Here is a 72089-nt window from a genome sequence, read left to right on the forward strand (position 1 = left end):
CGCCGGCTAGTGCTGAGACGGCGCGGGGTGCCGATCTCTCCAAAAGAGCGGGTTGGCACCACTGCGGGGCGTCGAGGCGCGGCATTGGCGCAAGTGGCGACGAATGACAGCGGTCGCGGCGGAGAGAGCGCGCTGGCGGAAGAGAGGAGAATCGGACGAGCGGCGAGTGGCACACCTGGGACGTCATAACTCGTATCAAGGGCTGGAAAGGTACGGTACAGTGGTCGATCGAGAGGCGGTTACACAGCGAGCAAAGATAGAGAATGCGAAGGAGGAAAGAATTGGAGGGGTATCCAGAGGAACGTAAGTGGCAAAAAGTCAGAAATGTACGACAGAGAGATGCAGAGGCAGGCACATGAGCGGTTAGGTTAGGTGTGGTGAAGAGAGGAGAGGAGGAGGTGAATTACAGCGCAATAACATAAGGCTTTATCTAATGTAGCGAACAACAAGGAGAGGATCCCGAGAGCAGAGCAGAGGATGGAGGAGAACGAGTGGGTGAAGGAACTAGTGAAGGAACTGAGAGAGATGGGATTAGGAATTATGGAGGAAATAAGACGTAAAGGAAAGGAAATAAGGAGGGGATTGAAGGAGCTGAGAACACAGGTGGAAAGGATGGAAAGGAGGCAGACGGAATCGATACAGATTAAAGAGAATGAAGGACGAGGAGAGGGGAGGAGAAGGGAAGTGGACGAGAGCGAAGGACAGGGACGGAAGGAGAAGGAGAAAGGGAAGATAGAGAAGTACGGAAGAGATATGACGAAGAAGGAGAGATTGGAGGAGGAGGGAGAAGAGAGCAGCAACGGAGGATGGAGAGAAAAAGGATGGGGAAGAGATTGGTGGGAGGAAGTGGCAAGTATGGAAGAAGGGAGAAGTAAAGAGAGAAGGAGCTCTTACGAGGAGGAGATCCGGACGGAAGTCAGAAAGGGAGAGGAAGGAATGAGGAAAAGGAAGGGATGGCCTGAGAAGGAGTCGGAGAGAAGAGCGACGAGCGCGGAGGAAGTTAGAGGCATCGGAAGAAAAAACGAGGCTAGGGAAGACAAAAGAAGGACACAAGATGGAGATAAGGAGAAGGAACTCGCAGCAGAGAAGAATAGGTTGTGGCGAATGGCGGAGGAGAGAGAGGAGGAAGTAAGTAGAAGAAGAGAAAGGAAAGAAAGAGAAGAAGAGCGAAAAGACAAAAGGGAGAAAAGGGAGAAAGCGGAAAAAGAGGAAAAGGAGTCTCATATGGAGGAGGGTGACGGGAAAAGGACCAAAGGAAAGAAGGGAACTAGTGGAAACAATAATGGAAAGGGCGATGGGGAGGATAGTACCGATAAGGAGGGTTTTGGAGATGACGGGGACGGATAAGAAGGAGGTGATGTTTGTGGAACTAGAAGAAGAGGAAGACAAAGAGGACGTAATGGGAAGGAGCAAGGAGATATGGAGAAGATGAGAAGTAGGGGTCGATGAGGAACTGACGATGGAGGAGAGAACGTACAGACACAGACTGGTGGAAAAAGCGAGGGAAGAAAGGATGAAAGGAAGATCAGTAATCGTAACAAATAGGAGGCTATGGATAGACGGGAGGGAGGTGAGATGGGAGGAGGAGGGAGGCAGATGGAGGAGGATTTAAAAGACCGAGAGAGAGACAGGTGCAGAGGAGAGGAGGAAGAAGCAGGGTGTCGTATAACCTGGATTTCATGATTTTAGACAGATAGAGGAAAATTTGAAGATTAGGAGAGAGGCGGGTACGAAGAAGAGGAGGAAGGAACGGCTGGACGGAAATCGGAAGGAAGGATGGCTAGGAGAAGGAAAACAAGAAAGATATGAGTGAGATGAGAAAGGAAAGAAAGGAGCCAGAAGGAACAGAGGGAAGGAAGTCGAGGAGAGTCGAGCATAAAGTCGCCAGAAGAAAGGGAGAAAAGAAAAGGGAGTAGGGGAAGGAAAGGATGCAGCGACGGAAAGGAAAAGGACGATGAACGAGAAGGGGAGGGAGGGAGTGAGAATGTATAAGGCCAAGGGCCAGGACGGGATAGGAAGAGCGAATTGTACAGGGTTGGATACGTCCCTTCAAAACGCCAATGTATGTATGTTGAAAAGATGTTGGAAAAGATGTAGTGAAGCTGTACAGGGTTGGGTACGTCCCTACAAAACGCCCTTTTAGACCCCTTGTGGGTAATAAAGTATCTATTATCTATCTATCTATCTAGTGATAGAATGTCACACTTATATTCGTATTTGTATCTATCTTGCACTTACTTTAATTCCTTGAATTATATATTTTCTGCTTATTGTCGATACAATTTTATTACAATATATAAAAGCAAAAAAACATTTAAGACATTTTATAAGACGTCTTATGTTCCGATTTATGATGTCTTTAAGACATTGTTTTAAAACATCTTTGAGACATCTTATTTGAGATTACTTTTACAAATATTGTAAAATAAAAATTAATAATACGGAAACACGTTAACAAAATAAAAAATACGTTAACAAAATGAAAAAAGTAGTATTATGGCTTAATAAATCGGTTTATAGTAGGAATAGAATGAGGATTCTAACTAGAGAGCTCCGAGGGGGGAGAGGGGCAGAGGGGTCCGCGGCGCGGGGTACTCAATGCCCGATGGGCGCGGAGTCCGCGGGGCAAGAGAGGGGGAGCGTGCAACTATGGCGAGGGGTCCGCGGGGAGGGGGGGTACGATCCGCATAGAGGTGTCCGCAAGGAGAAGAGGGATCCGCGCAAGGGGTGTGCGGGGAGAGGGGGAACCGCGTTGACGGTCCGCGTTTTCAGGCGCCGCGGGAAGGGGGTCCGCGTGCAACGGCCGCGTCGGTCCGTGGTGAAGGGGGGTCCGCGTGACGTGACACGGTGCGCTCGCGATCTCTCTCTCGCTCCCGTTCCCCGTTCGCGTTATTTCTCCCTCGCGCGCGCCTTCTCGTTCGCGTTCTCTCCCCCTCGCGGATGTTCTCTCTCCCTCACTCGCGTTCTCTCTCCCACCCGCATCTTCTCTCTCCCTCCCACTCGTACGTTTTCGTTCTCTCTCGCTCGCAGTTGCATTCATACCAGATCTTCGCATTATTTTTCTCCCTCTCCCTCTCTCTTGGATCACGTAAGTACAGATAGACGTGCCATATATCGCTCCGTATTTAGCGAATATTTTCTGCCGCCCACTGCCCTCCGGGGCCTTCCTTTTCTAGTGCATGGATACAGAGCTATCTTGGCTTGTATTATTCGTTTCCGCTTATGCTGGATCCGTTCCTGTGGCGACTACTGCCTGCATCTATTTCCTCTTTTCCTGGAATTTAGCATCTTCACGTTTCGGTATCTGCGGAGCGCGCATGCGCTGGATTCCCTGGTTGACTGGGGGCGTGCGAGGAGTTCGGGAGCGATGCCGGAAAGGGAAACAACTTCGCCCTCCGCGGCGGGCTCGGAGCATGACGGTCGTGGCGAAAACAAAAACAAGCCTGTTAGGAGGGCTTCCTCTTCTATTTCAAATCGATCTGCTTCGTTTGACAAAGCGCATGAATTTGTTATGAATGTGTCAAGGTAAATGCATTAAAACAATCGATTAAAGTGCATAGCGATGAGGTAATTTCATCTCTCTTGTCGAGTAGGGAGTCTAAAGACAGGAAGACTCAGATTGAGGCTACTCTTCGCGTTTGCAGAGAGGCATTTGTAGAACTTTCGGCCGCCTATATAAATCTTTTAGAGCGTCAGACGCATGCGCCTTCCCCCGAAATGATCGGGGACATTGTTAGGGATGTTCTGGCTAAGGCTCGCGACTGCCCCCGGGCGTGTGAGTCCAGCGGGTGTTCTGCGTTGTGCGAACCGGTGGGCGCTGCTTCCGTGCGCTCATACGCATGCGTTGCTGACTCCGAGCGGGCTGAGACTAGCGTTGCGGGTGGCCCTCCGCTGAGAGCTCCAAAGACGAACCTGATTGTGGTCCCGAGGGATGACTCCTCAACCAAGTACGTCACGTCAAGGGACACGAGGGAGGCTTTGCAGAAAGCTGTGAGGCCATCGGACTTTAACTTGAAAGTTAAAAGTATATCATTGACCAAGAATAACAGGTGTTCCGCATTGAGGCTCTCTCCGTGGACTTGACTAAGATTAAGGAATCGATCGAACTCGATAATGCTGGTCTCAAACTGGAAGAAGAAAGAAAGGCTAATCCTAGGCTGCTTATTATAGGAATACCTAGCAATCTGTCACGCGATGAAATAAGATGTGAATTAATTGCATTAAATCTGAAAACTTTTGATGCCTCAGAGGTAAAAATAATATATATTTTTCCCGCGAAGAATAATCGCAGGGACCACGAGCTGTGTAATCGAGGTGACACCGGGCATACGCTCGTATCTGCTAGAGAACGGACTTGCTTTTATTAATTACTCCGCCTGCAGAGTGTCGGATTATATCAGAGTGCTGCAGTGCTACAAGTGCCTAGCTTTTGGTCACTTCGCTGAGAAATGCAGGTTCTCCCCACTTTGCGGTCACTGCGCTGGCGATCACGAGACCAAAGCATGTTCCAATAGAGATGCGACTCCCGTCTGCGGAAACTGCAAAAGATGGACCTCGCAGGAGGCACAACACCATTCGGCTTTGGACAGTAAACGATGTCCCATTCTGAGACGAAGAATAGCGGAAAGAACAAAATCGATCAACTATGGTTAACGAACTTCCAGAATTTCTACGTATATGTCATGTTAACTGTCAATCGTTAATGGCTCACCTTGACGAGTTCCAAGCCTATTTTGGTCCTTCTGGATATCATATAATTAATATGCCTATCCGAGACCTGGTTGAAGCCTGCTGTTTCGGATGGTCTTATCTCACTGCATGGGATACCAAATTTTCAGATGCGACAGGCAGGGTAGGAATGGCGGTGGAGTTGCTTTTTACATCTCTAACTCCCTTCAGGCCAGGATCCTGCTGCATTCGGAAAGGTGTATGTGACGGAAGACCTGAATTTCTGGTGGCTGAAATCTCTGTAAATAGTAGCTCTAAGATACTCATGGCGGTGGTTTATCGGCCGCCTCACTGTGGATACTTACGAGAATTTTTGGATGCATTCGCGGATCTTTCTGCCGGCTACAAGCACTTGATAATCTTTGGTCGACTTCAATGCTGATCTGTGCTCTACCACCTTTGACTCGACTCAAATCTTGACTTTCATTGAGGCCATGAACCTCTACTTGGTCCCTTATGCCCCAACTCATCACACTCGTTCGTCTTCCACACTTCTTGACTTATGTATCGTCGATGATGCCGATAAATTGATGTCCTACGGGCAATGTGACGCATGTTTCTTGTCTGCCCACGATCTCATAAGCATCAAATACAGGGTCAAAATTGAGCGTCACCACAAACGCGAGATCGTGGTGCGTGATTTCCGTTCTTTTGACATTGATGACTTCTTAAATGATCTGAGAGGATATGACTGGAATGTACTTTATCAGGCTGACAACATCGATAGCAAGGTTTCGTTTCTAAATGATGCTCTTACTGACAAGTGCTACGACAGGCATGCGCCTCTACGAAACATCCAGCCCAAGCATTTTCCTGCTCCCTGGCTTACGCCGGACATTAAATCTGTGATGAAGGCTACAGACAGAGCGAGAAGAGTCTGGAAGAGAAGTAAGACCAATGCGAACTACACCAGATATAAGATTCTAAGAAATCAGGCTCAGGCCTTAATACGTTCCGCCAAGGAAAAATATTATCTGAACGCCTTTCAAGACGGTAGCGAACCGACTGCTATATGGAAGAATCTTAGGCACCTTGGTTTCTTAAAATCCAAAAATGTCGATAAGAAACTCATCTTCTCTACGGACGAACTCAATGAGTTCTTCGCAAGTGTTGCGGAAGGCTCTGACGGACAGCAGACTCACCACCCCGTCTATCTCGGCGAGGAAACTTACGAAACTCAAAATTTTACTGGAGTAACATTGAAGAAAGAGCCTGTGACAAAAGCTCTGCTACGAATCAAATCTGACGCGGTTGGAGTCGACGGACTGTCTTGCAAACTCTTTATTCGGGCTCTAGCTTGTGTCCTCCCGGTTTTAACGCATATTTTTAACTTCAGCCTGACATACGGTGTCTATCCTCGAACTTGGAAGACTGCTATCATCTGCCCGATTCCGAAGGTTAAATGTCCGTCGGAAATGCGTGATTATAGGCCTATCTCGATTCTTTGCGCGGTTTCAAAGGCATTAGAGCGCATCGCGACTGAGCAGATCTCGCGCTATATGGAAGACACAGGCGCCTTGGATCCATTTCAATCTGCGTACAGGAAAGGACTTTCTACACAGTCTGCGTTAATTCGCGTTCCTGATGATGTGAGACAGGCTGCCGATAGTAGGATGGTGACAGTTGCGGTCTTTTTTGATTTCACTAAAGCATTCGATTATGTCAATCATTATATTTTAATTGATAAATTAAGAGACCTTGGCCTATCCACTTCAGCCTTAAGATGGTTATGCTCCTATCTCGATGACAGAAAACAAGCTGTGCGTGATCCTGAAACGAGGACGACGTCGTCAGAGCGTCCAGTGTTCACCGGTGTGCCTCAGGGCTCAGTATTGGGACCTCTCTTATTTGTCCTCTACTTAATTGGTTTCAGCAGAGTCCTTAAACACTGTAAATACCACTTTTATGCTGATGATCTGGCGATTTATCTGCACACTGAGCTCAAAAATCTAACTGAGGCTATTCTTAGAATAAATGAGGACATTACTAGCATCACGCACTGGGCCACAGCTAATAAGCTATCTCTTAATCCCAGCAAGACCAAGGCCATGGGCACCCCTAGATTCATCAGCGGATTGAACTTGGATGTATTACCTAGAATCTACATTAACGATGCAGCTATTCTTTATTGCGATACAGTGCTTTATCTGGGTGTCCATATTGCGAGCACACTTTCTTGGGAGAAACATATAACAAAAACATCACAGCCAAAGCCAATGCAACTCTCCATCAGCTAAAGCTCTGCAAACACCTACTACCGCCTCATCTCAGATCACGGCTTATAACTACCCTGATTCTGCCACTGTTTGATTATTGTTGCGCCGCACTCACTGACATCACTACCGAGCACAACCTTCGTCTACAAAGGTCTTTGAATACTTGTGTTCGGTTCATCTTCCAGGTAAAACGGGATGAGCACATAACTCCTTTCTATGAGAAACTACAATGGCTCAAGATTTAATCTAGGCGTAACTACTTTGTCGGCTGTCTGACCTTCAAACTATTGAATCTTGAAACCTCTGACGCTATTTCTTGTAGATTTGAACGTAGATGCGATGTGGTCTCCCGCGGTACCAGGGCATCGGCTGATGCTCTCATCCTGCCGCAATGTCGCACAGAATTTTATAGACGCTCTTTCATCTGCCCAGCCGTTGAATTTTGGAACAGTATCCCAGCCGGCATATGTCATGCAACTACCCTTGACGCATTCAAACTAAAATAGCGACTATCTGCTTAGTAATAACGTTTGACGTCTTCAGAACTTATATATATACATACATCTCTTAATTATTTTCCTATTTTATACAATATTTGTTATATTTTTGTATATGATGGCAATTTATTTTTTGTATAAGTTTTTACGCTTGAGGGGACATTGTCCCAGAGCGTGTAATAAATAGCGATTTCTCTCTCTCTCTCCCTCCCTCCCTCCCTCCCTCCCTTTCTCCCTCCCTTTCTCCCTCCCTCCCTTTCTCCCTCCCTCCCTTTCTCCCTCTCCCTCTCCCTCTCTCTCTAAAATGCTATAAATTGAAAAATATTACTTTCTTATTTACTGAAGTTCAATTGAGTCGTATACAATTCTTTGAGATTCACTCAATTATTTCCTAAAAAATTGGAAAAATTTCGTAACCGATTTCCAAAAAGATACCGGTTCCCAAAAAGATCGGTAACGAAAAACTATACAGTTTATAGCACTCCCCGGGAAATTCTACCCCTGTTTTATATACAATTCTTTAAAATTCGATCAATTATTTCCCGAAAATTCGTCAAACTTCTGATACCGGTTTTCAAAAAGACCGGTAACGAAAAATTATATACTTTATAGCACTTCCCGGCAAAATTCAACCCCTACTTTATGTACAATTCTTTGAGATTCGGTCATTCGGAACCGGTTTCCAAAAAGATCGGTAACAAAAAATAGTACACTTTATAGCATTTCCCGGAAAATTCTACCCCTACTTCATATATAATTCTTTGAGATTCAATCAATTATTTCCCGAAAAATTGGAAAAATTAAAAAAACCGGTTTCCAGAAAATTAGTAACAAAAAACTGTACACATTATGGCGCTCCCCGGAAAATTCTACCCCTACTTCATATACAATTCTTTAGGATTCGGTCAATTAATTCCCAAAAAATTGAAAAAATTTCGGTACCGGTTTCCAAAAAGATCAGTAACGAAAAATTATACACTTTATTGCACTCCCCGGAAAATTCTACTCCTGTTTGATCTATAATTCTTTGAAATTCGGTCAATTATTTCCCGAAAAATTAGAGAAATTAGGAAAACCGGTTTCCAGAAAATCGGTAACAAAAAACTATACACATAGTGGCACTCCCCGGAAAATTCTACTCCTATTTCATATACTTTTGGTAAAAATTCGATTCAGGGGTTTGGGCTGGGCGTTGATGAGTGAGTGAGTGAGTCAGTCAGTCAGTCAGTCAGTCAGGACATCTTCCTTTATATATATAGATATGTGTATACATATAATATTCAGTATATCATGACATCCTGAAAGAGAGATACATGTATTGCCAATACATACATACAAACCTGTAATGGTTTCGACACGCCAAGAAATGACTATTGAATGTATATATTGCATACATGTATTTTCAACATGTCATGTCCTAACACAGTGCTCGGATTTGGGCTAGTATTACATTTGTCATATGATTAATTTTTCAAGCGTATTGATTTGCTCCAGAATAGAAAATTTCTATAGACATTCGAGAACTTCTCTATCCTGTAATCAATCAACACGCTTGAAAAATCTGTTGTACGACAAATGTCATTTTACCCTTACTTGTCCTTTTCAGGCCGGTTTCAAAGGCGACGTCTCCGATGCCCTTACTACCGCTCGCGGTTCGGCGATCGAACCGCCCATCGCGCGCGTGACACAATAGTTACGTTCGGAAATATCGCTGGGAACAGGTGGGATATACTTTCCTCTTTTTCTATCTCATTGATAAGAGATATCTTAATGAGACAGAAAAAGAGAAAAGTATATCACAGCTGATCCCAGCGATATTTCCCTTATGAAAAAGTACACTCAACTTTGATGGTTAACACCCAAATTTGAGTGTTAACACTAAACTTACGCCCAAATTTGAGTGTTAACACTTAAATTTAGGTGTAGATTGAGTGTTGACCATTAACGTTTAGGTAAATTGTGGGTTTAATCCTCAATGATGAGTGTATATTGGGAGTTTATTCTCAATGATAAGTGTAGGTTGGGGATTAAGCCTCATCGTTGGATGTTGGTTTGGTGTTAACAGAGTGTTAAACTTTAATGTTCTATATTGATTCAATCAGTGTCGCCATGATCCCTTTATCGTTGGGTGTCGTTTAAATGTTATTGTGTTAATTTTCGTTAAGTGTCAATTGACGGCTTGGTTTATTGGAAAAGTGTTTCAGATAAAAGTTGAAAAGTTTGAAGGGGGCCAATAGACAATCTTATTGGATTTTGGATCCAGGGCCTGTATTGAGCCCAATAGGGCCTAAATCAAATTTTTTAAATAAAAACCCTTATTTTTTATTGTACCATTTTTCTATATAATACTTTTATATAATATATAATACTTTTTGAGATATTCAAGGAAAACTTGGTAACTTTTTCAATATATATTTAGCTTGTCATATCTTGATGATTGTTTGCCAGAAAAAAGTGGTACAGAGGACTTTTTAACTTAATTTTATTTCAAAAATGTGCTGTTGCAATAGTATACTCCAATTTTTTTTTAATATTTGTGTATGCATCTTCTTGGAGTGTTTACAAATATTTAAAAAAATTGGAGTGCTATTGCAACAGCATATTCTTAAGACAAAATCAAGTCAAAAAGTCCTCTATACCACTTTTTCCTCTGGCAAACAATTATTAAGATATTATAAGCTAAATATTGAAAAAGTTACCAAGTCTTCCTTGAATATCTCAAAAAATATTACACGGAGAAAATTGCTACGGTTGTTACAACAACATTCTCTATGATTGAAAAAGAAATGTATGTGAATTCAAGTTAAATTGATATTACATTGAATGTAGCTGTTAAGATATGCTCATTTATACAGTTTTCATAACCGTAGTTCTTACGATACGTGACATTCGGTTACAATACCCTCGTATATGGTTGCCTCAACCAAAGAATTATTGCTATCTCTCTTATGTGGTCTGCAGCACAAATATTATGGTTGAGAGATCCATAAGATATAGCTGCACGGTACAGCACTGAATCACTGCATGATTGAGAGGTTAGTTCCATTGCGCGCGCAAAAGAATTTCTGCATAGAATAAAGTGGATTTGATAAGGATGTTTTAACTTTATAAATATACTTTTTTCATAAATATATTTACGAACACAAAATTTCGTAATGAGCCGACACTGGTTTCTGACATTCACCCGACATTAAGAAATATTATATTATATATCCAATTCAAAATTTTATTACTCTTTTTAAACTGAATTTGTTTCTTAAGATGATTTTTGAAAAATTATATATTTGCGCTGGTTATGCCATATGTAGACTATATATAACACTTACATTAAATTAAGAAGTAGTCTACCACGTAAGGCAGTTGGCTCACGATCCAGAGGTCCCGAGTTCGAATCCACCAAGGTAAGTGTATTTTTTCAAATACGAGAAAATATTTATAATCATAGACTGCATCTTAAGAAACAAATTTAGTTAAAAAATAGTAATAAAATTTCGAAATAAATAATTTTTTTTGTCGGGTGAATATTTGTTCATTATGGTTGTAACATCCATATATTATGGTTGCAACATCCATATAGTAGCTACCCTCACTAAGGTTAGGGCAACCATATAGGTCACTTCCAGAGTACTATGGTTTCCATAACCCTTTTGTATGGATGGGCGAAAATTAACATTATTATTCTGTTGTAGCAACCGTAACTTTTTCTCCGTGTAGGAAAATAAAAAAATTTTTCAAACAAAAGTTGTTCAAATTAATTAATAGAGAAAAATGGTACAATAAAAAATAGGGGTTTTTATTTAAAAAATTTGACTTAGGCCCTACCCAGCGAGAAATGACCCATCGAATCGACGTCTAATTGACGTCGAAATCATTGATATTACATTATATCGAAATAATGCTCGAAATTTGAAGCTTATTTCGATGTTTGTGCTATATGACATTTTTTAAAAGAAGAGATTATTTGTGACATACATTTATCGCGCCATACTGTAAACAGGCAAATTATGTATTTTCTGTTAAGACATCGATATTTCATCATTTCGATATCGATTCGAAGCTATTTTGATTTGCCTGTCAAATATATAATAACATGAATAAAAAAGTATATTGTATTGGCAGACATATGGATAATGTAAATATTTTATGATTTGAGCATTATAATAATTGCGTTACAATATTAATTTTTTTAGGCTTCCATTTCCATTAAATAGTTACTTTATAACTGTAAAAGTTACAACAAAATTCCTGTTTGTAATTTGACAATTTTGAAAATTAAAATATTATATAATAGGTACATTTTCAGTACTACATCCGCTCATTTATTAAACAAGAAGTTAAATTAAGCAACTAATTAAATTATTAATCAATAATGTATAATGTTCGCTTGGAATATAATAACAAGACAAAAGGGCTTGCGAACTAGCAGGTTGTTAATGCTGACATGTATTTAAAATCATAACAATGACTTGACAATAACAAACGTTTCGGCCATAACTGTGGCCTTCTTCAGTGTAGTCGTTAATTTAAAATAATATACCCCCTTATACAATAAAGAATCATTCGCTTATAAATTAGATCGCCTGCTACATTACAACGATTAAAACGCATTCGCTTACATACGCTCACATCCGTTTGTTATTGTCAAGTCATTGTTATGATTTTAAATACATGTCAGCATTAACAACCTGCTAGTTCGCAAGCCCTTTTGTCTTGTTATTAAATTATTAATATTAAATATTATTACAATAGATATTTGTATTTACATTTATCAAAATAAAAAATAAGTTTAAATATGAAAATAAATATTAATAATTGGACTTATTAAAAATTAAATAATTTGTTCAGATATTGCGCTCGAATTCTTTTCGCGTTTTACAACGCCCGATCGTTTCACATTAGATGGCGCGACGCGCGAGTCGCCACTCTCAAAGAGCCCCCGCCTCCTTTATCACTCGTTAGGTGTCATGGCCGCACTTGCTTGCGTTTCTTCGAACGTGTCGAGTCCGTTACCTCTATCTTGACGGATTGATCGTTGCGGCGCGTGTTCTGGAGACCAACCGAGCGAGAGTCGGATCACCAGGGAGAGCTCACCGCCAAGAAAGGGAGAGCTGCGGCAGCTAGCATCCGAGAGGGAGGATCGAGGCGAGGAGTCCGGTTCAGCGAGCGGAGCCATTAAGAGATTCTCATTGAAACGCCATATTTGTTACTTTCATTTGAAGGTTCATATTTTTAGGGTTTATACCGTCATTTTTAAGGATTAACCATTCATTGAAGGTTAACTATCACTTAAAGGTTAACCATCATCCAAAAAAAACCCTTAAAGTTGTGTGTGATTGTTGGGTGTGATTTCGGACCGCCAATTGAAGATTAACCTTCAAATGATGGTTAACCTTCAATTGGCGGTCCGAAATCACATCCAACTTTAAGGGTTTTTTTATGGTGTTTTTTTAACGGTTAACACCAAAAGTTGAGTGTATTTTTCCATAAGAGTTCCCAACGCAGCCTATGTGTCAGGAGCGTTTTCATATAATACAAGGAAAGACTACGAGAAATAGTACTACCTTACATCTCAAAAATAATAAATTTATTTTTGTATATTTATAAAAATGTAATAAGATAATAATCTTTGTAACTCAAGGTACTATTTCTCGTACTCTCTTTTTATATTATATGACGACGCCCCTGACACACAGCGTCACGCGCTTGATCGGTTATATTAATTTTCAAATTGTTATTAGTATTGTACATTTCAAGGAGTTTTTTTAAAAAATCAAACTTCACAGTTTTGTTGGAAATTTATTGTTACGTATCATCCGAGAAGTCGTGCACGACATGCGCATAAACATAAAAAATTATGCACACATACATGTGCCGCACTAAAGAGACGGACCCCTCGGACACACAACCGTATACACGCGCACACGTACACACACATGCGACAGATAGGTAAATATCTGCGAATCTAACAACGATCGTCGCCACTCTTTCCGTCTAGCGACGCTAGTCAAAGGGAACCGCGGCGCCGATAATCACAGGACACCGCCGCCACCGTGATCGCCTCATCGGTGTCTCGCCAATCGAAGGGACCAATGAGGAATCGTTTCGACGGAACCGGGATAAGGGGGGAGATCGCGATGGAAAAATCAGGCATTCTGCCCGTAGCCACAGTCGAGTGTACACGCGGTAATCGAGTTCGAGCAAATCGTGTGTCCGAGAAAACGCGACCAAGAGCGAGAGTTCATTAAGACGTTGTCGTGTGTCCGTCAGGCGACTCAGGGCAACCGCCTCCAGGCGTTGTCGCCGGACCGGGATCCAGGACAACAGTTCTGAGGCGTTATCCCGGTCTTACGCGTAGAACGTAAATAAAGCGAGTACTTGCTTCGGCAGTACATATTATAGATTGATTCGCGAACTACCGTGACGTTTAAGTTGAATTTGTATCGAAGTGCATAATCAATAAACTTTACATTCGAAAAGACAGAGTACTTGTGAACAACATCTACCCTGATATAAGACATTTATTAACAATTAATTTAAAAAAAAATTGGTCTCGATCGGTTAAGAATTACGGTCTGTAGCGATTTTTGAACAGTACATTTCTATTTGTCCCCACTGTGCGTCGCACCTCCAGGCCTGGGGGGTGAGGGTGGAACCGATGCCTTTGCAGGCACCGGCCCCGCAACAGCCATTGACGATGTCTAGCCCCATCGAGACAGAGCCAGTGGAGGAGACGCTAACAATGGCAATATCGCCGGATATATCGTTGGATGATGAGACGCCAATGATGGTGAGCAGCCAGGAGGCTGACAACAACAACAACAACAACAATAACAACAACAAGGAGAGCAAGACCGACAGCCAGGAGATGACCGAGCTACCGGATCAAAATGAAGAGGAAGCAACGATTCCCGAAGTCGGAGGCGGCTTCCCGGATGTGGAGCTGGATGAGCTGTTGGGAGCGGAGGTCACCACAGCATCGGTTAGTCTTGTGTAGCATAAGTGGCAAAACCGTCGTGAGACAGGTTAGTTTTACCCTACTGATGACCAGTCATTGCGATAGTAATCCTGCTCAGTACGAGAGGAACCGCAGGTTCGGACATTTGGTTCACGCACTCGGTCGAGCGGCCGGTGGTGCGAAGCTACCATCCGTGGGATTATGCCTGAACGCCTCTAAGGCCGTATCCTCTCTAGTCAAAGGTGGCAATGATATCTCTAGGAGTCTCGTGAGTCGAAAGGCTCAAAACAATGTGACACACTACTAGGCGGCACAGACAGCACATTTGAACAGGGCCTCGCATGTACGGGCCTGGTGGTCTACTTCGCCGCTCCGGTAGCAGCTACCGGTGCGGTCGACCTCATTGCTACAGGTCGCCCTGGCGTGACCCATTTTTAGGCACCTGTAGCATTGTAATGAGCGTTTGTCCAAAAGCTCTATTTTGGCATTCGTCCAGCCCATCGCAATGCGGCTCTCCCTCGTGAGCACATTGGCTGCTACCAGCAGACACTTTACGAAGACGGTACATAGACCGTTCCCCCTCGTGGTGGAATTACCCCCTCGTGGTGGATCGTCTTGACGCGGCGAGGGGGCTCCCCGTACGGATCCCCGCTCTCGCCGGTCCCCGGGGAGTAGGGACCCATAGTTGGGGTCGGGTGGGAGCCCCCCTGGATGCAATAATAATCAGTTCCCGGGGGGGTTCCGCGAGACGCCCAAGGTAGGCCACACGTAGGGTTTTTAGCCGGTAAGAGTCCGGCATAACCGTCCGCCCTTCCGCGTGGGCGGCGGTACTCATGAGAGTTTTCCCTACGTAAAAAAAAAAGTTGAGCGGCCGGTAGTGTGGCAGCTACCATCCGTGAGATTATGCCTGAACGCCTCTAAGGCCCAGTTTCACAAGTGTCGGTTAACTTTTAACCTTAGATTAACTTACTCTTCGTTTTCTTTTAACGTCCCCCTTAGAAAGAGACAAAGAGTGAGTTAATCTAAAGTTAAAAGTTAACCGACACTTGTGAAACTGGGCCTAAGGCCGTATCCTGTCTAGTCGAAGGTGGCAATAATATCTCTAGGAGTCTCGTGAGTCGAAAGGCTCAAAACAATATGACATTACTATGCGGCCGGTTCACGGACCGGTCGTCGCACGAGCCCGGTTTGCCGTACGGCGCCTTTGCCCATCGTCGGGATCTCACCGCTACGACGGCACGGCGTCTAACGTCGAACATGAGTTTTGCGAGTTCGATGTCGAGACTCGGAATCGTCTGTAGACGACTTATAGTAGATGCCTGACGGGGTGTTGTACTCGGTAGAGCAGTTACCACGCTGCGATCTGTTGAACCAGAGGTTTCGTGGACTGGTTAGTTTTAAAAAAATACCAGAGGCGTTAATCGTGGACTGGTTAGTCTTGAGTAAATACCAGAGGTGCGTGTGTGGGCTAGCTTGCTATAACAAAAATGCCACAGGCGTTTATCACCGTGGCTGGTCGAGTTCTCTGGTTACTCGAGTTGGCTAGTTTGAATTAATTGTCTAAAGCATTTATTCAGAAGAAAATGCTTTTTTTATAAATAATACAAAATGCTACAAGCGTAGTACCATTTAGAATTGTTAAGAATGATGTAGTACATTTGTATAATAAATATATAATAAGCAAAGGACTGCTCAAACTCTTAAGATTTTTATAAATATATTTAGAGATTACTATTATTTGTATGATAAATATGATATCCATGTGCGAATTTCATAAAGGCTCGGTGCTGGGTTGGTACTGGTGCCAGAGTTACCAGTACTGGCTGACGATTCTGGGCCAGTACAAGCTAAGATCGGGGTCATTACTGGGGCAATGTCGGAATAATAACACGGGTCCCAGTCTTGGCGCCAACTTTGGCCCGACACAGAGTACTAGTACGGGGACAACACTGATTGCCAGTATTGGGCCAACTCTTGGCGCCAACTTTGGCCCGACACAGAGTACTAGTACGGGGATAACACTGATTGCCATATCATACTCGCGGCGTGTTGCTTTCGTGCCGCGGTCGTTACTTCCGGCGCCGCTCGAGCAAAAAGCTTTCTAAATCCTCTCGCGGCGTGTTGCTTTCGCGCGGTTGTTACCTCCGGCGCCGCTTGAGCGAAAATTTTTCCAAGTCCAATTCGGTCTTTCGATACTTGTGGCAATGCTGTGTTCGTATAAGTTACACGACGGTGGCGATCGACTACGAGCGCGAGCGAACGGGAAACGATGCTCCCCGCATCGACTTCGTCGTACGTGTACGTATTCCACAAACGTTTTACACATTTGTACGGACCAAGCGAAACGCGTTTGCACGTCCGTACTAGAGTTCTAAAGGACAGTAATTTTACCGGGTAATTTTGGTAATTTATCGTAATTTACTGTAAATTACCCAATAAAATTACCGTAATTTACCGAAAAGTTGAAAACACATGATCAATGATTACAATTATAATTTATAATAAATATTGCCTGTTTTATTCGATTTGAATAGCGTTTATTTTTATTTTAAAAAAGTACAGGAACATTTCAAGGGAACATCGCAAATAGAGCTTATACTTATCTTATACTTATTTTTATTTGGTATTGCTTTTGTACTTAAAGCTTAGTTATAAAAAAAATTATTGCACTTTGCAAAACCTACAAAACAAATAATTGCCGTACCTTAACGTCCTTAACATTAAAAAATAAAATAGTTTCAGTTAGAAGTTAAAACAAACAAATCATACTTTATAGTCAAAACAAAACCAAACCAGACTTCAGTCTTTTCGTTGAGCATTTGGTAACTCTCGTCACATTAATATAAATATAAATTAAGATGACAATGATCAGATCATGATCTTACTCATCATTTTCTAGATCGCTATCGCTTTCAGTTTTAACGTCACTCTCATTTTCGTTAGAATTAGAAGACAAAGGTGAATCACGAACTACAAAAAGATCGCGAGATTTTTTTTCCAAATTAATGTTTGACGCTATAAAAAGCATTAATTGCAACCAACATTTCAACTATATTTGGTAGGAGCTTATTTCTAGATCGGGTATGAATTCTACCAAATGTGCTCCAATTTCTCTCGCATCCGGCCGACGTCGGTGGAAGATTGAGAAGCTGAACAGCAATGGGGCACAATGGCTGTTTAGTACATAATCCTTGCCACCAAGTAATTGGGTCAATATTTTGTGCAGAGTAACACAGTTGTGGCCTAGACCACAACCCTGACTTAGTTCTGTATTCTGCCAGATTTGACAAAACAAGGCTGGTATCCAATTTCAGGTGCTCAGCCAACTGAATGATAATATCAATAGCCTCAGTAGCAGCGGCATCCGTTATTACCTGACCACAGTACCGTGGATCTAGTATATTTACAGCTTTGTGTACAGGTTTGCAGCAAAACTCTTCACGGCGTGTCACAAACATTCTAACTTGCTCTTGTTCATTTTCAGTCAGTGGAGCAGATGAGAGAGAGTTGTCCATCACCTTATTTATTTCAGAAAATATTTGGGGCACATCTGACAAATATGCACTGTCTGATTCAATATATGTAATAGCCTCAGCAATAGGGATTAAAATTACCAAAGCAGATCTAGCCTTAGCCCAAAAAGTTTCATCGAGTACAGTTTGGCGCACAAACCCATCAATGGTATTGTTATTAGCCTAAAGAGCATATTAACTAATGAAGCTGCTTTGCAAGCCACAGTCATTGACAAAGATCTCCAAATTGATCGGTTTGTGCGCCAAACTGTACTCGATGAAACTTTTTGGGCTAAGGCTAGATCTGCTTTGGCAATTTTAATCCCTATTGCTGAGGCTATTACATATATTGAATCAGACAGTGCATATTTGTCAGATGTGCCCCAAATATTTTCTGAAATAAATAAGGTGAAGAACAACTCTCTCTCATCTGCTCCACTGACTGAAAATGAACAAAAGCAAGTTAGAATGTTTGTGGCACGCCGTGAAGAGTTTTGCTGCAAACCTGTACACAAAGCTGTAAATATACTAGATCCACGGTACTGTGGTCAGGTAATAACAAATGCCGCTGCTACTGAGGCTATTGATATTATCATTCAGTTTGCTGAGCACCTGAAATTGGATACCAGCCTTGTTTTGTCAAATCTGGCAGAATACAGAACTAAGTCAGGGTTGTGGTCTAGGCCACAACTGTGTTACTCTGCACAAAATATTAACCCAATTACTTGGTAGCAAGGATTATGTACCAAACAGCCATTGTGCCCCATTGCTGTTCAGACTTCAGCTTCTCAATCTTCCACCGACGTCGGCCGGATGCGAGAGAAATTGGAGCACATTTGGTAGAATTCATACCCGATCTAGAAATAAGTTCCTACCAAATAAAGTTGAAATGTTGGTTGCAATTAATGCTTTTTATAGCGTCAAACATTAATTTGGAAAAAAATCTCGCGATCCTTTTGTAGTTCGTGATTTACCTTTGTCTTCTAATTCTAACAAAAATGAGAGTGACGTTGAAACTGAAAGCGATAGCGATCTAGAAAATGATGAGTAAGATCATGATCTGATCATTGTCAACAATGTCAACTTAATTTATATTTATATTAATGTGATGAGAGTTACCACATGCTCAACGAAAAGACTGAAGTCTGGTTTGGTTTTGTTTTGACTATAAAGTATGATTTGTTTGTTTTAACTTCTAACTGAAACTATTTTATTTTTTAATGTTAAGGACGTTAAGGTACGGCTAATTATTTGTTTTGCAGGTTTTGTGTAAAGTGCAATAATTTTTTTATAACTAAGCTTTAAGTACAAAAGCAATACCAAATAAAAATAAGTATAAGTATAAGCTCTATTTGCGATGTTCCCTTGAAACGTTCCTGTACTTTTTTAAAATAAAAATAAACGCTATTCAAATCGAATAAAACAGGCAATATTTATTATAAATTATAATTGTAATAACGAGACGGATATTTGTTGTTTGAGCAGTTTGAGTCAATGTAAGCAATGTATTATTACGTAATTTTCGCTCAAGTTCACAAATATTGTGTAAAATAATGTTCAATTGTTCAATAAGTCATCATAATCGACAAACCTAAAAATATAAATTAATTACCAAAATTACCGAAAATTACGGTAAATTACCGTAATTTTCCGTAAAATTACGCTCGATTTTAAATTACCGGTAATTTTAGAACTCTAGTCCGTACGTATCGCTTGTGTCGCTCGGCTCGCCGAGCGCACCGCACCTCTTATAGTACCCAACCGGCCGGCCGAGCGATCGGCGACGCACGGTCTTACGCACGGTCGCTTATGGGCGCTGGAGGCGAAATATCGAGACCATCGGGACTTGACCGCTGAGAGCGACGACGACGGCATGAACGCGGTCGTTACCTCCGGCGTGGGCTCTAGCGAAAAGTCCCCTCGCGGCGTGTTGCTTTCGCGCGGTTGTTACCTCCGGCGCCGCCCGAGCGAAAATTTTCTAAGTCGACCCAATACATGCCCAGTACTGAGCCGACTCTCGGCCGTAGATCAATATCATTTCTGGCCTTATACACGGTCAGTACTGAGACGAGACTCGGCTCAGAACAGAATATGGTTGCATGGGGGTACTGGCACAATACTGATCTAGCGGTTTATCCGTACTGGTGCAGCACCACCCATCAAGTCTTGGCAGCCAATATTGTGCCACTTCTGGGCCATGCGGAAAACTCTGGCAGAAGTCCGACATTCGCACATGGGGTATTTTATATACATTTGCAAAACTATTTTGTAACATAACATTTTATTAATCTTAATTTTTTGCAGGAGGCAGATATTGAAGGAATTGGCTGGTGAAGAAATCACAAAGATATCGAATGATACGAGCGACAAATCTATCAATTGTCAGGACTTAGTAAAATTACTGCCCGACTTAATAGATTCGAAGATCAGTACTGAAGATGTACAGTGCTTGAAGCCAATACCAATAAGTGAAGGTGAGTACAAAAATGTACAAAAATGTGAAGATGACAATATTATTGTCATCGACAATACAGGCTTTGTAGATACTGATTGTATCCAACAGCATGAGCCTGAAGGTAATCGCATTATAAATATTTCTTTTTTCCATGAAGAACTGCATCGAACATTTGATAATCATGCGCGAGGAATTGAGTGCCAGTTTAAAAACTGAAAACTCGTAAATACTCGTCTTCAATACAGTTCTTTGCAACCCGATTTCCCTCGGTCTCGCCGGCCGAAGGGGCGCGGCTGCAAATTAACCGTCTAATGACCAGACGATAGCTCGAGGAGGACAACAGTGTCAAATCTCTTACCGTAACTTCCGTATCCGGGATCTTTATCGATACCTTTTGGTTGGGCGCCAGGTGCGATTATAGACGCGCACCACGTCTCGACAATGTTCGTTCTTACGACCTTGGCGCGAGCTCAGGGCGCAGTTCCGTGATACGAGGGTGACGGTGGAGAGGGGACGTAACGCAATCAACACACAAAATAAATTGCAATAATGAACAGTAAATATATTTCACAACGAAACAGGCAAATCATATCGGGAATCTCAGGCCAGATATCGCCCGGATGGCAGGTAACGATGCGGCAGTCAAGCCGGCGGTCGAAGCACGCACGGGGCGCGTGGTATCCACGCCCGCGAGACTCTCCTCGCGAACGAGCACGCCGGTACTCGTCCGGACACGCGGCACCCGGGTCCGCGGATCTCTTAAGCGAGCTCGACAATCCCGACTCGTATAAACGCGGCTCCGCGATATCGCCAATTCGCCGGCCACAATCCCCAGATCCCGAACATACAACGGTTCTCACACGTACGGCAGAAGGCCCGAGACGCGAACTCACAAACACGCAACGCTATCCGATACGCTCGCGAAATTCCTTCGCGAGCTAACGCGACGGCACTGGCCCACACGCGTGACGCAAAACTTCCGCGAAGTCCGCGGTGCAACGCACAATGCCCGACGCAATATCTCTCGAAACGTGCGGCATTCCCCCGCACACGAGGAGCACCGGTACTCACAAATACGCAACACTAAACGCCGTATCGGCCGGAACGCGCCGCCCGCGGCACGTCCCTGCTCACGATTCACGAAATACACAATACACCGACCGCGAATTGACTGTCGATCACGCGAGCCTTCGAGGGGGGCCCTTAACAAGTTCTCTGGCGACGATCTCGGCCACGGGCCGGCCACGCGCCCGCGGTTCCGGCTAATAGCCGCGACCAGCTGACCGGCGCCCACGCAACGGGAGCCGGTATCTACAGGCAACAGTTAATCAGGCCGATTCACATGGTAATCGAATCGGTATTGATATTTACTGGCGCCTGGTCGCGACCGAGATCGAGCCCTTAATTACGTGGTGGCACCGGAGTGGGGATCTTACACAATTGCTGCTCGCTGCGGCTCGGCGGCGTCGGGCGCTCGTCCTCGGATGGCTCCTCGTCAACGGCTGATTCGACAGTGTGGAGCGGTCGGCTCGGCGGAACTACGTTGGGCCCCCGCGCGCTCTCACGCTCGCGGTCCTTCCGCCCCGCCGATTGGTTGTGTGTGTGTCGCCCTGCTCGCGACGCTACCGACGACTTCCGCTACTTTCCGCGGGCCGTTCGAGTAAGCTGCGGCGTGCGTGCGTGGGCCCCTCGCGGTTTCCCGCCCGGCTGGCCAGGCCGTGGCGGCGCCGCTCGGCCCTCTCGTCGCCGTCGGGGTGTGTTTGGGTCGTCCACCCGCGCTGCAGTCGCGGTGGCACGCCCGTAGTTCTGCTGCGGCGGGGCCGTATCGTGCTGTGCGAGGCGTTTTCGGCGCTTCCTTCGCGGCAGGTCCCGGTAGCCCGCCCGTCGGCCGACCACTCCGCCGCGCGTCCTCCCTGCGCCCGTCCTTCCCTCGTCGCGACTTTCGTCGTTACATATTTTTGTTGATCTCGTTCCCCGGCACCACCGGTTTTTCCTACGGAACTTAACTAAAAGATTAGTTATCGCAGATTGCCCTCCCTCGACTCGGGTCGAGGCGCCATCCCCGACCTTCCCCTCGGCCGAACTACCGTCTGGGTGGAGGACGCGACAAATGTCACGTCACATCTTCTATAAATGCGATATGTGCCATTATAAGGCAAACTTTTGGTCACATCCCACAGATTGTGAAACTGTGGACGTCAACACGGCTATCACAGCTGGAACCATTACTACTGGAATTGGTTTTGCCCAAATGGAAGAAATGTTTGCAGCTGCAAATATACCGTGTATGTCAGAGAAAACATATATCCAACATCGAGACATAGTACTCGATGAATATGAAAAAAACAGCCACTGAAAATATGAAAATGGCTGGCGAAGTTGAAAAGCAACTTGCTGTAGACAGAAACGAAGTAATCAATGGCATTCCGTACATAACCGTTGTAGCGGATGCCAGTTGGGCGAAGAGGTTGTATGGCACTGCCTACGATTCACTTTCCGAAGTTGGAGCTATTATTGGTTATCGCACAAAGAAAGTCCTCTTCGTTGGCATTTCGTTGCAACAAATTTTGCACGATATGTCATATGGCGGAACAAAAAGGTCTCGAGGTAAAAGTTCATAAATGTTACAAAAATTTTGACCGTAACATGAGCTCTACACGTATGGAAAGTGATGCTATTGTCGAAGGATTTAAATGTAGCATTGAAATGCATGGACTGATTTTTAGAACACTCATTGCCGATGGTGATAGCAACGTGTATCAGTCCATCATAAATAATAATCCGTATCAAGAGCAAATGATAAGAGTACGAAAAGTAGAATGCACTAATCATTTGCTTCGAAATCTGTGCAAAAAATTAAAAGTAGTCGCAGAGACGACTGAACCAAAGTTGCGTAGAAATCGTGATTTTATAAAATCACGAAATACTTTAAAAAACAATATTTTAAACATTAGAAATGAAATATTACAATTAGCTGAACGACCGGAAATAAGTTGGCGCTGGAAGTTCATATTTTTTAATAAACTATAGCTCAAACGATTGCTCCCTAATTGCTCCCTCAGAATCAACAATTGCTCCCCTTTTAAAATTATAATTTTTAAGATATTTAAAAAAAACGTAAAATTTATAATTTTCACTCAAAAACATATTTCTAATAACTCTATGCAACTAAATCCGACATAGAACGATTGCTCCTTAATTGCTCCTTATTGCTCCATCATTATTTTAATGATTTATTGCATTTTTATTGAAAAAATAACAAATTAATTATTTCACAAGTGACGCCGCCGCCATCTATTGGCCGCCTATTGTAACTATATGGCTCGGCAGCCATTGGCGGAAATATTCAAACCTAATATAATAGCTCTATCGTTTATAACTATATCTCAAAGAGTTTAATCAACATTTCCTATTGATTTTTGGTAGAATAACTGTTTCTCGCTTGCTCTATTGGGATATTCAATTGCTCCATTCGTATAATTAATTTTGTATGATATTTTAGCAAAAAACTGTTCATTTTCTTGAAAAAATACATTTCTCACAGTCTTCTGCAAGTATATCCAGCATAAAACGATTGCTCCTTAATTGCTACGCGTTGCTCCATCACTACCTTAATGATTTATTGCATTTTTATTAAAAAATTAACAATTTGATCATTTCACATATGGCCTTAAGCCTACTACGGTCGCGCTTTTGCACAGCGGACTTAAGGCCTCCAGCCAATAATAATCGAGCGCTAGAGGCGCAGCTTCATATAAAAGAGACATTCCGTTGTTTTTGATATAAAAGATTCCTTCTTGTAATGTTGAAGAGTCAAGTCGATTAAAAAGTGTGGTATTAAATACGTCGTGTGCTATTTTCCTTCCATCCTTTCCACTTAAGACGCTACATTGGTGACCCCGACGTTATATCGAAGCACGAGAGAGTACGGGTATTCCCAGCTGGCTAATGCCGAGAGATAGTTCGCCTCCCCGAGGGGAAGAAGCCGGCCAAGGGGAAAGCAACGTTCACGATAGCACCAACGCCCAGCAATCGATAAGCATGAATGGTGGTTCCGGCTCGGGAGTTTCGGTCGTTTCGCGTCATATAGAGCTACCGCCGTTTTATCAAGCTGACCCGCGACTATGGTTCGCGCAGGTAGACCTAGTTTTCGCTAATTACAACATAACCTCGGATACAACGAAATTTAGATACGTCGCAACACAATTATCCGGCGAAGCCTTGCGTAGCGTCTCGGATCTAGTACTCAATCCGCCGGCCGAGAATAAATATGAAAGCATAAAACGGCGCGTCATGTCAGCATACGATGAAGGAGACGAAGCACGCCTTCGACGATTACTTCGCGGTCATGAAATGCGAGAGGAAAAACCTACGGCTTATCTCCACCGCCTCCGAAGTCTCGCCGCTAACCAGTGCGGAGACGCCATTTTACGCTCGTTGTTTCTAGAACAGTTGCCGGAACACATTCGTGCGGTTCTCTCCATTTCGGACACAAATGATCTTCAACGCTTGGCGGAGATGGCCGACAAGGCCGTTGATGTCATGAAGCCCACCATCTCGTCGACTCAGTTGGTTTCCGCAGGGACCACGGCAAGCGCTCAAGCGTTTTCAGGTACGCAACCAACATTACAGGAATATCTAAACGCACTGACCTTACAAGTCGCCAAGATTCAAAAGAAATTGAATCGTGCCAATCGATTTCGACGCGCTCGAAGTAGGAGCAGAGAAACGCAATCCAGAGCCTGCTTCAACTCAACCAAAACCCGAGATATGTTACTACCATAACAGGTTCGGCGCTAGCGCAAGAAAATGCCAGAGTCCATGTTCCTGGGCACAAGGAACAAAATTGCAACAGGAAAACTAACAAAGTCTCCGTGTATAGAGGCGGTTGCGGGGACTGTTAACACGCCAAGCCGTCTCACCATCTTTGATCGAAATTCGAGGATGAATTTTCTTGTAGATACAGGGGCAGACGTGTCGGTAATCCCCAAATCTTTCACGCACAAGAAACCTGTTCCTGTCAAGTGGAAGATCTACGCAGCTAACGATACCATTATTTCAACATACGGCGAGATCAACATGAAGCTCAACCTTGCACTACGCAGAGATTATGAGTGGCGATTTACTATAGCTGATGTTCAACAACCTATACTCGGCGCTGATTTTTTAAAATACTATCAGCTACTTGTCGATCTTCACGGACGCCGCCTAATCGATTCAGTAACCCAACTGCACGTAATCGGAACGATTACTACATGCTTTACACCGTGCTTAACCAAGATAAGTCACAACAACAACTTAAAGGAAATTCTTCAAGAATTCGACGAAGTCTTACGTCCGAGTAGAGTCGTGGAGCCAAAACATTCCGTGCAACACCACATCATCACTACCGGACATCCTGTCGCGGAGCGTGCCAGACGTCTTTCACCAAACCGTCTCAAAGCAGCCCGCGCAGAATTCCAAACTCTCATTCAACAAGGTGTGTGTAAACCGTCGTCAAGCCCATGGGCTTCCCCATTACACATGGTTAAAAAAGCAGACGGAAGTTGGAGACCATGCGGTGACTACCGCCGCCTTAACAAAGCTACATCCCTGATAGGTACCCAGTTCCTCATATACATGACTTTACACATCGCCTTCATGGATGCAAAATATTGCATGGATGCAAAGTACACAAGGCTAAGGCTGAGTTTCCACTCAGCGCGTCACGTATCGCGTCATCCGTCGCGACCAATCAAAACATCCTATTTTATTACATTATTTGTGATGGGATGTTTAGGCCGGTATTCATAGTCGGTTCTTATATTTAAGACCATCTTAAGTACAATCTTAAGATGTCATTAACCAATCACAGAGCCGTATTAGCATCTTAAGATATTACTTAACGCGATGATGACGCGACGCGTGACGCGCACAGTGGAAACTCAGCCTAACGTCAATAAGGGCTCATGCACAATGCCGACAGGTAGCGGCGTCGTCACTTTTAAAATGATCAATTTGTTATTTTTTTTTAAATAAAAATGCAATAAATCATTAAAGTAATGATGGAGCAACGCGTAGTAATTAAGGAGCAATCGTTTTATGTTGGATATACTTGCAGAAGACTGTGAGAAATGTATTTTTCCAAGAAAATGAACAGTTTTTTGTTAAAATATCATACAAAATTAATTATACGAATGGAGCAATTGAATATCCCAATAGAGCAAGCGAGAAACAGTTATTCTACCAAAAATCAATAGGAAAAGTTGATTAAACTCTTTGAGATATAGTTATAAACGATAGAGCGGTTTTCCGTTTCCGGTGCGAGTGAGTTGACAGCGTGTGAGAGTGTGCGAGTATAAAGTAAAGATTAAGGAGAGACAGAGGAGGCGGAGGAGGGCGAGAGTGTGCGAGAAGGGAGGAGCAAAGGTGAGTGAGCGTGGAGAAGAGAGGGGAGAGTGGTGGAGGAGCAGGAAAAGGGAGTATAGGGAGAAAGAGTGTCGGGGCTCGGACAAAGGAGCCGGCACGAACAATAGCTGGGGTAGAGGGGCGACGCGACAGGTGAGCCGAGACGTGTGCGGTAGCGCTGGGTAGGGCGAGAACGAGAGACAGTATAGAGGAGCGACTCGGCAGGGGAACGGAGGTACGTGAGGTGGGGCGTGGCAGAGCATAGAGTATAGCACAGGTAGAGGAAGAAGTGAGACACAGAGTAGGCAGAGATGAGTGAAGAGAAAGAAAGCGGAACGGAGATAAAGAAGGCGACAGATAAATTAAAAGAAAAGGATAGAGGCAGAAAAGGGAGTACGGGGAGCACGGGGAGCACGGGAACCTTAGATGAGTTTTGGAAAAGGAAGAGGGATGATTTGGATAAGAGTGGGGGGGAGAGAAGGATGCAGTATTCAAGAGAAGCAATATGACGGCAAGGTCGCCTAAAACGGAAACGGAGGTAGGTGAGAAGGAGATGAGGGAGATAATTGGCAAATTGAGAGAGGGCTTTAGGAGCATGAGAGAAGAGTTAAGGGAGGGCTTCAAGGAGCAAGGAAGAGAAGTGGAGAAGATAAGGAACGAGTTAAGAGCGCGAGAGGAGAAGTGGAGCGTGGAGAGAGAGGAGTTTAAGAAGAGAATAGAGGATTTGGAACGAAAACTGGAAGGGATGATAATGGAGCCTAAGGAGGGAGGGCACGAAGGAGGAAAAGGTGCAGAAGGAGGCGCAGGTCTGAGAAGGGGGGAGGGGAGAGAGGAACCTGATTGGAAGGAGAGGGTAGAAATGCTGGAGAGGAGGTACGAAATGAAGGAGAGGGGAGAAAGGAAGAGAAATGTTGTGATAAAAGGAGTAAAAGAGGAGGCGGGAGGAATAAAGGAGGGAATAGAGGAGGTGATAAAAAAGATAGGAGTGGAGGTTAAGATAGAGGAAATCAGAAAAATAGAAGCGGGAAGGAGAGAGAAGGGAGGTATGGCAGTGGTAAGAGTGGGAAGTGAGGAAGAGAAGGCAAGAATAATGAGAAATAAGTGGAAATTGAAAGATGAAAATACTTGGATCGAGGAAGATCTAACATGGGAAGAAAGGAGGATAAGAAGAAGGGTAATTCAAATTGCATTGAAGGCAAGGGGAGAGGGTAAAAGAGTGCAGATAGGGCAGGGAAAGGTATGGATAGATGGGGAATGGTGGGTATGGGATGAGGTAAGAGACATGCTCGGTGATAGTAGATGGAGGTGTTGGGAGGCAGGGAAAAGGAAAGAGGAAGAAGACAAGAGAGATGAATGGAAAAGCAGGGGGAGTAGAAGAGGGAGAGGGATCGGACAGGACAGATATAAGAGGAGTAGAAAAGGAGAAGGAGAAGAGGGAGGAACTTTTGAGGAGAGAATGAGAGAGGTGGAGGGGGAGGAAAAAGAGAGAGGGGAGAGAGAGGAGGGAAGGAGAAGGAGGAATGAGAGGAGTAGGAATGGAGACGAGAGGATAAGAGGTGAAGAGGCTAGAGGGGGGAGGTGGAGAGTGGTAATACGGGGGGAAGAGGAGAAGAAGTGGGGGGAAGTAAAGTAGTTTGGAGGATGGTATTCTGGAACGTAGCTGGTTTGGAAAATAAAGATAAAGATTTCTGGGAAGGTCTGAAGAGAGAAGATGTGTTAGTCATGGTAGAGACTTGGATAAGAGAAAAGGGCTGGGAAAGAATAAGAGGAAGGCTGCCAAAAGGGTACGAATGGGGAGTGCAAATAGCGAGGAAAAAGAATAAAAAAGGGCGAGCAATAGGAGGGATGATAATGGGAATAAGAAAAGGGATAAAAGAGAAGGGGAACGGAAATAGAAATAGATAGGGAGGGTGTGATAGCAGGAAAGGTTAGGATAGATGGCGAGAACAGGAGTATTATAGGGGTATATGCAAAAAAAGAGGAGATGGAGGAGATCTTACAGGAGTTGGGACATATAATGGAAAAGAAAGAAGAAGGAAGGTTCACGATAATTGGGGGAGATTTTAATGCGAGGACTGGACAAGAAGGGGGGAGGATAGAGAAAGAGGAGGGGGAGGAAGGTTGGGAGGGGGAAGAAGTTCAAAGGATAAGAAGATAGACAGAGAGGGGAGGCTGCTGGTAAATAGCTTAGAGGAGAGAGGATGGGAGATTTTCAATGGAAATGTGAGAGGAGATGAGGAGGGGGAGTTTACTTTCACGGGGGAAAGAGGAGATACGGTGATTGACTATGTAATAGGGGAAAGAGAAGTAAGAGAGAAGATAGAGAGCATGATAGTGGGGGATAGAGTGGATTCGGATCATCACCCCTTGGAAATAGTAGTGAGAAGGGGGAACGAGGAGGAAGGCAGAAGAAGTGGGTGGAAGAAAAGAAGCAGGGGGGTATGAAACGAGGAAGGAGCAAAAAGGTTTATTGAAAAAATAGGAGAGGTGGAAGAAAAAGTGGAAGAGTTGAATAAGGAATGGGAAGAAATGGAAGCAAGAATAACAGAGGCAATAAAAGGGGTAGAGAAGGAGATGGAGGGAAAGAAGAAAGGGAAGGTAGGATGGTGGGATAAGGAGTGTCGAGAAATAAAGAAAGAGGCAAGAAGAAAATTAAGGGATTGGAGGAAAGAAAGAGGAGAGGGCAGAGGTTACAAAGAAAAGAGGAAGGAGTTTAGGGAGTTGTGTAAGAGGAAGAAGGAAGAAGAGAACCAGAGATGGGAGAGAAAAGTGGAGGAAGCAAGGAGGGAGGCAGAGGTATGGGAGATAGTAAATAAGGAGAGAAAAAAAGGAGGGGAATTGAAGAAGGAATAGAAAAGGAAGAATGGAAAGAACACTTTATGAAGTTGTTGGGAGAAGTAGAGGGGAGGTTGAGGATGGGGAAGGAAGGTGGGAGGGAGGTAAAGGAAGGAGAGGAGGAAGAGGAGATAAGTCTAGAAGAAATGAGGAGAGTTATAAAGAAGTTAAAGGATGGAAAGGCAATGGGAAGGGATGGGATTCCAGGCGAGGTTTGGAAGCGAGAGGGGAAGGAGTTGGAGAATTGGGCATGGAAATATATCAATAGGATATGGAAGGGGGGAGGATGGCCGGAAAATTGGAAGGAGGGAATAATTGCGCCAATCGTAAAAAAAGGGGAAGGAAAAAGAGCGGAGGAGTATAGAGGGGTGACAATAATGCCGTCTTTATATAAGGTGTACACAGCCATTCTGGCGGAGAGGTTAAGAGAGGAGATAGAAGGAAAAAAATAGTGCCACAAAATCAGACAGGTTTTAGAAGGGGGATGGGAACCATAGACAACATCTATGTGCTGAACTACTTGGTGAACAGAAGGCTGGAAAAGAAGGGGGGGAAATTGATAGTATGTTTTGTGGACGTTAAGGCGGCGTTTGACTCGGTGGATAGAGGAGTACTATTAAAAGCAATGAGAGAAAGGGGAATAAGGGAAGGGCTGGTGAGGAAAACGGAGGAGATTCTAAGGGAGACGAGAAGTAGGGTAAGAGTAGGAGAAGGAATGGGAGAAGAGTTCTGGACGGGAAGGGGTGTAAGACAGGAGTGCCCGTTGAGCCCGCTGTTGTTCAACGTGTTGTTGGCAGATATGGAACAGGAAATGGGCAGAGTGAAATGGGGAGGAGTAATGATAGGAGGTAAGAGGGTGTATACCTTGGCATATGCGGATGACGTAGTGTTAATGGCGGAGGATGAGGACCAAATGAGGAGCATGTTGGAGAGACTGAAAGGGTATCTAAGCAGGAAGAGATTGGAACTGAACGTGGGGAAAACAAAAATAATGAGGTTTAGGAAAAGAGGAGGGAGGGATAGTAAGAGAAAGTGGAGATGGGCAGGAAAAGAATTAGGAAAGGTGAAGGAATTTCGATATTTAGGGTACGTGTTTCAAAAGAATGGAGGACAGGAAGCGCAGGTAAGGGAAAGAATTAAGAAGGCGGCTGCAGAGCTGGGGAAGGTTTGGGGGATAGGGAAGAGGAGATTTGGGAGAGACTGGGGGAAAAAGATTGTGGCTGTTTAATAGACTGGTGTGGACGGTGTTGGGATATGGAGCGGAAATATGGAGATGGAAAGAAAGGGAAGGAATGGAAAGGACAGAAGAAAGGTATATCAGATGGGTCTTGGGAGTGGATGGGAGAACACCGTGGTATCTGGTTAGGGAGGAGATGCAAAGGGAGAAGTTAAGAGGGAGGGCAGGGATGAGGGCATGGAGATTCGAGAAAAAATTAGAGGGGGGTAGAGGAAGTGAACTGGCGAGGCTATACTGGGAGGAATTGAAGGGAAGGGAGAAGGAAGGGAAAAAAGGCTCAAGCTGGGAGAGAGAAAAAGGAAAATTCTTCGAAGACAGAGGAGTAGAGTTGAAAGAACTGGAAAGGCTGAGAGAAGATGGAGACGAATGGTTTTACAAACTGTTTGAAGGAGATAAGGAGTTGCAAAGGAGAGAGAGATGGGAGAGGATCGAGAATTCAGATTATAATAAATTGTACAAGCTAATAAAAGGAGAGGGTATCCCGGGATATATGAAGAAGGGATGGGGAGAGAGTAGATTGAGAAGGGTGGCGAGATTTAGATTAGGGAATGAGATGAGAGAGAGCAGATACTGGGAAACGGAAGAGAAGAAGAAATGTAGGTTATGTGAACTTAGGGAGGAAACGTGGGAACATGTGTGGGAAGAATGTAGGAGATGGGAATCAGGAAATGGTAGTTGGCAGGAAGCGGTGGGATGGGTTTTAGATGAGGAAGGAGGAGGAGAGGAATGGATGATAGAACTAGAAGGGGAAAGAAGGGGAGGAAAAGGGGAACCGGAGGATTTAGAAGAAGGAAGAGGCGAATGGAGAAGGGGGGAGGGGGGAGGAAGTAGGGAGAGAGAGGAGGAGGAGGAAAGTGGAATAAAGAAGAGGTGAACAATGAACTTTGTTACAGACTACCCAGAATGGAATACGAGGGGAAAGCAATAGCAGAGGCGGTGGAAAGGATTGTAGAGGAGAAAATAAGGAAGCTGTCGAAGGAGAAGAAAGAGGTTGATAGGAGGAAGGAGGAGAGGATAGAGGAGCTTGAGGAGAAAGTAAGGAAGCCGTCGAAGGAGAAGATAGAGGTTGATAAAAGAAAGGAGGAGAGGATAGAGGAGCTTGAGGAGAAAGTAAGGAGATTGGAGAGAAAGGTAGAAAGAATGGAGCAAAGTGGAGGCAAAAGGAAGAGGGAGGATTGCGACGAGAGAGGGGCTGAGAAGAAGAAATGGTGGGCGGGGGTGTGCGAAAGGAACGAGGATGAGCTAAGAAAAAGGAACGTAATTGTGAGGGTCGAGAAGGAGAAATGGGGAGGCAAGGAGTCGAATTGGGAGAAAGTAAAGGAGCTATTTGCGGAGGGGTTAAAAGGTGAGGGTGACGGTGAGAGAGGTGGTAGTGGTGGGACAGAGAGGAGCCTGGATGACTATATTGGTGAAGCTGGCAGACGAGGAGGAGAAGTGGCGGGTGTTGGAGGCGAAGAGAAAGGCAGGGAACAGTATAGGGGTGAAGATTCATGAGGATAAGTCAGTGGAAAGGAGAGATAGGGAGAGAGAGGAGAGAGAGGAGAAAATGGAAGGGAGAAGGCGTAGGAGTATAGGGAGATCGGAGGAAGATGAAATCGCAAGCAGGATGGAGGAGAAGCTACTCATGAGCTCCGATGATGAGGAGAAGGGCAAGAAGAGAGAGTGGGCTAAATAGGGAAGAGCGGTGACGGGAAGGAGGGAGGATTAAGGATGGGGCCGTTGCAGAAGCGAAGGAGGAAGAAAAGGAATCTTCATTCTCGCCATCTGGCCATGGGGAGTCGGTTTATATTAATAAGTAATTGTAAGAGGTTTGGGTACGTTCCTCGCAAAAAACGCCTTGTAAACCTATGGGGAAATACAATAAATAGCATACATATAAACGATAGAGCTGTTATATTACGTTTGAATATTTCCGCCAATGGCTGCCGAGCCATATAGTTACAATAGGCGTCCAATAGATGGCGGTGGAGTCACTTGTGAAATAATCAAATTGTTAATTTTTTAATAAAAATGCAATAAATCATTAAGGTAGTGATGGAGCAACGCGTAGCAATTAAGGAGCAATCGTTTTATGTTGGATATACTTGCAGAAGACTGTGAGGAATGTATTTTTTCAAGAAAATAAACAGTTCTTTGCTAAAATATCATACAAAATTAATTATACGAATGGAGCAATTGAATATCCCAATAGAGCAAGCGAGAAACAGTTTTTCTACCAAAAATCAATAGGAAATGTTGATTAAACTCTTTGAGATATAGTTATAAACGATAGAGCTGTTATATTACGTTTGAATATTTCCGCCAATGGCTGCCGAGCCATATAGTTACAATAGGCGGCCAATAGATGGCGGCGGCGTCACTTGTGAAATGATTAATTTGTTATTTTTTCAATAAAAATGCAATAAATCATTAAAATAATGATGGAGCAATAAGGAGCAATTAAAGAGCAATCGTTCTATGCCGGATTTAGTTGCATAGAGTTATTAGAAATATGTTTTTGAGTGAAAATTATAAATTTTACGTTTTTTTTAAATATCTTAAAAAATAATAATTTTAAAAGGGGAGCAATTGTTGATTCTGAGGGAGCAATTAGGGAGCAATCGTTTGAGCTATAGTTTATTAAAAAATATGAACTTCCAACGCCAACTTATTTCCGGTAGCTGAACGTAGAAGGGAAGGAAAGCAACCTCAGCATTGTCTAACTACGGAATTACGAGAAGATATAATAAATGTTCCTAGCCATATCTTTGGTGAACACAAGCGATGTAAGGAACGTGGTCATACATGTGAGAACATCGCTGATACAGATAAGGAAAATTATGTTCCGTATCTTAAATTGTATGGTCTTTACCCCAAAATACAGAATGCAATCAATTATTTAAGCGCTTATTCCGACAGTTTGTTGCTCAATGTAACAAACAATTTTGCAGAATTGTTCCACTCGGTAGTCTGTGTAGAAATTGGCGGAAAGCGCGTTTTTTATGGTGCACGAGGTTCTTATAATACGAGAATTGCAGCAGCTGTTATTCAACATAACACGCAACAAGTTCTCACAGAATTTTATAAAAACGTATGTAACAGTGTTCCTTCTATTATCGAGAATCTGAAGAAGTGACGACAAATTAAAACAGCTCGAACCAGAGAAAGTCGAAAAATAGATGGAAAACCAAAAGAATTTAAAAGAAGCATAGGAATAGATGGTTATTACGGACTTCAATCGCAAAAACCAGACCTCTCCCCTGACCAGGGTTGGCATGTTTTAAACAATGTATTTAAAACTATTTGATTAAAACTTGTTTAAAATAGTAGACACTGTTTTAAACATTTTTGTTTTAAACAGTTTTAAACTACTGTTTAGAACTGTTTAAAACATCGCAACTAAAATAATGTAATTATTTAGGAAAAATTAAAAAAAACTGTAAAAAAACAAAAATAAATAAAAACTAATAGACAGGGTATTATTTTTAATTTTAGCAAAATATTTATTTTTGGATATTAACCCTTAAATGCCACCCGGGGTCCAGCGGACCCCAGACCCTCTACAATGATATATTTTCAAATGTTCCCGCCAAAAATAGAGCTCATATTTATTTATTTATTATTTTTTATTTTTTGATTTTGGAGCCAATATTTTAACTGTTGGCGATCTTAATTTTTTATACTATGTTGAAATTGAAATTTTAACAATATAAGCATTTTATTCTCTTTTCTAAGCCTTGAACAACATTGAAAATAATTTTCATAACTAAATATCAAAAAATCAATAAGTAAGGAGACATTTTTCATGCTGGGGTCTTTTAGACCCCATGTGTCATTTACGAGATTCTTGAGAGGTGTGGCATTTAAGGGTTAAATAACAACCAATACAATAATGAATAAAGTTAAAGACTACTTAGTGCTTACTGCTTAGTAGATAATGTAGTAATAATATTTAATTATTTTAATATATGGAGGGGTAAAAATCAGAGTGGTGTAAGTCAAATTTTTTTAAATATTTTCTCGTGTGCATAGATGCAATCTGTACAATATATAAATTGCATCTATGCACACGAGAAAATATTTAAAAAAATTTGACTTACACCACTCTGATTTTTACCCCTCCATATAATACTTTGGTTCTTTTTTTATTCTTATTAAGTAATCTTATGTTTAACTCACAACATAAATAAAAAATAAAAAAAAAATAAAAAACCTCCATTCTTCTTTTTTATCTAAAAAGTAAAAACTACAAACGTACAGTACAAGTACAAACTATAAAAAAATAAACCATATCACATTGCATTTTAGCACTCATTGCAAATGATAAATAAAATAACGTCCTTTAACTAAAAGAAAGTAAACATTTAAGTACAAGAAATGGACGGTAACGATTATATATTTTGCAATTGCATTGCAGTCATTGCATAATGCATATTAGATATTCTTTTAATACCTACTTTTAAATTTAAGTTATTAATTTAAAATAAAATAAAGAATATAGTTATATATTGTGACGTTGCAGTTTCGCCTCATCGTGGCAGCGCCCCGCCGCCGTCACAGATCGTTGTTCCGCTGCGGAACGTCGGTGCCTACCGCGCACACGTACCTAAAATAGCAAACAATTCGTTTGTAACAAGAAGAAAAATTATAAATAACATACTTGAATCTACATAATGATATTTCATATTTAATATGAAACGTGATCATTGATATATTATTTTTTGAGAGATATTCATGTTATCGAACGAAAATGTTGAATGCAAAACTCAAATATAATATTAAATAATATTAAATAATATATAATAATATACCTATATATTATTATATAGATATATATAATCTTACGTCAATAATATTCGTGTATAATACCACCTGTCGATACATCTCACATCTACGAATTTTTCATCAGAATAATTCTCGTCACATCTGACGCGTCTGATCTGTACTCGTTTAAACGCGTCACGAGTTTCCTCCAAAACGCAAATATCACCTACGTTTGTCGAGTTACATATTTTCCTATAATTAGATATACATATACAATAATTGTAAATGGAACAGGACCGATGTGATATACGATCAATTAAAGAGAAAAACGTCATTTACGATCCAGACTGCCCATCTTGGTAGCCTAACGATAATAATTGTGTTCCAACAATATTGTGCGTGAATTTTATATACTTTTTCCAAACTCAGAAAATTGCGCCGAGTTTTTGTCGGTCTTGAAAAACATAGCTCTTTGTTTAGAACGGTAAATCCACATATTTTAATCGATAATTCATTTAAATTTTAACGCTAATAAGCTAATAAGCATCCTTATTAAATCACCGTAAAGAATTTATTGCGAACAATATCACCCTAATTCAGGCTTCGAACCTGGACCTCCTCATTTTGTAATAAGAAAACTGCGCGCCGATTTTTTATCGATCTTTAAAACACAGTCCTTTTGGATATACAAGGTATTTCTAAAGTCTGACCCAGCCTCCTGAATTTCGAAAATAGCTTTAGATATGAAAAAACGCTGAAACACGTGTTGGATTATTTGAATTAGGGACTGCTTATTTTATGCCAAAAAAAAATTTTTCAGCCCCCAGGGCGGCGGAAACGTGCAAATAAAAAGTTTAAATAGGAAGGAGGTCAAATTGTAGCTCGTTTTAAAGGTCTAGTAAAAAAATTTTTTTTGTGAAAACCGCAGGTCGCTACAACTCCCCTATCAAAAATTATGGGGGGGGGGGGGTTAAAGTTACAAAAGGGCCTTTCTCGATTAAAGGCATTCTTTGAATTTTATTTTAAGGTTCCCAAGAGATTTGGGGGGGGGGTCTAATTAGAGAGGTTACGGCCTCCTTCCCAATAAACATTTTTTACTTGCACCCCCCTCCCCCAGGAGGCTAAGAGATTTTTTTGGTATAAAATAAGCAGCCCTTTAAAATATGTGAACACGTTTCAACGTTTTTCCATATTTAAAATCGTTTCCGAGATCCAGGGATCTAGGTCGGGAACTTTAGCGATACCCTTTGTGTATATACAGGGTCTTATTTTAATCAACGCACTTGAATTTCTTCGAAATCGATACGAGATATCAAATTCCTGTTTTTACAAGGTTGTACGGTATCAAGGGAGGACATATTTGATAAAAGAAATTTAACCTTGAGTAGAAGCGTTATATGATTAAATAAAGATCAATTTTAATTTTTAAATGGCAACATAATTTTTTTAACACATACGTTCGTAGCTCTTCTCATCGCGAACTCAACGCGCTACGACTGCCGTTCCTAGCTACGAATAATATTAATTTTTACATTTGCAATTTTGTAAAATTGAATGCGTCTACGAGATACAAATTTTTTTAAATAATTTTATATTTTTTTACAAAAATCGATTTCTTTCATTATTCCAAGTATAAAAGTATCAAGCTCGTCGAAAAGTGAATACTTTACGAGATATTTCATATTTATAGTAAAATTATTGACAAAATTGAAATGGAAAATTCTTAACGCAAAAGAGCTTTATTATAGTGTTTTATAAAAACGTCTCGATAAGAGGGCTACAAGAATACGCGATAAAAAATAGGGAGTTCCATTTAAGAAAACATCGATCATATTGACCTAGCCTTGAAAAGGTTACTCAAGATCGAGTCTATATTTTCATCGTACAGCCCCCGTTCGAACCATACAACTTTCCTTCCGAAACGCTATTCCGTATCTTCAATATTTTTCAAAATATTTGCTTGGGGAAATTAAAATGAAACACCCTGTATATTTTAAGGCTCCCGGTGACTCAATCGCCAATCCGCGTACACGCTTAGCAGAACTGTCAACTATAAAGCGTGAAATAAAAATAAATAAAAAATAAATTATTCTTGTAACGTACAACGTTATTTTTCGTTTTAGTGCAGTTTTTGTATTTTAAATAATCGTCATAATATTAAAATATGCCAAAGATTCTCAATTATTTTGTTACAATTTATAATATGTAAAAGCGAATATTTATTTCAATTCAGCGGATATCGAATAGCCTGTTTGCATCCTTGATTATGCATAATTCCAATTAAAAAAGTTTTCGGTATATTTTGCAAGTCCGGTTTTATCGATTACAAACGCTATTTTATTGAAAAACATTTTTGTTTTTTTATTTTTATATTTAATATACGTTGCAAGAATTTTCATAATGTATTTTTTCCCCTCCAGACGCCATCGATCCAAGATAGTTGGAGCGAGCGAATAGGAGCCCTAGGAAAGTATATACCGTAGAAATTTAAAGAATATACGAGAACAAATAATATCAAAAAAATTGCGAATATGCTCGGTACACGTACCTATTTTTAATATTTCCGTAATAATTTTGTATTTTAGCCGTAGTTTGCGCGTACTCAACGTTGGAGTACGTAATTTTTTTCGATTCATCGGAATGTGGAATATGTTCGGTAATTCTCGCAGAAAAATGCGTCGTATCGTGAACATATAATACCGTCAACTTTATCTCATCGTTGCTGTAAAAATAAGACGTTGAAAATATTAAATAACAATACGACGAGCTAATAGGAAAATTACTTACATCTGTATATTTGCTATTGGCGCATCGATTTCAGGAAGGATACAATGTCTGAATACACAGGTATTTTGCTCTTGGCAGAAGCCAAATGATTTCACATTGTCACATAGAGCACAGTCTTTTTTATCCCTCTCTAATGTAATTGCTATTCGCTGGAATCGTATTTCATAAATAACTAAAAATCGTAATAAATTGATATTTTCAGGAGTAACATCTCGTTAGCTTACCCGAACGTAGTCTAACATTTCCGGAGATATTACAATTTTCATTCGCTGCAGTATTTTTATTATTCTACATCGTTGTTCTCGTTAATAATTATACTAATTTTACAGTTAGTAGCATCCTTAAATTTAAAATAGTATTAGTTGCAGAAATAAATATAATAACCCGCTCGGTAAAATAAAAAAGCAATCTTATGTCCATTTCAATAATTACCTGCGACATATTATCTAAAAGTAGAGAAAACCTGCAATCGAATTGATTTCTGTGTTTTAATAATACCGAATAATGTATCAGCCATTGAATATTGGTAAAATTAAGGTCAGACAGTACTGGATCGGTACATATCAATACCGGATAATAACCGCATACACATGATATCCAACTTTTTCGTAAAACTGCAAATACACGAATCGATATATAATTTTCAAAAAGATAAAAAACACCCATTAAACCAATATAAATTTAGATAAAAAATAAAACATTTCTTAACGCGATTAAAATGTCATCGTACCTCGTATATCGAGCGATCTCACATTTTCATGAATCAGTAGAGTTTTCTTCGTCAAAGTTAAAAAATTATTTAACTCTTCGGCCTCTTTGGCGTTTACGCATACTATCGCTGTTCTCAATGTGGTGTAATCGTCCTTCAACAGATCTTGGAACCGCATGCTAAAGCACCCGTTTCCCTGTTAAGCCGGGAACCATCCGTGGAGATAGCGAGCATGTCCCACGACCCCGAGAACGCTAACAAGGAGCCAGGGGAGTACGAGGTGCGGAAGGTGCAAATTGTGCAGGTGCACCGACAGACGAGGGAGCAGACAGCAGAGAACCAGGAGGGCCAGACGACGCGTCAGAGTGCCACCGAGACGGTGCAGCACGAGGAGCTACCGGATGAGGAGGTGCGAAGGCTCATGTCAAGGGGAAGAGACGAAATAGTACAGACGACGTCGCCGGGAGAACAGATATTGTCAACACCAGAGGTAGTGCAGCGAGAGCTGTACCCCGAGGACGGCAGCCAGCCGGACCATGGAGAAGAGGTGTCACACTCGCAAATGTACACCGAGTTATAAAACCTTTTATTAATGTAACAGGATGAGATTATTTTAAGCATGTTTTATTTATCAATAGTTATAATAAGCGTTGAGCGCACATCGACAAGTAGTCGAGTCAGAGTTAGAGAGACAAGAGCACGTGAAGTGCAAACGTGGAGTCAATTTTATTTTAAAGACTTTATTATTCTTTTTAATACTTTTATTACGAATACAATAGCGATTCGACGCGATAGTTATTAAAATTTTGTAAGAGATACATACACCAAGTACACCGCAAAGTACAACACACGATATAATAAAAAGATACATACACCGAATACAAATATACGATATACTTGCCTGTAAAGATTCCTCCGATCCCAGATAATTGTCAGAACGACGAACACGTAGACTACATAGTTACATTCATTGAAATGGACTCAGATAGATTCAAGATAGTTATATTAACATTCATTTTTATTCTTTTTGCCATTGCAGTAATTAGCATACTGTTATTGGTATATTCTTATAAAGTAGAGTCAGAGCCACACTGTTTACCGTAAAGCGATTACCATAAAGTTTAAAGAACACATTATTGTTTCATTCATTATATTTTTTCCGTTATTCACAAGTTTCCCAGACACGGATATAATACTTACACTTTACGCCTTATTCACACTTTACATATTGATATTAGGAGCGGGAGTAGATCCGCGACCGATCCACGAGTGACGGTTTTATTATTCATAGCATTTAAGATACACTTTTAACATTAATAGCGAGCAGGACGTATTCCTGAGTTAGTATATATTTTATTTCAATTTTACAAGCGTTAATTACAATTACACCACGCTACACTTTACTGTACCATGTACACTTTACAGGCACTAAGCCGATAGAAACACGCAGAGACAATCTGTACACGAAAGAAATTCCCAATTAACATATTTAGCAGTTTTATAAAGTCATATCAACATTTTCAACGTTTAAATAATAATATTAAGGCCTTCAGCCGATAAGATGCACGAGGTGCACGAATACAATTCAAATTACACTTTATTCAAGATATTCAAAGATTTTATTACAGAAATAACCTTTTGGAGCAATATCCAGTCATTTACAATAATTTATAACATTCAGAGACAATTAATAGGATTTACACTTTATATTACACTTTTTACACTTTCTACACTCGACGACTTAGAATAAGCGTGCGAGACGAGCCAGCGAAGGCTCTACACTTCATATTACACTTTTAACACTTTCTACACTTGCATGTCAGATTTCAGCGTGCGAGACGAAGTCACCGAAAGGTGCAACACTTTCTACACCGTCTACACTCGACGTCTTAGAATAAGCGTGCGAGATGAACCAGCGACGGCGATTACACTTTCGATACACTTTTAGCACTTCGAGTGCAAATTTCATTAAATTCATTGAATTTTACAGATATTATTTATAGTTACATCTCACGGAAGAGAAACCAGCCGAATGGAGTCATTCCAGGCCAAGATTTATTTAACATTGCACATTGCATTAATTTTCATTATATTCAGTTACACTTTATTACACTTTTGTGAACTTACTACACTTTTAGACGGCATTTAGCCAATTTGATATTATATTCATGTTTTTGATACTTAAACATTATTCCCTGTCGATTTAAGAATTTATTATTATGCGATTATGCGTGCGGTCATTTTAAGCCGCGTTATACTTACCTTTTATACTTACCTTGTATTACACCGACTTCGGTGATTAGATGAGACGATTCCACAGCGATCCCGGGTACCTGAAAGAAAGAGAAAATTAATACTTACCTGGTTTCATAGGATTCGTCTGTTGTGACGTTGAGAGTCACTCGATGCAAATCGAGTGACTTTTGGTTCGCTTGCGCGAAGTTTGCGTGCAGCGACGCGTTTGGTTCACGCGAGTGCGAAAGCCAAGTCGCGCCGTTGCACTTAAGTGTAGCATCTCACGAAAAGGTGCCGAGTCTCAAGAGCGACTCGGCAAGCGAAGTGCAGATGGAGTCGTACCATCTACACCCGAAAGTGCGTTCCGCCAGTGCGAAGGTTGCGCGCCTAAAATGACGACTCAGCGCATGCGTGAGTCTAAGGTGGGAGAACTCGACCCGTTCCTCCCGAACAGTCCGTCGTGAGTTTTCGAGGCGTCAACACGTGTTGCGCCATACAAATCGGAAAAGGCGTTCTTATCCCGTTATCCGCTAGCGTTAGTAGCGTGAACGAAATATTATCACGGACAGTCCGTCGCGAACTTTCGAGACGTTAACGCGTAGAGATACCGGTTGCGTCATACACATCGAAAAAGGCGGTCTTATCCCGTTATCCGCTAACGTCAGTAGCGTGATTAATCTATTGTTAGAGACAGTGAGTGCGTGATACGGGAATATTCCTATTGCGCTTATATTGATCGTTAAGATCCGCATTAACCGAATAAGCGGCGTTTCGACAACAACTCGACGTAGTTACACGCGATCGAGCGAACACGCGCGCTGGAAGAGATTGCTGTACAATCTAAATTTTAATAAACTATTATTTGATTATAATAAACAAAAAGCATTACTTCGCGATCCCAGTGAACATCCTATCCTAAGTTCCGTATATACGCTTCGCTTAACAAGGGCGTGGCCGACGGCCTTGAACGCGCCTGCGACGTAGAAACGACAGCCATCTTGCTGAGAGAAGGAAGGACGGGGCAACGCAGTCGTATCAGGTTTCTGTATTTAAGCCTGAAAATACAGTGGCGACCGTAAACACAGCCCAAGTAGTAAGTGGCTATATTTCAATCATAATAATTTCATTCGTTGTTCCGGTCACAATCTAACGTTGAAACAATTCAAAAATACATCAGAAATCTAATATTTTATGTATAATTAATATAATTAATCGACATCGATTCCAGGCCAAATTTTCATATTTTATTTGCAAATTTTTCTTACCTAATATTTTTTTATTCTTATACGTAGACTTCAAAATGTAAAGTTTCGGACATATAGACTTAAAAACAACAGCTTCTATAAATGACGCGATGCATATATACGGATTATACATCGCGAAATGTACAAATTTCTTAATCTGAACCGTTCAGTTTGCGGCGGATATAATTATCTGCAATATCGGCCTATCGTCACCTCGTGGTTCACGGTTCTCGATTATCTTATGTTTTTTGAAGAGTTCTCCCACCTATTGAAAAATTGAAAAAAATTCTAGAAATTTTCTATGGCAATTAATCCTAGATATAAATGGTTTCACACTGACCGAGTCGTAATATTTATCCAAAATTATGTCGGCATTGTCAAGCACTAAATAAGAAAGTCTATCGAACGACAATATATTGTTGTACTCGTTCGAGAATTGAGCCAAGTATCGCGGTGTGGTCACTAAGATTTGACAGCCGCTATACATCATTGCCTGAAAGAAGCAAAAATGAAGAGTTCCTCATCTTCTACAGCTACACCTTTTCGGTACGGTAAATATTCGCCACTCGGCATTATTAAACGACCGACGAGACGCGACGGTACTCGCGCAGTTACGCGAAAACCTTATTTCTGTTTAACATTTTCTAAAATTAATTTTTATTTATCGATAGTAACGTACAGCGAAGATATTTAAAACATATTTAAATAAGAAATTTAAAAGTTATCGTACATTTAATAATTATTTTCCAAGTAGAAAAACAAATGAGTAGAATTCAATTTAGGAAAGTCTGATTACGGTAAATTTCGAAGCGTAGTACCAAGCCCAAACCAATATTACATTTTCTACAACGTTGCGCGCTGTCTTTTGCAATTTTTATTACGATGCATCTTAACGGATTTCTTCTTTCGGACCTTTCATCATTGTTGTACGCAAACACTGTCTTTTTTTTAAGAAAAAAAAACTAATAACAAGTATCTTTTCAATTCGATAATGATGTAAAATGAACGATCAATAGCAACAACGCCAAAACATACTTTATTTGAAAATCAAACGATCGACACACGGCCGTAAACGTAAACGCTTAGCACTAAAGGCTGTGTCGATCAAAATCGACGTTTAACGACGAAAAGGTACAAAAAGATATTCAATTTTCGTAAAAAATATAGGTAGATATATTTACCGCTACCGATCGATCCGATTTGCCGTTAAATGCCGCGACGCATCTTATATTGTCAAATGACCGTAGAAATGACTGGCACAGAGATCGAACGGAGATTACTTCAACTGACGAGGCACATAAAATTAATGCCAACGGACGAGTCGCGCTACGTGTTTCCTGAAACAGATATCATTTATATCGATTAACATGTTCCATCCTGGACTTACCATTCGGACAATTTGAAAATTTTAGCTTTTCGATTATTATCGATAATATAAGTATTTTCCATATTTAACGTTAATATTAAATAAACAGTTTAATAAAAATATCTACTTCATTTCGCATTGCATTAGACACCCTTTTCTTTATGTTTTTTGCTTTTGTAATTATTACGAAACGCTAAACGAGCGGAGACGAAATCACGTAAAATTAATCCGGTAATGGAATGTGTTGATAAATGAATTTTTTTACACACACGTACGCACGTATGTATATTTTATCGATATAAATTTGTAACATATATTTTGCTTAGGCACAACGCTTAGAAAGCTTGATAAAAATTTAAGACATTTTGTTTTTTATAACACTCGTATAAACAAAATTTCTCTACCTCTTTACGTTTAGCTATCTGACCACAAACAGCCATTGCGCATCCGCTCGTTTTACCACATTGCGACGATCCAATAGCAACAACGTCTAATCCATTGCTTATAGCTGGCACTATACAAGATTGAAGTTTTCTCAGTCTAGTAGAGTTGATGCTCTCGGTCCAACCCTAAAAAAGATATATTTCAAAATATATTTTTATTACACTCTTATAATCAATCGAATTACCGTCCGAAATGCATTTACTGAATTATACACCTCAAGTATTCCATAAGGATATCTCAGGTCCGTAATGTCACTCAAGACATCGCAGTCTATCGAACTCTGTATCAAAATCTCCTCGCTGATGACAAATAGCAAAAAAACATAAGAAACATAAATATTCCTATATAATCAATTATACGATATACTTGTGTATTTTTACCTGGGAAAAAATTTTGTGCGAGATTTATCAGGTATATTAATACACGTTGCCTCGTTCCTTCTTTCTCTGTCCCGTGAAAACTTTACATGGAAAATGTACCACTGTTCTTTAAGTTGCGTGGGCATTTCGACGAGATTCAATAAATCTATATACCAATAAAATTATAGCGTATCGCGTTATCATTCAAATGTTATTAAATTGAAGTTTAAGAGTTAATAAAAGTGACGAATAAAACAATTTTTGAGCGATCGAATAAGAATGTTAAAAAAATAAACTAAAATCAAACTAGATTTATCTGAAAAGTTACGAAAAAAACCGGTTAACGTTTCAAATTCAAACGATACTTGGACTTTTTTCCGGAATATTACGACAAAAAAATTCCAAGAAATTACCATTAAACGGACGAAATGAAATAATTATATCCTACGAATAAAACAAAATCAGCTTCGCGGGTTAAAACGTTGGAATAATTAAATCGGGAAAACTGAGATCAAAATAAAACATAAAATAATTAGTCGAAGATTAAAAATTAACGTGGAGATGTTAAAAATACGGTAACACTTCTACGATGAGAATCCATCAAAAATAACCGTAGTAACGAACACATTCTTCGTTGGAAAGTGTCACAAAATGTTGAAAGTCCAAAAGTCCAACTCGTGACGAAAATTACAAGTGCAAAATAAATAGTGACAAATTCCGACGAAGAGAAATAATTCCAAAAATTGGCTATCGGCAGAAATATCCGATTAGCGCGAAAATACGCGACCAACAAAAATCTATTTTAATAGATAATATAAAATTTTAATAGATTTATTTTGGTCAAGTATCACTTGAGATATCAACGTACCTCCTTCTATATATAATGCGTGATAATTAATGATTAATGCTTCGCTCAACAATATGACAGTTTTATCAATGGAACAATAAAACTCTCCGTATTCTCTTCCATTTCTTTCGTCCGTGACTAAATGATCAAAGTGTACAATTTTAGATGTGCCGAGAAGACGTTTTGTAAATCGAATGGCTTCTTCGGTCCACTTTTCTACAACACTTTAAGTAGTTGCAATCTGTTAAACATTTTTCGTAAAGAAACCACAAAAAACTCTGTAATTGAGTTAAAATCTTACACCGCCGTCGTAGCGTTGTAATCATTTGACGCGACACGATTCTTTTTCATACAAATCGGCAAAACACCAAATACACCCACGGTTTTCGACAAATACGCATCGGGGACAACATCTCGTGGAAGTATACGAAATTCATCCCTAGTTAATTCAACGCTAGTACCACGATCCACTAAAAGAATACAATATGTTTCATCCGTTTTAATACGAGTTATTAAACCACGGGAAAAGACGGCTGGTAAATTTCTTTCATCTTGACGCATAAGATGTATAAAAACCGTCTGCAAGATAAAGAGTATCTTATATTACGAGAAATGTAACTTGTATAAGATATCAGATAATTATAACTCTCATACGTAACGGGAGAACGTGAGAAACTAACGTCGCCAATTTTAACATTTTTCTCATCTCTTTTCTGCTCCAAAAAAGTAGATGTTTTCATAAAACTTATCAGCTTTGATTGAATCGTACAGAGTGTCTTTTTGTGCTTTTCAACATCATACGCTCTCGTGATATATGGATTCTGTACGTTTCCTACTTTTATCGCTTTGGCCGTAGGAGGACGGGCTGTATCTGAAATTAAATAAAGATTTAATAGTTGAGTAATTTAATTTGTCTAATGTATCGTCGCTATAAATGAAGTATAAACACATTACCTCGACGCTCGCGTAACTTGTCCATGTTTTGAGAATTATTGCCCTGAAACGAAGAGATTTGTAATATTTTACAATCATATCCAAAAAAATTCTTGTATTTATTTGGGTCACCGACAATCTCTATACCTTGTCCAACGAGAAAGATCACGGTTGATAAAAACATTAATAACGATAATGATAGGAGACCGCAGAACCGCAACAAGATGTTTGCGTTAAATTATTTTTATTTCGGTAATTATACAGTTTAACGGGCCTCACCTTGGAACCGCTTGATAAATCAACCGTTTCCCCGTTAAGCCGGGACAGCATCCTGGAGACACCCGACATGGCCCAGAACCCCGTGAACGCGAGCCAAGGGCGAGGGAACATCAAGTGCAAGAGGTGCAGATGGTACAGGTGCACAGACAGACGAGAGAGCAGCAAACCGAGTCAGTGAGGCGAAAGGAACTTCCAGACGAGGAGGTGCAAAGACTGATGGCGAGGGGCAGCACGGAAATCGTGGAAAGTACATCCCCCGGAAGCCAGATATTCGCAGCAGAGGTGGAGGTGCAGCAGGAGCTGCAACCGGAGGAGACCGACCGTAAGGACCAAGGTGCAGGCATTTACACTCAACTGTAGTGCCACGGATATATATTCCTTTTTATTTATGTACCTGCGCGAATTATCGTTTACAGACTTATTTTATGATATTTTAATAGCGATAAGATTGTTTTATAATAACAGACGACAGATAGTCGATTTTATAATTTAAGAACATTTACACCAAAGTACACCAGAGTACAAATACACAATAAAGAAACAAGATTTATAAACATAAAATAGAACCACACGTTTATCCACAACAAAGATCCATCCCCAGTAACAGCTGTAGGGACAATAAATGCCTTTGGAAAGGTTAAAAACAATAATTCTAACAATAATATTCATCTCATTTGCGATAGCAATAATCAGTATCATTTTATTGGTATATTCACATAAAGATTATTAAAGATGCACACAGATAGATTCTACATAACGATAATATCATTTATTCTAATACTTTTTACAATTTTTGTCATATATATGATCCTATTAGTTTACGCAGCTAGGGACAGTTCAGAACCATACTATTTAACATGAAACTTTCAGAATTTATAATAGTTTCCGTAATAATATTTTTTCCATTAATCATCAACTTCCCAGATACAGACATAATAATTACACTTTACATTTTATTCACACTCTACATATTGATATTAGGAGCGGGAGTAGATCCGCGGCTGATCCGCGAGTGACAGCCAGATTACACATAGTGATTTATATTTAAGCGTTCATTTAAGTTACACTTTTGATAGTTACAGCAAGCAGGATGTATTCCTGAGTATGTATGTATTTTATTTAATTTTTACAAGCGTTATTTACATTACACCATGCCACACTTTACTGTAGGGGAGACCGGGGCCTAACCGTCAGTTTTTTTTCGGTGCCGATTTTTAACAAGAAAATAAATAATTTAGTTAAATGTGGTATACCACTGTAAAAGAGTGAACCTTTAGCTACAAAATTTATATAGGAAATTTTTATCTACGTCGCTTTGTTTAAACCGGTATAGAGCAAAAACGACAACGGTGGAAAAATTGAAATCTCAAAAATGCCGGGGTTTAACCGTCACACTGCATGTTCAATACATATACGTACATCTAATCCTGAAAAATGATAGGATACATCTTAATAATTGTTTTTAAAAGAAAAATATAAAAATTTATTTAAAATTTTTATGCGAAAACGTTATTAAAAAATGTTACGAGGGTTCCTCTTTCCGCAGAAGTCACTCGCCCGACTTGTTTCACTCCTCGACGTCCGATGACTCTATTCGGTGTCTGAACGGTTGTAATTCCCGTCTCATCCATATTCCATATGCAGTGACGCTGGAAATGCCCGGAAATGCCTTGGAAATGCACCCGGACTGCTTACTGACGGATTAACCCCAAACACAAGTTTCAGGTTTGATCGCCCACGAAATATTAGACATCAACGATAATGAAAAAACTACACTGAATTCGTGTTCAGCATGCATTACTCTTTATAATCACGTACCTTGAGATTTGGAGAGCAAATATTATTGCAGATATTACAAAAATTTCCACGCGCAGAAAAATGTAACTTTCACCTTCCGAAAACACGTTTACCCTCGTAAAAATCATAACACGGCAGGTAACCTGCCGAAACTCCGTTGGTCACATGGGTACCATAAGCAGCGTTTACAATGTTAATAGCGAGTTCGCACAATATACAGGTTCCGAGATATTTGATTTGACGGTTCAACCCCGGCGACGGTTAGGCCCCGTTCTCCCCTACTATGTACACTTTACAGGCCCTCAGCGATTAAAACTAAGAGATAATTCTCACCCGGAGGAGAGATCCTCAGTTCATATATTTTCAACATTTAAACAATAATATTAAGGCTTTAAGCCGATGAGATGCACAAGGTGCACAAGTACAATTCCCAATACACTTTATCCAACATATTTGAAGATTTTATTACAGAAATGACCTTTGGTTTAATATTCAGTCAATTACAATAATTTATAACATTTTGAGACAATTAATAAGATGTACACTCTTTTACACTTTGTAACACTTTCTACACTCGACGACTTGGAATAAGCGTACGAGGCGAGCCAGCGAAGGCTCTACACTTCAACAACACTTTTGACACTCTTTACACCTGCATGTTAGATTTCAGCGTGCGAGACCAGAGAGAAGAATGAGAGACGACACGGCCCGGTTTTAGGTGATCCGCGAACGCGATACGCCCTCTGGGAACGACGTAAAACGTGCACATGAACTACGTAGCCAATATCGACGTTTGGGCCGCGGGGTAACCCATACGTGCACGATTTAGGTTGCGTTCCGTGCTAATGTCGGTAACGCAAAGTTATTGATTTTTCGTTATGTGAGCGAGCGAGAAGGTATAAGAGTGAGCGAGATAACAATAAGAGCGAGCGAGACAGTAATTGGAGTGAGCGAGATGAGAATAACACATGCAGAAGGCTCGGGGGTGGGGATCTGATCGAGGATCGAGCATCGAGTCTTCTCCTTGCGCGCCGTTGTTCTTATCTCGCTCACTCCTGTTACTGTCCTACTCGCTCTTATTGACGACTCGCTTGCTCTTATACCTTCTCGCTCGCTCACGTATACTAAAAGGAATTTTATATATAGATTAGGATTAGGATTATGTCTGAAAGGTTTAGAATGACAAATATGTATATGTTTGTATTACATCATATAAAATATATTATAATAAAAAATATACATAAAAATTTATGAATAAAAAAAATAATTAATATTTCTTCCTCGTCCTCTTCCTCTTCCACCTTGTCCTCTTCCTCTTCCACTTTGTCCTCTTCCTCTCCCACCTCGTCCTCGTCCTCGTCCTCGTCCTCGCCCTCGCCCTCTCCTACCTCTTTGAGAGGCAGCTATTGCCTTGGCAATTATCGTCCCTAATTGTTCGCTTTGAAACATTAACAATAAAAAAAATAATGAAACAGCATGTTCATGATATTCATGATATGAGTATAACAAATATAACTTTATAATTATAACTGCACTGAGTTATACACAAAAAAAAATAATTTAACTCAACAAAATGTATATATAAATTTAACATTTGTTGAGCCAAATAATTTCTTTTTTCAGTGCACAGATATAAGTATTTATCTAAGTAATGCTCGATTTCTTCACCTCTAGATGAGTTCTCGATAACTTTATCCAACAGATATCTTTCAGAATTGGTTTTCTTATTGATCGATTCTGGGATATAGGTGTGTTGGATAAAGTCATCGAGAGGTGAAGAAATTGGATATAAATAAAGGACTTAATTTTTAAATTACAGGTGCTTTCCAGCAACGACACTGTGTAACACAGAGTATTATATTTCATTTTTTAACAACAAACAACAAAGATGAAACGATTCAGGCTACGTTCAGATACATTACCCGGGTACACTAGGATATACTTTCCTCTCTTTCTGACTCACTGAGATAGAAAGGGAGGCAAGTATATCCGAGTGTACCCGGGTGACGTTTCTGAACGCACCCTCACTGTGTTTCACAGTGTCGTTTCTGTAAAGCACATATGTAATTAAAAATTTAACACTTACATTTAATTGAAAAACGTCTGTTGCTGCTGGCGTTGCTGCTGTCATCAACGCCGTAGACGCGGTCGTCGTCGTTGCCGTCGGCGCCGTGGTCGTCGTCGTTGCCGTCGACGCCGCGGTCGTCGTCGTTGCCGTCGGCGCCGTGGTCGTCGTCGTTGCCGTCGACGCCGCGGTCGTCGTCGTTGCCGTCGGCGCCGTGGTCGTCGTCGTTGCCGTCGACGCCGCGGTCGTCGTCGTTGCCGTCGGCGCCGTGGTCGTCGTCCTTGCCGTCGACGCCGCGGTCGTCGTCCTTGCCGTCGACGCCGCGGTCGTCGTCGTTGCCGTCGGCGCCGTGGTCGTCGTCCTTGCCGTCGACGCCGCGGTCGTCGTCGTCGTCGGCGCCGTGGTCGTCGTCCTTGCCGTCGACGCCGCGGTCGTCGTCGTCGACGCCGCGCTTGGCGTCGACGCCGTCGTCGTTGTCGACATCGTCGTCTTCTTCGGCGTCTTGGAAATATAACTGAAAGAGAAAAATTATTGAAAATTAATACATATTAATTAGAGCTTATTACAGTAATGATGTAATACATAATTATTTACTTACGGCTTCATAAAATGCGGACCTGCGGAGACGATATTAGCACATACGACGTGGCGAACAATATGACGAACTGCGACTCACTTGTTGATGTCGCGAGTCACGACGCGCTGCCGCGGCGCCACTCCTCCCTCTTACCCCCTTCTGAGGGAGCTATGCGATTCGCTTAAAAAACGCTTTCTTTATTGTTTTGAAAAGATTCTCTCTCTTTTTAACGAAGCGATAGACAACAGTGAAGTCTTTCCATTCGAAGCATTTGCTAGAGCTGGTACTATTTGCTGCGATCAGTATATTTTATTCGTACACTAGTCGAAATATTAAATTGATTTTTCATTATCTAAGACGCTGTCTCGAGTGAATTCAGTTGACATTAATTGTTCACACAACAATTAATAGATTATCGGCTAGGTTACGTTAATTTTGTGCATATTTTGTGCGCAATAAATTAAGTTTATTTTTATTTTTTAATATTTTATTCTTTGAAGCGTACGTATTAATATTTGTTTCCCTTTTCGCTTCATTTTACTTTTTATTTTTTATTTTTTATTTTTCTACATCTTAAAACGTGTAGTAATTTTAATACAGAAAAGTACAGAATAAGTTATTTCTTATTAAGGACTCTTTTACGAGTACGAGCATAAATTAATTAATTGCAAAATGAGTGATCAGTATATAGAAAGTGTATATGAAAAATGTGCGTTTAAAAATTGTCGCAATGGTGTTTTTTCCACGGGGTCGCATTTATTTCGATTTCCATCAAGTACAGATGCAAGACACAAATTATGGATACGTAATAGTGGTAAGTTTTTTACATATATATATTTTTACATTTTCTTGTATTAGACGTACATGCATACATAAATATACGTAATACATACATACGTACGTACATACATATACATATACATACACACACATATATATATATAGATATTGACAAAATTATAGACATCCTAATTTTCATCGAAATTTTACTCAATTCTAAATTAGCGTAACTCCGCGAAAAATGGTCATATTGAAAAAAATTTTCTATTTTAAAGGGTAAAGTCTGTATTTGAAAGGAACATATGACAGAAATTGAATTTATCCTTTCCTCATTCCAGTATCTTTTCTAAAGCAAGAACGTATTTAATCTCCCAAAAAATGCAATTTTTGATGCTCTCTACGGGGTGAAATAAATTTTTTGCGCAATTGCCATCATAACTATCGTCAACTTTGAACTTTTCCCTGTAAATAAATAAAAATAAAGTCCGTACGATTTATTTTCGCGGCGTTACGCTTATTTGAAATTGTGTAACATTTCGATAAAAATTAGAATGCCTAATAATTTTTTCAATGACTGTATATGTACATATGTTTATATATTTTTTATTGATATATTTGGAAAAATAAATCAACATATCCAATGTGTGACAATGGCTGTATTACTGCTTTTGAAAAAGGTTTATTATTTAATTATGTAATTATTTAATGCAGTTACTACTGGCAGAGAGAAGAATTCTCTCTGCTACTGGTCACAACCATCTTATATGTCTGACGTATCTTTATGGCGCATCACTGCAAGTAGTATAGTTCAGTTACTGTGCGTCATGCCGCAATGGCATTAATAACTTACTTTTAATTTTATTTACTGTCGTGTTTATAATTAACTTAATATGTTTCGGTATTTTCAAAAAACGAATATAATACATTGCATTTGCAAGTAAAAATAAGAAATGTTTGCGTTGAAAAAATGTTATAAATGTAGAAACGCACATAAAGTTGCGGTAGTGAAAAATCTTTAAAATGCTAATACTAATTGCTAGTTTACATGGTTTCCAATACCGCGGAACTTTGTGCGTATTTGTATATCTCTTATAGTAGGTTCTCTCCTCTGAAGAATTAAATATTCCGAAAGATTTCTTAAGAGAAAATTTACTAGTAATATTTTGCATTTATTCTATTTCAGGAAATACTCGTTTGGAAAAGTGGTCTGCCAGTTCTATCCGTCGTGCCGGTTTGTGTGCAGATCACTTCAGTGAAAATTCTTTTAAGGGAGAAGGTAAGAAAAATTAAAACGCGGCGCAGTTCCTCTTTCTTTCAGGAATATAACTTTACCTGAAGAAAGCAATGATGGAGACAATATGACAATGATGGACACAAACATGATGGAGAGCATGCCTATACCAGTAAATGAAACAGAAACAAGAGAAAATAATGAAAACGCTACAAGGCCAACAACATCAGCGAATGTTGAAAAAGATAAGGAACTTACAGAAAAGGAAAAAAAAAGATAAGGACAGTAATGCACAAATAATAATTAAATCTTTAACAAATGAAAATATGCGTCTACGCCAGACAGTAAAAACGTTAAAATTACGTTTACAAAGATGCAATCGACGAATGCCTGTAAAACGTACAAATAAGAAAAGCCAAAATAAAATCATACAAGAAGTGATGGCAAAGAAAAAATTGCATCCCGTTGCGAAAACAATGATAAATTTGCAATTACATACGCCAAACGCGCCATATACAGAAGAAGAAAAAAATATTTCAAAGCAACTGTATTATTATTCAGCTTCTGCACTGCGTGGTTTACGAAAGGCAGGCTGCAATTTTCCTGCGGAAAGAACTATTCAAAGATGGAACGAAGAATATAATATGATACCAGGATTTTGCGATTTTATATTTCGTAAATTGGAGGAGAAAATTTCCAAGATACCTGTAGAAGAAAGAGTATGTGCTTTGAAGTGGGATGAAATGTCCATAAAATCGTTTCAAGAATATTCATCCTATTTAGATCAAATAGAAGGACTTAAAGACCTAGGGCCTTTAGGAAGAACACATGAGGATGCAAAACACGTATTTGTATTTTGTTTGGACAGCATAAACGCACGTCATCCATGGCGTCAACCATTAGCATATTTTCTTCCTGGTACAGGTATGAAAGCCGAAGAAATAATATCATTATTAAAAGAATGTTTAGATAAACTGATTAAAACGGGTGCTGATGTGCAACTCGTTACATGCGATTAGAGTTCTAAAATTACCGGTAATTTAAAATCGAGCGTAATTTTACGGAAAATTACGGTAATTTACCGTAATTTTCGGTAATTTTGGTAATTAATTTATATTTTTAGGTTTGTCGATTATGATGACTTATTGAACAATTGAACATTATTTTACACAATATTTGTGAACTTGAGCGAAAATTACGTAATAATACATTGCTTACATTGACTCAAACTGCTCAAACAACAAATATCCGTCTCGTTATTACAATTATAATTTATAATAAATATTGCCTGTTTTATTCGATTTGAATAGCGTTTATTTTTATTTTAAAAAAGTACAGGAACGTTTCAAGGGAACATCGCAAATAGAGCTTATACTTATACTTATTTTTATTTGGTATTGCTTTTGTACTTAAAGCTTAGTTATAAAAAAATTATTGCACTTTACACAAAACCTGCAAAACAAATAATTAGCCGTACCTTAACGTCCTTAACATTAAAAAATAAAATAGTTTCAGTTAGAAGTTAAAACAAACAAATCATACTTTATAGTCAAAACAAAACCAAACCAGACTTCAGTCTTTTCGTTGAGCATGTGGTAACTCTCATCACATTAATATAAATATAAATTAAGTTGACATTGTTGACAATGATCAGATCATGATCTTACTCATCATTTTCTAGATCGCTATCGCTTTCAGTTTCAACGTCACTCTCATTTTCGTTAGAATTAGAAGACAAAGGTAAATCACGAACTACAAAAGGATCGCGAGATTTTTTTCCAAATTAATGTTTGACGCTATAAAAAGCATTAATTGCAACCAACATTTCAACTTTATTTGGTAGGAACTTATTTCTAGATCGGGTATGAATTCTACCAAATGTGCTCCAATTTCTCTCGCATCCGGCCGACGTCGGTGGAAGATTGAGAAGCTGAAGTCTGAACAGCAATGGGGCACAATGGCTGTTTGGTACATAATCCTTGCTACCAAGTAATTGGGTTAATATTTTGTGCAGAGTAACACAGTTGTGGCCTAGACCACAACCCTGACTTAGTTCTGTATTCTGCCAGATTTGACAAAACAAGGCTGGTATCCAATTTCAGGTGCTCAGCAAACTGAATGATAATATCAATAGCCTCAGTAGCAGCGGCATCCGTTATTACCTGACCACAGTACCGTGGATCTAGTATATTTACAGCTTTGTGTACAGGTTTGCAGCAAAACTCTTCACGGCGTGCCACAAACATTCTAACTTGCTTTTGTTCATTTTCAGTCAGTGGAGCAGATGAGAGAGAGTTGTTCTTCACCTTATTTATTTCAGAAAATATTTGGGGCACATCTGACAAATATGCACTGTCTGATTCAATATATGTAATAGCCTCAGCAATAGGGATTAAAATTGCCAAAGCAGATCTAGCCTTAGCCCAAAAAGTTTCATCGAGTACAGTTTGGCGCACAAACCGATCAATTTGGAGATCTTTGTCAATGACTGTGGCTTGCAAAGCAGCTTCATTAGTTAATATGCTCTTTAGGCTAATAACAATACCATTGATGGGTTTGTGCGCCAAACTGTACTCGATGAAACTTTTTGGGCTAAGGCTAGATCTGCTTTGGTAATTTTAATCCCTATTGCTGAGGCTATTACATATATTGAATCAGACAGTGCATATTTGTCAGATGTGCCCCAAATATTTTCTGAAATAAATAAGGTGATGGACAACTCTCTCTCATCTGCTCTACTGACTGAAAATGAACAAGAGCAAGTTAGAATGTTTGTGACACGCCGTGAAGAGTTTTGCTGCAAACCTGTACACAAAGCTGTAAATATACTAGATCCACGGTACTGTGGTCAGGTAATAACAGATGCCGCTGCTACTGAGGCTATTGATATTATCATTCAGTTGGCTGAGCACCTGAAATTGGATACCAGCCTTGTTTTGTCAAATCTGGCAGAATACAGAACTAAGTCAGGGTTGTGGTCTAGGCCACAACTGTGTTACTCTGCACAAAATATTGACCCATTACTTGGTGGCAAGGATTATGTACTAAACAGCCATTGTGCCCCATTGCTGTTCAGCTTCTCAATCTTCCACCGACGTCGGCCGGATGCGAGAGAAATTGGAGCACATTTGGTAGAATTCATACCCGATCTAGAAATAAGCTCCTACCAAATATAGTTGAAATGTTGGTTGCAATTAATGCTTTTTATAGCGTCAAACATTAATTTGGAAAAAAAAATCTCGCGATCTTTTTGTAGTTCGTGATTCACCTTTGTCTTCTAATTCTAACGAAAATGAGAGTGACGTTGAAACTGAAAGCGATAGCGATCTAGAAAATGATGAGTAAGATCATGATCTGATCATTGTCATCTTAATTTATATTTATATTAATGTGATGAGAGTTACCAAATGCTCAACGAAAAGACTGAAGTCTGGTTTGGTTTTGTTTTGACTATAAAGTATGATTTGTTTGTTTTAACTTCTAACTGAAACTATTTTATTTTTTAATGTTAAGGACGTTAAGGTACGGCAATTATTTGTTTTGTAAGTTTTGCAAAGTGCAATAATTTTTTTTATAACTAAGCTTTAAGTACAAAAGCAATACCAAATAAAAATAAGTATAAGATAAGTATAAGCTCTATTTGCGATGTTCCCTTGAAATGTTCCTGTACTTTTTAAAATAAAAATAAACGCTATTCAAATCGAATAAAACAGGCAATATTTATTATAAATTATAATTGTAATCATTGATCATGTGTTTTCAACTTTTCGGTAAATTACGGTAATTTTATTGGGTAATTTACAGTAAATTACGATAAATTACCAAAGTTACCCGGTAAAATTACTGTCTTTTAGAACTCTACATGCGATCAAGGTTCAAGTAATCAGAGTGCTTATGTAAAACTTGGCGTAAACTCGGATAAACCATTTTTTATTCATAATGGAAAAAAATATTACGCATTGTTTGATTTTCCACATTTAGTAAAAAGATTGGCGAGCTATCTGAGGAAACACAAGTATTTGTATCGCGATGGAAAAGTAATCGCATCATTCGATGATTTCGAAATTACATGGACCATTGATAATGCCAATAAGGGAGGTTCCAATTTATTGTCTCATATCACAAAAGCACATATTCGCCCCAATTCTTTTGAAACAATGAATGTGAAAAGAGCCTTTCAATTATTCAGTCATACGTTTGCATCCGCAATAAAAACTGCTGGTAATGCTAAATTATTACGGACAAATACCCAGGTAGCAAACACAAGTCATTTTGACGTCAAATACTAGTCATGTTTGTACAAATGACGTCAAATGACCAAAAAGCGACCTTGTCTTTAAAAATGACATTATACTGACGTTACTCCATAACATCATTATGACGTCTATTTTTAGTCATTTTTGGTTAGGTTAGTCTATGACATCGGCGACTAATAATGGACGTTTATAAGACGTCATTTCTTAGACCATCTAAAGACGTCATTTTAAAGACGTCTTAAAGTCGTCCAAATAAGGTCTTTTTGTAATATAACTATTTTTACTTCTTAATATTGTTTAATAAAGTAATAATAAAATAAAAACCACTAAATTAACTGCAATATGTTTGTTTAGCAACTTTAAGATTAAAGTGGCGAATTTATGGTATAAGTGGATGTAGTTGCGTGTGATTATAGTTTTATGATAACTATTTCACGCAGTGTTATAGCTATTAAGAAGATTATCATTACAAGATTTTTGAACACTTTAAAGATGTACCTGTTATAGACAAGTACAGTTAATAAGGAAGCATCAGGGTGAGAAGATCGTCACTGTCCACTGGATCATCGAAGTCAAGCGACTCGGACGCGGTACTGTACTAGGATGGGTGACCGCCTTGAGAAGCGACTATACGCACATGGCATGTAACGAAACAGTTAAAAAAGTTTTTTTTTCTTAGATAAAGAAAAAGAACATTTTTTTATAAACGTTTATCAAGTAGACATTTTAACATTTTAATTTCATAAAAAACATTTCTAGAAACCGGTATGTCGTACAATGGACCTATTTTTGCCGTCAATAAGACGTCAGAAAATGACGTCAATTGTCTGTGACATTAGACCGTCATTTTAACGTCATTATGCCGCCAGTTAGTGACGTCAGGAATGGTCAGTAAAGGACCAAAATTTGACGTCAAAATGACTTGTGTTTGCTACCTGGGTACGTGGGATGCAACGGCTGATTTTACAGAAAATCTGAATAAAGTAATAGATGCTTGCAATTCTTACAGTCTAAAAGTTACACATGGCGGAAAACGACCATTGTCTCCCAAAAATCCTGACGTTGAATTGTTATTAACAGACTTTCTGAAATGTTGCTCAACATGGTCTACATCGCTGGACAAAGTATCAAAAATTCCTTGTTTAAAAGGCTTTATTTTAACAGTACAAGCTATACTTGAAGTATATAAAGAACTCACAAGGCGATATGAAAAATTTGAACTTGCAACAGGATTATGTAACCAAGACTCGGTTGAACATTTATTCTCTAAATTAAGACAACGCGGAGGATTTAATCCCAACCCCACAGCAAGAATGATCCGACTTTCTCTGAGACATATAATATCTACGGGATATATTCCAACAACTGATAAAGGTAATGTTCAATGCCTTGAAGCTGAGTCTCTTATTAACTCACCGAGTCATCTTGTTAAAACGTTAGAAAATTCATTGAATGCAAATCATACTGTCATACAATGTGACGGTAGTTCTGAAGATGAAACATTTATGGAAGATTTGCAACTTCTTGCAGAATACGATAATGTGGAAAATGCAGAAAACGTTGAGGCACTAAATATATATGATCAAAATGCTGTTGCTTTTTTTGCTGGATATATAGCGCGACGAAGCGTAGGAAAAACGAAGTGCGATAATTGTCGTCATTGCATGATGAAAACGCCAATGGAAAACGCAACTGAAAATGAGATGTACATAGAATTTCAAGAATATCCAAATGCAGACGAAGATGCTCCTGCAGTAACGAAATTGGTACGACCGACAGATCTTTTTACAGAAGTGGTCCAAACGCAATTAATGACATTCAATCGTGTATGGCTACATTATTGGCCATCAAAGCAAATTCTAGAAAAGATAACGAATGAATGTATAAATGCAACAAATGAAAAACACTGTGAATGGCTAGACAAAAATAATGCGTGCTATACAATCATCGACTGCAAGCGTTGCGATTTATGACGAAGGTAAAATTGTACTCTCGCACGAGATATAACAATCGTGCTATAAAAAAAGGCAATACCCGCAGAAAAATGAGTAATTTGTTAAACAAATAAGAAATAATTACAAGATTGTAGCAAGATAGAATAAAAAAAAACTGCAATACATAAGCGTAAAGAAATAAGCAATAAAATAACATAGAACGCAGAATCATTTTAAAATATAATGTAAATAATGCTTTTTACATATTAATTTTGTACAAAATATGAAATACAATACTTTTTTAAATCTATTATTGTTTTATTGCATCTTATCGTTCCGTCATTATGGACAGAAATACTTTCAACATTGTATCATGACATTGCATCCATTATGTCTCAATAGAGGCATATATGTTTGCAAGTTATGTTACTTTGCAACGAGTATGAATTTCCAGTAATGAGAAAAATAAGCATAAATTTTTCAATTTCATATAGAAGACCGCAATCACAATTGAAATAATTGCATAAATCGTAGACTAGCAGGTCTTGTCACGGAATATATAAAAAGTTGTAATATGTGATCATGCTACGAAATTGTAAAATCATGCATTTTCTTGTTATCAATGATGCGTAATAAGATGCAAATTATAATAAAGATTTAAAAAAGTACATTTAGATTTATTATATGCTGCTATTAAGCATATTAAGTGTTGCGTACGTTATTCTACAACTATAATAACTAAACTATTAAAAGTATTACTATACTAAAAGTACTACTAAAACTAAAAAGTAACGTACACACGTACTATACGCATATCAATGATTTTCATAAATCATTCGCAATAACAAACGTCGTAAAATATAAATATGAGAAAAAAAGACGTCAAAAATACAACTGATATTTTTATTAAAGGAAACCTACATTTATGTATATTTCCCCGTGATAAAACCTGTTAGTCGAAGATTTATGCAATTATTTCAACTGTGACTGTGGTCTTTACGTCATGCTCATTAACAGCAACACAAAGTATTGAAATAAAACTTCTAAGTTTAAATCTTTTTTCTGCGTTTTCTGATAAATTTTTTTAAAAATGCGTTCTATGTTTAAATTGCACATCAGCTAAATATAAATAGTTTATATAGCATAGCCTTAAAAAATTAGTTATTTCCAAATAATATACATATATATATATTTTTTTCAAAGATATTAATGTATTGACTATTTATATTGTTAGAAATCTTAATATTGTAGAATGAAGAGGAGGGGTTTTTAGTGGGTGCAAGCCCCACACTACCCCGCCGGACGGCCGACGCGGGTGTGCGTCAAGCATTTTCCCCTCCCTAATAAAAAAAAAAAAAAAAAAAAAAAAAACGCGTGTACATACATCGTCGCGTTAGATGCACATATATATTGAAACAGTATAATATATAAGTGTCACAGTAGTACTATAAGTAATAATGAGTAACAGTTATAGCGAGTTGCATTGAATAAAATTATTCTCGATTCGTTGTCGTAAATCGTTTATTATAATATATTTTATATGATGTAATACAAACATATACATATTTGTCATTCTAAACCTTTCAGACATAATCCTAATCCTAATCTATATATAAAATTCCCTTTAGTATACGTGAGCGAGCGAGAAGGTATAAGAGCAAGCGAGTCGTCAATAAGAGCGAGTAGGACAGTAACAGGAGTGAGCGAGATAAGAACAACGGCGCGCAAGGAGAAGACTCGATGCTCGATCCTCGATCAGATCCCCACCCCCGAGCCTTCTGCATGTGTTATTCTCATCTCGCTCACTCCAATTACTGTCTCGCTCGCTCTTATTGTTATCTCGCTCACTCTTATACCTTCTCGCTCGCTCACATAACGAAAAATCAATAACTTTGCGTTACCGACATTAGCACGGAACGCAACCTAAATCGTGCACGTATGGGTTACCCCGCGGCCCAAACGTCGATATTGGCTACGTAGTTCATGTGCACGTTTTACGTCGTTCCCAGAGGGCGTATCGCGTTCGCGGATCATTTAAAACCGGGCCGTGTCGTCTCTCATTCTTCTCTCTGGTTAAGATATCCTCGAATAGATACGTTTACTATTGTAAGTGCTGCAGAAAAAATTTTTAATTTTTTTAGAATAAACAATAAATTAAGTAGTTCAAACGCATTTAATATAATGGTTTCGAAAACATTAAGAAATATACACGTGACTGCATTATTTAATAATTTTGATTTGCATAGTCGTGAAGTTTCACAAACATTTGGCGTAATGGAAGATCACAAATTTATGATAATTAAATCAATTATTACATTATTTTTTAAAATAAAATTTTACTACTACGGAAAACAAGTTACTTTAAAAGAACATAATACATTTATTAGACATTATTTTACAAAAACTATTATTTTTCAGGGCCAGTAACAATATTAAAAATATAAGAATATTACATAAAGTTATATTATAGTTTATATTATATTAATTTTATGTCAAATATATTTTGTTTATTGTATCAGATATTGAAATAAATGGCATGTGTAATAAGTTTTTCTTATACACCGTTTTCTTGTGTTAATTTATTTTATTTACACATTTTTTAAAATTTAGATTATTATTGTATTATTAATCTTTTTATGCACATCATAATTTATTACTTATATTTAAAATAAGAATAAGTAATCTTGTTTTTATATTCTTTGCTTCTATTTTTGTCTTTTGAAATATTCCAATATTTAACATATTATATTTTAATATTTATGTAAATGTTTATAAACAAAATATACAATATACATTACAAACTTAGTAAAAATTAAAGTACTCATACTACGCTTTAAACCTACAAAAATATAAGTTTTTTATAATAGATACAACTTAAAGTATATTTAAATTTGCCGGTCTTTGGTCGATGGGGCGGGGCTTAGTATCGCAGATGTTGGGTACGCGTCCCTCTCTGTCTGTTGCATGGGTTAACTACCAGTCTGAAGTTGCTGCTAGCAGTCCATGTTATATAGTCAAAGGTTCCGATTTAGAACATTCCGAGCGTGGAAGGTAACGCTAGGTTCACTCGCTTTATTTACCTTCCCCTAGAGTTTTCCTCGTCCGGGGAGGACGGCGACGACGCGTAGCTCCGTGTGTCCACGAATAATTAGTAACGTCCCTAAGAGCAAAAAGTCGACTTTAAGTCGACTTGAAGTCGACTTCTACCGAAACTGACTTGGCAGAAAAGTCGACATTTTTAAGGACGAAAGTCGACTTTAAGTCGACTTGAAGTCGGCGAATGTCGCAAAAACCACCGACTTAAAGTCGACTTCCCGTCATGATGAAAAGTCGACTTCCCGTCATGACGAAAAGTCGACTTCCCGCCAACTTTTAAAGTCGATAAAATAAACCGCCGCGTACGTCTGGAGGTCGATTGTGTATCTTGAAACGAGGTAAAAATAACAAAAGTTAACAGATTTTATTAGATTTTGATAAATAAAATCGTAGATACGCTAATGAATTTTCTCACTTTTGTAATTTTTACCTCATTATTTCAAGATACACAATCGACCCCTTGCTGGAGGGCTAAAACTGATGCATTTCGATTTTTTTTCATATATAAAATAATTTAATTATCTAAAAAACTGTATAATTACAATCCTAATGTTTTATTCTTAATTACAAAGGCGGCCATATCTGTGCCACTTCTGCGTGCGCGGATTCCGGCAGCCACTTCTGGTAAGCTGACAATAACAGAACTAAAATTAAAACATTCCAGCGTTAATCGCGAAACAATATGCAAAATTAGCTATATAAATATATATCATATTATTATCATAATGTTGTAAATATATAATAATATATATATATATATATTATTATAAATATATAATATCCACAGACTTTTATACTAGACCACTAACATCTATGGACGCACTGCCGAAAAGCTGATGCGAGTGCAAGGTGCAAGTGTTAGTGAAGGGTGCGGCCATATTGAATTAACAATAAGTCACTATCGGGTGTTCAGTTGCTCATGATGTGCGTTTATCTGCATTCGTTATTACAGTACATAACGAAGCAGGCGAATGTTTTTGTGTTAAATATTGGTACATGTTATCAATAAGTTTGTAAGTCATGCCTTCGACGTGTAGCGTACTTGGATGCCGAAATCGAACCACTACTCCTGTAGTATTAAACCCTTTCTTTTGGACATTCTGTATATGCCAGACTATTGTATAGAAATCTTGTATAAAACCACTTGTATAGAATAGTAATATAGCATATCTTGACTAAAATCAACATGGCGGCAAGCATCACGGGCGAGATGTCTGTCAGCGGTCTAGTATTGTATAGAAGTCTATGATAATATCTAAATATTATTTTATAAATTAAAATCTCACATTTTTTATCCAAACCCCAGATTTCTAGCAGTTTGTGTTTGGACACGACTCCCTGCGACTGCAGCGTTTGTACTATTGCTTGAGTGCGTGGTATCAACCTGAAAAAATCGTATTGAATTGATGTAATCTATTCGATGAATCAACGTGAAATCAAAAGGAGATAGAATAACGATTTACCTGGCCCATGACTTGGTGATGCTCCCAGGTGTCGTCAGCAGCGACGGGACAAATCGTTTCAGCTTAGGGCACACTTGACCCTCCAAGAAGAAATACGCTAACCACTTGACACCGTCCACGGATGCTCTATATCCATCGATGGTAGTGCCCATTCGGCCTTTCCGAATGTACCAGACACGCGGCAAATGATCTTCCCGGTTCATTGATTATATCTATAAATATCTTTATAAATAAGTAGGAAAAACATTATAAAGCAACAATTGTGATAAAAATACCTTGGCGGTGGATCAACCAATGGTTCACTAAGATGGCATAGCATGGGCGAATTTCGGCAATCATTCGGGTTCTATCACCGTGACACCTCGCATGTACATCTTATTCGTTTCGTACACCTCTTTATAAACCACCTATTCCGGACTGATTTTCCGTAGAACGCACGAAGAATGCATGAACACAGGTTCCTTCATTTCTGGTGTTCTGAAAGATGATACAGAATGGAGAGGTCGCATTCAATAGGTCTTAATTATCGATGATAATTAATAACACACCATACCTGACCTGTAAGCATGTTTCCACTTGGCCTTATCCTGATCCTCTTTTACCTCGTCGGGCAAAACCTTTCTCGCGACTTGATCCGCCATACCTGCAAGAACTATCTGGCGTCTTATCGTGTCCTGTCTCGCGGCACGTATTCCTCGCACTCGCGTAAATTCTGGTCCACTCATCTGGTCCTCCAGCCTCCTCGAGATTCGCCGCCATATTGATGATGCATGACGCGCCGCTTGACTGTTTTCCGTCTTTTTAGAAGTCGACTTTTAGTCGACTTTCCGCCATTTTTAGAAGTCGACTATTTAGAAGTCGACTTTTAGTCGACTTTCCGCCATTTTTAGAAGTCGACTAGAAGTCGACTTATAAAAGTCGACTTGCCGTCGACTTTCCGTCAACTGTGCTCTTAGGGGTTTCAGTTGGACAGTTAATGGACTAATTACATAATTTGATGTTCATTTCTATCAATCGTTTACGCGGAGTAAATTATCGTAAGTTACTACAGAAGTAACGCTCGCGTAAACGTAGTAAATGTAAATAAATTTAAATTTAATTTTTAAAACTAAAAAAGGTGAAAAATAAGTTAAATCAAGATTAAAGTTAATTTGCATGTAAATTTTCTCGGCGCGCGCGCACGAGAGAGAGAGAAAGAGAGAGAGAGAGAGAGAGAGAGAGAGAGAGAGAGAGAGAGAGAGAGAGAGAGAGAGTGGGCATAATGTAAATTACAGACGAGGGGGATAAAAGAAAGGAAATGAACGTATTCGATTGCGCGCGCCATATTGTTGCTACCATTTCAAATAAAACGACCGTCGACGATACGCTGGCGCACTTCGCGCCGACGACCGCGCCTAGCGATTTTCCCTAGACTCCGTCGGTAAGGCAGGACGGCGGCGGAGTCGCCCGGTCGGCTGCGTCGACGGCAATGGCGGCGGTGCGTGTTCGCATCCTAGAGGGCACGGCGGCGGCGCGGCGGCGAACGGCGGAGAGGCATCGCCCTAGATAACGGTAGAATCGCGCAGTGTGGTGTCGCGTTGTCTTCTCGCGAGAGTGTGAAAATCTAGGCGGCGGGGGTACAGGAAGGGTAGGCGGCGACAGGAGAGAAAGAGAGAAAGAGAGAGAGTGTGAGAGAGGCGCGTCCGTCTGCGTAATCAGCGTCGTCGTCGCCTTCTTCGAGGTTCGCGTTGCCCTCGTGAACCGCGAGCGAGTCGCGTGTGCCTGCGGCTGCGGATCGATCGGTACGCACGGTGCCGATATATCAGGCGTGTGCTGCGTGTGCGAGCCGAACCTCGGCGACGAGACGAGAGAACTCGGCCGGAGAACCCGGTTGGCGCGCGTGAGTAACGTGCGACGCGAATTCCGACCTCTCTCGTCGACCAGGGTGAAGTCAGTCGGGCTAGTTGAGTCGGCGAGAACCGTCCGACGGCGAGAACGGTCGACGCACTGCGATTTCGTTGTGTACTCGGCTCTCCCCATGGACTCGTGACAGTGCAGAGACGGAAAAGCCGAGCCGAGTAAAAAGAAGAGACAAGAGAGAGAGAGAGAGAGAGCACGGGTGGGCCAGGTAGCGCTTATTAATCGCCGAGGGGCGAGGATCTCTCAGTCGTGGCGACGAGGGACGTGAAGGGGAAAGAAAGAGAAAGAGAGAGATAGAGAAAGCGTACAGGCTTGCCTCTTGCGTGCGTGTGTACGTGTATGCGTGCCTGAGAGAGCCGCCGAGCCGACTTGCGCGAGCGACAGAGACGGACCAGAAGGAAGGAGACAAGAGAGAGACGGCGAGGGAACGAGAACGACGGAGAGAATTATCGAGTGAAACCCTGGGAGATAACCGTGTCCCGCGAGCGAGGAGCGTGGGGCATTCAGGAGGCACGAGAGGTAAGGATTTTATTCCGGCACGAGACCGGGGAGCGCGCGGCTTCTAAAAAAAGAATCCTCCCTCTCCTCCCCCGCCCCGTCCCGTCCTCCTCCTCTCCTCCGCGTCCGTCGAAGGCGCCGTGCGCCGTGCATCGCGCCGTTGGCGTGGCATGCCGAACCGACCGGAAATCGCTCGACAGCGGCGGCGTCGGCGGCCGCCCGCGCGCGCCTTCACGACGGGGAATCATCTCCGGTCTCCGGTCGCCTCGTACGATCGGCCGCGATTCGGATTCCCCGTTCCCCCTTTCTCGCGAGCGCCGGGAAAACGCCGGGAACCGTCAGCGTTTCGCCTCGGGATCGGCAGCGCGACGACGATCCGCGGGGGGGAATCGCCTTCGCGCGTGTCTGCGACACCGGCGTGGCCGTCGTCGTTCCCCTCGCTCCCCCGCGCCTCGTCTCCGGACGAGCCGCCGCCTCCGGGAAGAAACCCCGGGCGTTGTTTCTCTTCCTCTCGTTATCTCGCCGCGTGATTATTTTTCCCGAACGAGCGAGAGGACGCGTGCGTGCGCGCGCGAACGAGGATCGCCCGGCTCGCTCGCTCGCTCGCTCGCTCGCCTCGTTCTCCACACCGGGCAACTAGCGTTTCCTCTTACGGTCACGGCCCGCCCGAGCCGAGCCGCGCTCGCCGATGATGTATTGTACGCCGACGATGACGGGGGTTTTTCACGAGGTCCGGAAAGAAACGTTCAGGTCGAATCCAACGCCGAGCGGTTTAGACCGATCCTCACGTTTCTCCTCCTCTCCTCCGTCCCCGTTTCCGGTCTTGCCGTTTTCGCACGTGGATATACGTGGAAACGCGGCTGCACTGTAATTGGTCACTAACGAGCGTCCGTAGGAATGTCACGCAGGGGCTTCTGCGTGACTAATGCGACGAAGAAATAAATCGCTCGTTCGCTCGCTCGGAGGTAGATCGCCGAAGACAAAGGCGTGTGCAGGTTCTTTTCGGTCCGCAGTTCCTTGCACACTCTCTCTCTCTTCCTCGACGTTTAAAATAAAATAAACGCCGTACACGCTAACGGGGATTTGACGAGGGGAGAAAGGAAATAAGAGTGAGTGTATGTACACAGTAACGCAGGAAAATACGATCGGAGGGAGAAAAGTGGTGAAATTAAGTGCGATTAATTCAGTCTTCGCTTGTTTTTTTTTTCCTGTCTCTCTTTCCGTTTGTGTAAAGCCTTGTGTCCACGGTGCTAGAAATCGCTCCGGAGATCTCGGACGGAGAAAGAATTAAGTAATCGCGTTGGTCAATTGGCCAAATTGTTGAAATGTGATTGGTCAATTCTTTCCCCGTCCGAGATCTCGGAGCGATTTCTAGCATCGTGTGGACACAAGTCCTTAGACATATTTTCTTTCCGTGGCGGAAAAAAGAACCAGATAAACCCGAGTTGAAGTTACCTTTTTGTCATCTGCCAATTGTTGAGCTCGCTCACTTGAAAAATTTGTCTATTAAAGTTTTTTAACGGAACGATGAAGATGATCCCTACGTCCGATATATCAACCTGAAGTTATAGGGTCTTTCAAATATGAAGCGTTGACACGAATCTCATCAATTTAAGCCCATAACGCGGCGACGGGAGAAAAAAAAGAATAGGGATTAATCGTTTTAATATCGAAGAGACTAGGGAGGGTGCCGAACACGAGGGAAGCGGCGCACTAGAATGAGATATGTATAATGTTTAAAATGTTATCGATCCAGGAAAAAGACAGATAGAAGACATTACGTGGTAAAAATGTTGACACTCACTTAAATCGATTTCGAAAGAGGGTCAATTAACGTTTCTAATCACTTTCAATTTATTCATATTTGTACTAATTTATTAAAGAAACCAGTCTACCTGCTATACTTTTTAAAATATTAAAATCAAAATCTATAAAAGTCGAAATGTAAGTAAAAAATTCAAATTGAAGCTTTTTAACGTAGGATAGAATGAAAATTTTAGCCCACTTTAGAGATGACCTAATTCGCGATAAAATCCTATTTATATTTTTACGTGCTCTGTATTACGAGGAATATTTGATTTCCCAATACACTCACATGCAAAAAATAATCTAAAACTGCAGGCAGAATTGTATTCACGGATCGCGGGAGCTTAGGAGGACGAAATTAAAAATCTCTTTTGACGTGCAGAGCTTTGGAGCTTTTAAGCTGGACGGCCTTGATTCGCTCTCTTTACGTATATTTTTACACCCGTGGACAATTTCGTGATTGGTCTTTTCCATGGCCTTTTCAACAAAGATCACCGAAGAAACCATGGCGTGTTTTAATCCATAGTCGACTCACGTGAGTCATCGGCGACGCGCAGGAAGTGGCTTCTGGGAAGAAAGACGGCAAGAATGTCGAACACATAATGCTGATCGAGTATTCTCACTTGTTGCGAGAGATTCCATTTACGCGTCGAGAGATGGAAGAATATTCTTTGTTTATAATTTTTTCCAGCGTGGATAAATGCGCGGGCAAATTGCGGATAATCGAACACGATGTAAATTTTATAAAATTTTCCACTTTGGGGTGTCTTGAAATGTACACGTCACGACCGATATTTTTCCCGTGTATTTTTACGGCAATGTAAAAGTACACGACGAGAAAACGCGAATTCAATTATCGAACGTCGTAATGCCGCGTAAGATCTCTGGTTCGCGATTCGAATTTTACTTTCGCGTTATTTGCGACTTGTTGAACCGAATGGCATTAAGTAGATAGCACGTTGAACGCTGCGTCGCGGCGCGGCGCGGTGTTTCAAAGTTTCAATGCGTGCCATATTAAACGATTCCGATACACTCGAGAAGTTACCGTCGGGATAAGCCATTTCGAACGTTCCGAAATATCCTTGCAGATCCCAAAGATAAATCGAGAATCGAGTGCTCTTAAGGCGCGAAATTGCGAGGAAAGTACGTCGATAATAATTTTCCGCGCGGTATCGTCCGATATGTTAATCGACACGTGTGTGCGTATGTGTCAACGTGACGCTAGAGGAAGACCAGGCGCACAATTAGCGAATACGATATCGTCGCGTATCGCGTGGTAAAAACGATAAAGCATTTTATTTAAGCGATAAAACTCGCCAACGGACCGCGTTCATCCTTGAAAGCTGAAACAAGAAATCTTACTCCGCGTTGTTTGATCGATGGTTACGAACGATTATCAAGATTGATGCCGCACTTACACGGATCTCGTTCCTGTAATAGAGTATAGTTTTTTCTCTCACAATATCGCCCGTTTTCATTCTGGGATGCGTTGTTCGCGAAAATATTACACGAGCACGCTTCTTCGTTACAAACGAGTATAGATTTGGTTTATATAGATTGATTTATAATGCACCGGTGCAATTTGCAATCGATTTGGTGTCTTTAGCGTCTAGAATCCTGCCAACAAAAATAGATAAGTAATAAGTAGAATAATAATAGTAATGATCGATACATCGTGTCACCGTGTCCCGCAATTTGTATCTTTATAATAGAATGGAGTTGCAGTTTTTTTTTTTTTTTTTTTTTTTTCTTAAAAAGATACTCGGCACCCTTTTTCTCTCCTTCGCTCGCAAAGCCCCCTTCGATCAGCAGCGGGGTCCCCAGCTGCGTCTCCTGGCTCTCCGCGTCCGCCGCGTGTTTCACGCTCTTACGACGCTCGCCATTTCCGCTAATCTCCTGGAAACTCGTTAAGCCTATTCAATTTACCGTAATCGTCCATTCGTTTGTGACAATTTGATTTTCGTCGGGCGAGATTTTACACGCGAGCTGATACGTTCCGGATCGTCGGAATTAACGCTGTCCGGTGAGCAGGTTACGTGAGAAGTAAAAAAATCTTGGTTAAAAAAAAATAAATAAATCGGCAGAGTTGTTCGGAGCTTTATCGTCGACACCTATGATGCTGAAACTAGCAGCCGAGCGCTAGCGGCCAAAGTAGAAACGCGTAAAAAAATAGAAAGACACATTGCTCCCACTTCCTACATGACTTAATTTGTTGCTGAAGATGTCTAGAATGCTGTAAATAAAAAATAAAAAAATAAAAAAAATGTCCGTGCATTTGGCAATGTATTAACGGGGCGCGCGGTTTCCAGCAGCAGTCAAACGTCGTGGCAATTTAAAATAAATTTTGTTTTATGTAAATATTTCAGGTGGCGATCAACAAGTAATAGAAACGAGTGGCGATGCAGAGAAATATATTTTTATATTTTCTTCAGGTGTCGTGACTGCTGCTGGAGACCGCGCGCCCCGTTAATACATTGCCAAATGCACGGACATTTTTTTATTTTTTTATTTTTATTTACAGCATTCTACACATCTTCAGCAACAATTTAAGTCATGTAAGAAGTGGGAGCAATGTGTATTCTATTTTTTAAGCATTTGAAATTGTTATAGAAAAGTGCGAAGCGTTCTATAATGACTTCAAACGCGTAAAAAAAATAGAAAGACACATTGCTCCCACTTCCTACATGACTTAAATTGTTGCTGAAGATGTCTAGAATGCTGTAAATAAAAATAAAAAAATAAAAAAAATGTCCGTGCATTTGGCAATGTATTAACGAGGCGCGCGGTCTCCAGCAGCAGTCAAACGTCGTGGCAATTTAAAATAAATTTTGTTTATGTAAAATATTTCAGGTGGCGATCAACAAGTAATAGAAACGAGTGGCGATGCAGAGAAATATATTTTTATATTTTCTTCAGGTGTCGTGACTGCTGCTGGAGACCGCGCGCCTCGTTAATACATTGCCAAATGCACGGACATTTTTTTATTTTTTATTTTTTATTTACAGCATTCTAGACATCTTCAGCAACAAATTAAGTCATGTAGGAAGTGGGAGCAATGTGTCTTTCTATTTTTTTACGCGTTTCTACTTTGGCCGCTAGCGCTCGGCTGCTAGTTTCAGCATCATGTCGACACCTGCAATCTCTCTCTCTCTTGAAAAGCTACGCAAGCTGAGAACCGTGTCCGTTACGATATATCGTTCCGTATAAACATTTCCATTGATAAACGCGAAGCCGAGCCACTGCCAGTCGCGACTGCGTAAATTCGCCGCTACAAACGATCGCGCCTGTTGAATACGTAGGAGCGACTCGGCTGCGCGAAAACGAGACTTCGCTCGACTTTGAACTCGATATAGTCGCCTCCGACTTGCCGTCCCCGTCCCGTCCCGTCTTCGAAATAGCGACGCGTAAACATCGGTGTTTACGCGCCAATATCGAGCTATTTCGAGGTGAAGTTTTCGCGCTTCTTGATGGTAATTCGGTTGCACTTTTGCACCTCGAGGAAAGGAAAATCGTACGGGTCTCTTGATCGTCGCATCCGATTCCGTTAAACCTCCATAAATGCGAATCCACCTGAAGACTCGAGAAAATATTACGGGTCGTTCGATTAAATAAATATTGGTTTTTAACGTTGTTCGTAACGTAATAACGTTTATCCAATTAAAGGGGTGCGCGCGTCGGTAAAATTAAAAAGAACGTTTGAAGGATGACGTTTCATAATTTCCATGAAATGTACAACATGGACGCTTCACTGGGAAGCTTAATAAAGGCCTCTGAGGGTTACGCACCATAAGGTTCACGAAGCATGACTCATTGCGCGACACGCAATGATATGGATTATGGAAATTTTTTTTTCTAGGGATGAGGTGTCACGGTGTCTTTCGTTCCACGACTTCTTTCCATATATTTATAACACTTACTG

The 72089-nt window shown here is 40.4% G+C and overlaps 2 protein-coding genes, 1 long non-coding RNA gene and 1 pseudogene across 7 annotated transcripts; 1 reads left to right on the forward strand and 3 right to left on the reverse strand.

The window, feature by feature from the left end:
- The first annotated feature begins 25307 nt into the window (after positions 1 to 25307).
- LOC139781928 (uncharacterized) lies at positions 25308 to 26473 on the forward strand. Its single transcript, XM_071720809.1, has 2 exons — positions 25308 to 26032; positions 26464 to 26473. The coding sequence occupies exons 1-2, from the start codon at positions 25308 to 25310 to the stop codon at positions 26471 to 26473; spliced, it is 735 nt and encodes a 244-aa protein (XP_071576910.1).
- An 8882-nt stretch (positions 26474 to 35355) lies between these two features.
- Positions 35356 to 46837, reverse strand: LOC139781929 (putative ATP-dependent RNA helicase TDRD12; annotated as a pseudogene).
- A 2921-nt stretch (positions 46838 to 49758) lies between these two features.
- Positions 49759 to 50853, reverse strand: LOC139781933 (uncharacterized). Its single transcript, XR_011720733.1, has 2 exons — positions 50652 to 50853; positions 49759 to 50003 (listed from the first exon to the last, which is right to left on the reverse strand). It is a non-coding gene; the product is annotated as an uncharacterized lncRNA (long non-coding RNA).
- Positions 50854 to 62995: 12142 nt separating this feature from the next.
- Positions 62996 to 64836, reverse strand: LOC139781930 (probable ATP-dependent RNA helicase DHX37). Of its 5 annotated transcripts, none has more exons than XM_071720814.1 (5): positions 64521 to 64836; positions 64243 to 64444; positions 63968 to 64179; positions 63791 to 63888; positions 62996 to 63133 (listed from the first exon to the last, which is right to left on the reverse strand). In XM_071720814.1, the coding sequence occupies exons 3-5, from the start codon at positions 64168 to 64170 to the stop codon at positions 63069 to 63071; spliced, it is 366 nt and encodes a 121-aa protein (XP_071576915.1). In that variant the 5' UTR covers positions 64171 to 64179; positions 64243 to 64444; positions 64521 to 64836; the 3' UTR covers positions 62996 to 63068. The 5 variants fall into 5 exon arrangements, with proteins under 5 accessions (XP_071576915.1, XP_071576913.1, XP_071576911.1 ...); XM_071720812.1 differs by having other exon boundaries at positions 62996 to 63148; positions 64526 to 64820; XM_071720810.1 differs by having other exon boundaries at positions 62996 to 63148; positions 64521 to 64820.
- Positions 64837 to 72089: the final 7253 nt, after the last annotated feature.

This window comes from Temnothorax nylanderi, unplaced genomic scaffold (genome assembly GCF_030848795.1).
Source record: "Temnothorax nylanderi isolate EJ_2023f unplaced genomic scaffold, tnyl_v1.0 TNYL_tig0375_pilon, whole genome shotgun sequence".
NCBI classification, from domain to species: domain Eukaryota; kingdom Metazoa; phylum Arthropoda; class Insecta; order Hymenoptera; family Formicidae; genus Temnothorax; species Temnothorax nylanderi.

Excerpts from the sequence above, each read along its gene's own strand:
- LOC139781928 (XM_071720809.1), top strand. The coding sequence starts at position 25,308 with ATGAATTTTCTTGTAGATACAGGGGCAGACGTGTCGGTAATCCCCAAA.
- LOC139781930 (XM_071720812.1), bottom strand. The coding sequence starts at position 64,170 with ATGAACCGGGAAGATCATTTGCCGCGTGTCTGGTACATTCGGAAAGGC. Across the intron at positions 63,889-63,967 it reads ATCACCAAGTCATGGGCCAG|GTTGATACCACGCACTCAAG; the intron begins GTAAATCGTTAT and ends CGATTTTTTCAG. Across the intron at positions 63,149-63,790 it reads CTGGGGTTTGGATAAAAAAT|TTCTGTTATTGTCAGCTTAC; the intron begins GTGAGATTTTAA and ends TTTTAATTTTAG.